Genomic DNA, 54418 nt, shown 5'->3' with positions numbered 1-54418 from the left:
TTTGGACACCATCATGCTCCCAGAAACTTCAGCGTCCTTCAAGATCCCATGAGCCTTGGAACTCACATTTCTTTTTTCTTTTTTTTTTTTTTTTTTTTAGTGAGGCAATTGGGGTTAAGTGACTTGCCCAGGGTCACACAGCTAGTAAGTGTTAAGTGTCTGAGGCCAGATTTGAACTCAGGTACTCCTGACTGCAGGGCCAGTGCTCTATGCACTGCGCCACCTAGCTGCCCCTGGAACTCACATTTCATCAGTACCCTCTAGCTCCCCCAAAAACCTTGTTTAAGCAAGATGCCCAAGCCAGGCATCTCTTCATTTTTTACCCAGCCACACTCCCATCATGCCCTTGCACTGTGTACCCCACCCAGCGACCCATCACTTTTCACTTTCCTTGTATGTTGTCTTTTCCAATTAGACTGTAAGCTCCTTGAGGGTAGGGATTGTCTGTGTGTGTGTGTGTGTGTGTGTGTGTGTGTGTGTGTCCCAAACAATTAGCTTGGTGTCTAGAACACAGTAGATGTTCAATAAATGTTTATTTCCTGATGGAAGCAATTTGCCTGAGGTCACATAGCTTGTTAATAGCACAGCTGAGAAAAAAACTCAGGTCCCGCTTCTTCTACCTAATATAGTTCTCCTTAAGGTAGAGCTGCCTTCTCTCAGTCATTCCTGATGTGGCAGCTTCTAGATCCTTCATCTTAGTCACATTCCTCTGCTCTGACTCCAGCTGTCCCCTCTCCCTCTGTAAAATGAGGCCCTCGCTGACCAGAAGCAGAGGACAGTGGGACGGCTGCTACATTTCTTTTAATCCAGACTAAGATCAAATTAACTTTTTTTTTGGCAGTCACATCACACCGTTGTTGGCTCATCCCAAGGTTCTCATCATCTAAAATCTTCGGGTCTTTTTCATGTGATTTACCTTTAAGTATATCTTCCCAATTCTATTCTTGTATGGCTGGTTTGGTTGACTGGTTTTGTTTGTTTGTTTGTTTTGTTTTTGTTTTTGTTTTTTTGGCGAGGCAATTGGGGTTAAATGACCAGCCCAGCGTCACACAGGTAGTAAGCGTTGTATCTGAGGTCGGATTTGAACTCAGGTCCTCCTGAATCCAGGACCGGTGCTTTATCTACTCCACCACCTAGCTGCCCCATTGGTTGACTGTTTTTTAAACTCAGTTCAATAATGCCTATCCCATTTATCCCTGTTGAAGTTCATATTAAAGGATCATAGGTCCAGAGTTAGAAGTGACCATCTAGTCCAATACCCTTATGAGAAGAAATCTCTCATAGATGAAGAAACTGATGCCCAAGTGGCTCACCCAAAGTCAAACAGGTAGTAGACATCAAAGACAAGATTTGAACTCAGGTCCTTGGACACCAAAACTATTAGATGACACTGCCTCCCATCTTGATCTCCACCCATATTTTAGCCCCTTGAGGTCATTTCTTATCTAGCCTTTAACTACTGAATGGATGTTGTCTCAGGCAAACTGAGACCTAGAAAAGACCTTAGCTTAAAAAGACCAAAGTCTCCTACTGCTTTAACAGGCCAGGGTCTCTGCAGTCATGCTGACCTATATCTTGCCATTGGACCCGGCCTCACTTATATCCAGTTCATTGGAAGTCAAGACTTCACCCTCCTGACTTCACTGGTCCTCTTTGAGAACGAAGGACAAATGACAACAGCTCCTTGAGAGGGTAGCTGGGGTAGGGAAGACGATTCTTCCTTGAGAAAATACAATACAGAAGTAGAAAAGCATATGACAGAAAGTTGTACAAGTCCAGGAAAAAGAGAAATGTAGTTGACGTGAAATCAAGCCAAAAGCAGCTGTAACATGACTGGATCTGGGGAAAGGATGTAAGACACAAACACGGTTTTCATGATCATAAACAGTTTATTCTGATTTGGTTTCACTCCCAGAATGATACATTTCTTCCTGTATAGCTATTGGTTGTCGTTTTCAGCTTGAATACCTGAAGAAAGTGTAGATCTCTGTGTGATACAACAGCTTAGTCAAAGTATCCCATCCCTGGGGGCAGCTAGGTGGCGCAGTGGGTAAGCACTGGCCCTGGATTCAGGAGGACCTAAATTCAAATCCGGCCTCAGACATTTGACACTAACTAGCTGTGTGACCCTGGGCAAGTCACTTAACCCTCACTGCCCAGCAAAAAAAAAGTATCCCATCCCCTCCGGCTTGGATGGTGGTGGTAGGCCTGGCCACTTCTACTTTGAGTTCAGCTGCCTAAGAATCCCAGCTGTTTGGGGGAAGTATCCGCCATGGGGAGACAATTCCAACAAATATGACCTGGCTAAAGATTATCTAGCCCAGGGCTTCTTAAACTTTTCCCACTTGTGAGCCCTTTTCACCCATGAAATTTTTACATGACTCTGGGTAGATAGGTATATAAAATAGGTATACATAACCTTTTACTGTTGCCAAATTTTTCATGACCCCCACATTCAGTTACAGGATCCCATATGGGGTTAAGAAGCTAGGGTCTAGCAAACAGGGATCCCAAAGATGGAGATCAGGGTCAGGATCATTCTGAACCAGATCAAAGCTGGGAGGGACCCTAAAGACATTCTACCAAGACCAATTGTCTGCCAAGGCTTTTTCAATGAAGCCTTCTGTCTTCAGAATCAGAACCCGTCAGGCAGGAGGACATGGATCCTCTCCCACTCCCTCCCATTCCTTTCCCTTTCCTTCCCCTTGATGATTAAGTTAACCCTTAGAATAAAACTGATGTGAGCTTAGTTCCTTGATGCCCATCAATGATGATCCAGTGCTCAGACTTATTAGGTGATGCTGAAGGATAAAGTATTTTTCTTTCTCTCCAGCTTTGTCCCCCCAAGACATGAGGTGGGGGATTCCTTTACTCTGGTGTTATTCTGGGAAGATTGATTTCATGATTTCTGGATTGATGGTCCCAGCTGTTCTCCTGAATCAACCTCTCAGTCTGACTTCCGGAAACCTGTGAGGTGAAGGACAGAATGTGAAGAGATGTTGATCACAACAGGTCCTCAGTCTCTTTCACCAAAACACTCAATTATAATGAGGGGCAACTAGGTGGCACAGTGGATAGAGCACTGGCCCTGGATTCAAGAGGACCTGAGTTCAAATCTTCAGATAATTGACACTAGCTGTGTGACCCTGGGCAAGTGACTTGCCACTTACTAGCTGTGTGACCCTGGGTAAGTCATTTAACCCTCATTGCCCCCCCCCAAGAACTAATTGGATTTATTGATTATTTGCTTGTTTCATTGCATAATAAATACATATAAACACGGATTAGTTGTAATTGGCATTCTCCTGATATTTTGGTGTGTGGCATGCACCCTTGTGGGTTCATAGAGCTTCAGCTAGAAGGGTCCTTAGATATTCTCTAGTCAAAGAATCCTTAACCTGAAACAAGTGAATTTAAAACATTTTTTAAAATTTCAATTTAATTGGTTTCCTTTGCAGTTACATGTATTTTATTTTGTATATTTGAAATCATTATTCTGAGAGGTCATGGACTTTCCCAGCTGGCCAAAAGGGCTCAGAACCTAAAAAAGGTTAAAAATTCTTTGATCCCATTCAATATTGTACAGATGAAGAAAAGAGGGCCAGTGAGCTGGGAGCAACCCTGAGAATGACTCCACAGGTTATAACTGTTAAAAATTGAAAACATTGAGGGGCTGTTAGGTGGTGCAGTGGGTAAAGCACTGGCCCTGGAGTTAAGAGGACCTGAGTTCAAATCCAAACTTACACCGTTACAAGCTGTGTGACTGTGGGCAAGTCACTTAACCCTGACTGCTCCCAAAATTTAAAAAATGAAAAAGTTTACAACTTTTTCAGAATTACGTGGGTTGTAAGTAGCAAAACAAGGATTTCCAATCCAGCCATCTCGTGCCAAAGCTGACCTGCTTTCCATGGAATTGGGCTGCTTTAGGCTGCTTAGCAGTAAGACAGAATGGCTACCCAGGATCAACTTGAGAAGAGTAGAAAGAATGATGGCTCAGAAGTCAGGAGCCCTGCTCTGGTCTCAGCTCTGCTGACACCCAGCTGGGCAATGGTGACTTAACCTCTGTGCTTTAAACCTGCTAAGGACAGGGATAAAGATAGGGTAGGGATGATACCAACCCTGCCTATTTCCCAAGGCTGTTGTGAGCCTACATTTTTTTTCCTTCTTTTTTATTTATTTTTTTTTTTGTGGGGCAATTGGGTTTGTGACTTGCCCCGGGTTACACAGCTAGCAAGTGTCAAGGGTCTGAGGCCGGATTTGAACTCAGATCCTCCTGAATCCAGGGCTGGTGCTCTATCCACTGTGCCACCTAGCTGCCCCAAGTCTACATTTCTATAAGGAATGTGAAGGGGCTCTAAAAAAAAAAGCATCAAGTACCAGGGTTACATCATCCCAACTGGCATTTGGATGTTTCTATGGATCACTGCATGTGAACCACACCACAGCCCTATGATGCTGCAGGCATCATTATACCCATTTTATAAAGATATTAAGTGACTTAACCATAACCAGCTAGTAAGGGTCTAAGGCAAGATATGAAAACAGGTCTTCTGAACAGTATGGATCATAGATTTAGAGATGGGAGGGACCCTCTTACCAGTTGTCTGGTCCAACCCCTTCTTTTACAGCTGAGGAAACTGAGGTCCAGAAAAGTTAGGTGAATTGTCCAAGGTCATACATCTAGTAAATATCTGAGAAAGGATTTGAATTCAGCCTTCATGACTTCAGTTTCAGCACTTTATTCACTGTGCCACTAAACTGGCTTATTATAAATTAAGAGTCGGAAACTCTGGGTTCAAATCCAGGATCTATTATTAAATTGTCATGTGATGCTGGATGATTTATTTTGCCTTTCTGGACCTCACTTAACCTCACCTGAAAAAATAGGAATATTGATTTCTTCTTCAGGTTCTCCCCATGGTTTATTATGAAGATCAAATGAAATTGTAGCTATCAAAATACTTTGTAGATAACAAGAGAGGGAGGGATCACCATTATTATAATCAGGAGGCAACGCTGAGCAGAGTATCAGCATATAATATAAGCATAAGCAAAGGGGTCATGGCATTTGGGAAAAGCTCAAAAGTTACCTATTAGTCTTATTTTCTGAAAGAGGGGGATGAAGCCCTGAAGGACTCTGTGAATCCGATACACTGTTGAGAAACAAAACCAGAATTCATTAAGGTCATAGATTTAGAACTAGAAGGCTACTAAGAGACATCTATCTAGTCCAACACTGTTATTAAGACAAGTGACTTTCCCACCAGTTCAGGCCCCTTACTCCCTTAGGACCACATATCTCTGAGACATTCCCTAAGACTTCTGAGGCAAGAAAGGCAGAGCCATAACTGGGGCTGGGTGACTGGAGCTTTGTCATAGGGCGCCAATCTCCATGAGGCAGTATGCTTTCTCCCTATGGTTTTCCTCTGGCTCACTGCCCCAACTCCTCACTGTCCCTCACAAATCTGTATCATAGCAAGGTAACTGCACTGGGATGTCACCCTCTAGCCCCCATCACTGTGACAACTATCTCCCCTGAGTCTTCTTTCTCCTACTTGCTTCTTTCCTTTCCCACCCCATCTTCTCCAGGAGGTTGGGAGTCAGGAACTTTTGGTTAATGTAGCTTCAGCCTTGTAGACCAGACTACCTTGGACACATCTTGCCTACCAGCTAGAACAATAGCATCTGATCAAGGCAGTCTGTTCTCTGTGCCACTGTCCCCACCTTCCCCAATGAACTTGGCTAAATTTGCCTCAGAAGGAAGAATTCCTAATTTTGGCCTTAAAGAAAGGTCACAGGTCATAGCCCCATTTGGCCTTACTATTTATTGTAGAATGGGACAACTTCTCCTCTTCTGGACCCATGTTCTAGGTAAGTGCTAGAAGCAATGACATAGGGCCATCTGGGTTATAGTCACATCTCTAGGACTCTTTTCTCAAAAGCCAAAGGGAAGTTTGTATTGAGCATCCTCCTGTCCCCTCTCTTAGTGCCCTTCTCTTGACTTTGTCCTTGCTCCCTTTTCCCTTATGCTCTCTCCCCCTTCATTCTATATCAAAGTCTGCTTTCAGGAAAGTCTCTGAAAAACTCATTTATACTGAGCTATAAATGACTGATGACAGCTGTAGATTCTAGCCTTCCTAGGGGTATGACATTTTGTCATGAGAGAAAGCTTAAGAAGTAATCAGACTCTAATGTGGGAATTTTAGGGTCTGAGTCAGTCTAGTATTATCCCTCCTTTCATTCATTGGGTATCCATCTTATCATTCATTCACATCATACATTGTATTATCGTTTTCTGTGTACATATTCTTACTTCCCCTGCTAGATCGCAGCTTCTGAGAATAGGAATTCTATTTCAGTTATCTTGGTCTCCCCCACACTACATGGGACCTTGACTATAATGGGACTCAATGAATACTTGTTGAGTGAATGAATTCATGAGTTTTTGAGTTGCCAAGAAATTCAGAGCTACACACTGTGCCTAACTTCAATAATTGACTTATTTCAGGTACCTGCCAACGTCTATTTCTATTTTCCTTTTAATGGGTCTTTTCCTTTTTTCATTTTAAGCTGCTCCCTTTTATGTGATTCTATTCAATTTTGTGAGTGCTCTGAAATTCTTTTCAGAAGTAGATGGCATATAAATCCTAAGTGAGGAAATAAATACCAATGTCACAACATGGTCACCTTGCAATATGTGGCCTGTGACGACTACAGACCAGGTTACAACACAGTGGGGCCACCCATATGCATGGGGTGCTTTAAGTCTTACTTACCTAGGCCGAAATATATTCCAACAGTCTCCAGAGAAGCAAAGGTTAGCAACCCAACGCCCAGAGACATGAACCAATCTGGGAAGTGGATAAAGGGAGAATGTGGGTTAACATCTGTGTGGGCCCTAACAGGTTTCTCTCTCTCCCCCTCATGCCTCATTTCCCCCAAGCCCTCCTTACCTGCATAGTAGTGATAACAGACTAGCACGGACCCAATAGCAAAGCAAAGGAGGACAAAATGGAAAAATTCATCTGAAAAGGCAAGAACCAAAAATTACTCTCTGTTCTGCTCTCCCATCCTGACAATAAAAATTACCCCCTTCAAATAATTAAAGGAATTATCAGGTTTCCAATGTGGAGTTTCCATTGTGTCATCAACTTCACTATCTTTAATTACAAACTCTATGAGAACAGGGATCATGTCTTATCTAATAATTTTATCTCCCCTACCACTGACTGTGCTGTTATGCACATAGTAGTTCTTTCATAAACATTGGTTAAATTTGAACTCATGTCCTACCTGGGACTCTCTGGGCCTTAGTTTCCTTACGTGTAGATGAGGTAGGGGTTGGACTAGACAGCTACTAATGTTCTTTCCAGCTCTAAATGAATAAATCCTGCAAGCCTATGATTTCTGCTTTACCATCAACTGTCCAGCCCCTCAACTAATACCCACATTTTGTCCCAGCCCCATTTTTCTTAAATCATATAAAATGTCCCAGAGAATCCTGACTTAGAATCTTAGAGTAAGCAAAGATCTTATAGGTCATTTAATTCAGTGGTGTCAAACTCAAATCACAGGCAGCATGTTGACTAAGAAAACCACAAATTAACATTATCTATGTTGTACTGCATTTTTATTTAGTTCTCTAATATTTCCTGAATTTTCAAGATAATATTTCCCAGAAATGCTTCCTTTGGAGTTTGACCCCCTTAATCTAGTCCAATCCCTTCATATGACATGTGAGTTCGATCATGTTGGGATCACTAGGTCCTTCCTTCACAGAAACCTAGTGGAAGACTTCCTGTCCTCTCCCATCAGTCTAAGTTCAGTCTATATCCATCCTTTTGTATTGAAATAAGTGTCATCCAAAACTGTCTTCCAAGTCTCTTCCCACCTTCTCAGCCATTTCTCCTTAGCCTAATTTTTTGGTTTCTATAATTCTGTTAAATATTGCCTATTCAGTCATTAAATGTTAAACTGAGGACAGAATTCATATCTTAGAGATCATCCAATCCACTGTCTCATTTTACAGAAGAAGAAACTGAGGTCCAGAGAGTGGGGGGGGCAGCTAGGTGGCGCAGTGGATAAAGCACTGGCCCTGGATTCAGGAGGACCTGAGTTCAAATTTGGCCTCAGACACTTGACACTTACTAGCTGTGTGACTCTGGGCAAGTCACTTAAACGTCATTGACCTGCAAAAAACAGAGAGTGGAAGTATCTTACCCAATATCACACAGATAGTGTCAGAGGTAGAATGTCAGACCTATGAATTACCTTAGAACATAGGATGTCAGTGTTAAAAGGAATCTTAGAACAGCATCTAATGCATCCCCTTTATTATATATATAAGGGAAAGGAAAAGTGACTTCCTTGAGGTTATAAAACTTAGTAGTATCTCAACATTGTAGGAAAGTGATCAATGTTTCCACCCCATTTTTATTATCCAAATGTGAACAATAAGCTACAATAAGATATAGTCCACTCAGTTTAAAACTCTGACTACAGAACAGGGAGAAGAAATTTTGAGACACGTCGAGAATTTCTTACCATCTTTCTTTATGTTCATTCTTGCTGCCTGCGTGTCTTCTATTTCTGGCTCTTTGAAACAAAAAGTTGTGTTAAAATGACAATGACTTTTCAGGGGGTTGTTTTCACTTGAAAAAATTAATTCCTTCTCTTTCAATTCTTTTTCAATTCAATGTTCTCTTTCTTTCTTTCTTTTTAGTTTGTTTTTTTTTTGGGGGGGAAGACCAATGAGAATGTTCTCTTTTAAAGAAATGGATTTTTCTTCTTGAACCAAAGGAATAGCTCTGTTCATTTACTCTGCAAACTCAAAGTATAAGATAAGGCCAGGAAGTACACCCATCCTCCACCCCCCATAGTGTTTAGTCTGCCCAGTGACTTCTAAATCCATGGTAAACCTTATTGACATTACTACCTATACTATTTAACTCCTTTGATGGTATCACCTATTAGACTTAAAGTTTCCTTCTTTTAAAAGTTTTTTTTTTTTAATTTTCAGTTCCAAATTGTCTCTCTCCCTCAACTCCTTCCCCTACCCACTGAGAAGGCCAGGAAAATGATACCCGTTACCCATATTCTAAGTCCTGAAAAGCATATTTCCACAGATTGTAAGGTTTCTTGAAAGCAGGCACTATGTCTTAATTTTTTTTTAACTCCTCCAGTCCCTAACATAATGATTTGTATACAGTAGGCATTCAATAAATATTTGTTGAGCAAATGATTAACCTGAAAAGGCTGGCCTACAGCTGGCAAAACTTCAAAGGTGTCTACAAAGTTTGGCTTTGGTGCCTTCCCACCACCCTTTCTTCCCTCCCTCCCCAATCCTAATGCCTTTCTGCTCCCCAGATATCTTGTTTTCAGTAACCTCTCCTGTTAAAGAGATAGCTGATGATGGCTTCAGGTGGTTTCTCCTAGGTCCTAGGGGTCTTTATAACCATCACCCTGTGATGTGATTAGTAGGGGAGCAGGAACAAGGACCAACAGCAACAACAATCACTGCCATTTATACAGTGCTTTACGATTACAAAGCACCTTATGTTTATCATCTCATGAGATCATTCCAACAATCCTGTAAGTTGTAAGATGTGTACTGAGTGACAAGTGAAGTGACTTGTCCAAGTCGCATGGCTCAAAGGTGATAGAGCAAAGATTCAAACCCAAACAGAAGTCGCATTCCACCAACACTACTGCCCAAGAGCCCTTAAAGACCCAAGTGAATCAATGGCAGCATATAAAACACTAGGTTAGGTTGGAGAGAGGTATCTTATGGGGCAGAAACCCCCCTTCCCAGTATACTTCAAATCCTACTAGGTAGGTGGCTGTCTTTTCATCCTGTACATAGGATGTACACAGCCTTCTGGTGCTGGGCTTGTGTGTACTTATACCCTCAGCCTTTGAACGTTTCTGGCAATGTTTTACCCTACAGGCAAACCCAATATCTGTCACCACGCTTTGAGTTTATATATTTACCATCTGATGGTACAACTTCTCTTCTCCTGAGCTCTGTAAACAAGAGATTAAACATTAATTTCTGTTCTTCCACAATCAAACAATGACATGGAGAATACATTTGTTTTTCCAATAATGACAAATTTAAAACTAGGATATTTACCTGATTCATCATAGGGTTTTATCTCTCCAGGTGTATCTATACCACACCCAAAACAAATGGAAATTATTAGTATATATAGCCATTGTCATTACGTTTAGAAATAGAGAAATAAGGAATGAGTTTTAAGTGGCAAACTATTTAGAAGGCATAAGACTGTTAGAAATAAATATATATATACATATTTATGTATCTATATCTATATCTATACCTATACCTATACCTATACCTATCTCTCTATATATAGAGAGATAGAGACAGAGATAGATGATATGGATAGATATAGATATAGATATAGATATAGATATAGATATAGATATAGATATAGATATAGATATAGATATAGATATAGATATAGACAGAGACAGAGACAGAGACAGAGATAGAGATAGAGATAGAGATAGAGATAGAGATAGAGATAGAGATAGAGATAGAGATAGAGATAGAGATAGATATAGATGAGTACTGAGTAGTTGCCTGAGATATACTCCTACTAAATTGAGAAGTGGTGAGTACAAAAATAAATTAAAGCGAATTTTCATGTTTACATGAATACGCTGCTTTTCCTGGGATATCATTCTCAATTTTATTCCTTTGCCTTCCAAAGAAACATAGGCCTTTTTTCTGGTTATTCTCACTATATTATTGCCATTGTTCCAAAGTGATGCTATTAAGAATTTATTGCAACAAGATAATATACGTAAAACATGTTACAAACTTGAGATTGTCAAATAAGTCACAAATAATAGTAATAGCTAACAATTATATAGCACTTAAAGGTTGACGTATATTATCTCATCTGACCTTCACAGCAACCTTGTGATGAGATGTTATTATTATCCCCACTTTACAGGTGAGGAAACTGAGGCTGAGAAGTTAAATGACTAATTGACCACAGTAACACCACTAATAAGTGTCTGAGGTGGGATTTAAACTCTGGACTTCCTTGTGACAAGTCCAGCACTCTATTCCCTCTATCACCCAGCTGCCTTCTAAATGTGAACTATTAGTGTTACTTTTTTTTTTTAGTGAGGCAATTGGAGTTAAGTGACTTGTCCAGGGTCACACAGCTAGTAAGTGTTAAGTGTCTGAGGCCGGATTTGAACTCAGGTACTCCTGACTCCAGGGCTGGTGCTCTATCCACTGCGCCACCTAGCTGCCCTATTAGTGTTACTTTGAAAACCACTTTGCCAATTGTTTTTTATGCCAATAGCACCTTATTCTGGCTTCTTCTGAAAATAATGGCACCCTTTTCCCTAAATCACTAATAAAATTAGTTCTTATTGTTATCAATATATTAATTATTCATCAATCAATTAATTTTGTGTTTATTTACCTGTTTAGGGATTAGATTTACCCATTTCTCTGATATAATGTAAGTTCCTTGAGGGGTCGATTGATTTTTGTCTTTGTATTCCTAACAACTTTGCCCTATGCATATTAGGCAATGTGGCTGGTTGGACTTGGCATTAAGAAGCCCTGGGTTCAAATCCAGACTCTTAAACTAGTTGTGAGACCTTGGGCAAATGACTTATTCTCTCAGCCTCAGTTTCCTCACCTGTACAATGAGGGGGTTGGACTTAATGACCTCCAAGGTCCTTTCCACCTCTCAATCTATGCTCTTATAAAATGTCTGTTAAGTTGAATTGAGTTACCTTCATAGAGCTGAAGTTCATCCTTCTTAATCTTTGACTCATCTTTGACTTTATCTGGATAAAAACACAAACATTTATTATGTGCAAGGCACTTTACTAGGCACCAGAAGGGAATACAGAGATGAATAAACCTTGCTCGCTGACTAGAGTTTGCAGTCTAGCAAAAGAGATGAACTATGAATCCAAATAATCGGAATAAAAGGACAATGTGAAAGGGGAGCAAATGTGATCAAGGGGCATTACACTCTGGCTGGGGCTCAAGAACAGTATCATGGGGAAGACAGTGTCTGAGCTAGGCCTTAAAGCCTAGCTTCTTAAACTGTGGGTCATGACTCCATATGGGGTCACATCACTGAATGTGGGGGTCACGAAAATTTGGCAACAGCAAAAGGTTATCTGTACCTATTTTATATATCTATACATCCAGGGTCACATAAAAATTTCTTGGGCAGAAAAAGGGTAATGAGTGGAAAAACTTTAAGAAGCCCTGCCTTAGAAGGTGGGAAGGAACTGGATGGGGTGGGTGGAAGAGGAGCAAAGGGGGAGGAGGGGAGTGGAAGGAGGGAGAACATTCTACACCAATGTTTCTAGGAGGCGCCATCCCAAGGAGGAAGAGAAGACTTGGTCTGTACATTGGAGGGTAGACCTAAGAGGAGTGGACACATTGTGTTCAGCTCAATACGAGGAAGAATTGACAATTGGAACCTTCCAACAATGGAATGGATTCTCCTCCCAGGAAGAGTTTCATCAGAAATTGGGTGACCACATGTCAGGGATACTTGTAGAAGAGATTCCGGTGCTCAAAAAAGGTTCAAACAAAATAACCTACAACCTCTATTCTAACCAGGCTTTGATTGGCCAAAATGTAAAGGACATTGGGAACAGTTGTGATCAAAACCTTTAGCAGGTTAAAATAGTTAAGCAAAGCATCAAGTGAGCAAGAACAATTAGTCAATTAAAAGGTGAACCTTGGGCCTGGACCTCCTTGGTGTCTTCCCAGAGGATGGCCTCCCCAGCAACTTCCTGGGGTCCCACCAACAAGCCAACACACTGGGATCTCTCCCTACATGTGACTTCTGTCCAAAAGTCAGAAATCTTTTCCCAGCTCTTCTACTAAGGTCTTCTATTCACTCTCCTACAACCTCCCAATTGAATTTGTCTTAAGAAGTTGACTTGGTCCAGCCTCAGATGCTTGACACTTACTAGCTGCGTGACCCTGGGCAAGTCACTTAACCCCCATTGCCCCGCAAAAAAAAAAAAAAAGTTGACTTGGGAGCCAACTTGTGACTGCCCCTGTTCAGGATCACGACCATAACTCTGCTTCCAACTCTAAGGGTCTCTAGTGGTTGGTATTCCCCCCTTCCACTTCAAGTGAACTCACCTGGATGGGGCTTTTTGTCAGTCCGATGGATATGGTCCTCATCACTGTTGCTATCTATAAGAACAGAGTCCAGGATAACCACAGAAAGTCAAAAAACCTTTTTTTTTAAATTAAAGAATAAAAATTTTTTTTAATTAAACAAAAACAGAATTATTACTAAACAACCACAAAAGTCAGGGCTATGATTCAGTGGCCTCGGACTTCTGAAGAGGACTGAGACAAAGAACACAAGGCAAGAAGTGTATATTATGGAACAAATGAAAATACTGACCTATTCAAGTGGGTATAAAACTATACCCAAAGCTGCCCTAAACATTCTTAGCAGAGGATTATTTACTGACAACAGTGGCTAGGGAAGGGATCATCAGGATAATATGGCCTTGCAAGAAACAGAAAATCTCAATCAAAACTTTTTTTGTTGTTGTTTTTGTTTTTAGTGAGGCAATTGGGGTTAAGTGACTTGCCCAGGGTCACACAGCTAGTGAGTGTTAATTGTCTGAGGCTAGATTTGAACTCAGGTCCTCCTGACTCCAGGGCCGGTGCTCTATCCACTGAGCCATCTAGCTGCCCCTCAATCAAAACTTTTTCAAATGTAGACCCAAAGTGAAAATTGTTTTACCTGATGATGATGAAGACGATGATGATGACGATGACGATGACGAGGATGAGGATGAAGATGGCTTTGGTGGTGATGGGGGAGTTGAAGAGGGAGGGGGAGGAGTGGTATTTGTATATTCTCCTTGTGAAAGAGGATGCTCCTCTTCTTCATGGACTTTGGTTGTTTTTTCTGTGAAACATATAAGACAGTGGACTTTGCTCAGGCTTGCCTTCACCCTCTTCTATCAGATGCCAGGGATTGTTAGAGAGTTTCTGGCTTTTCTACCCAACCAGGAGTTTTCCTGAACTTTGGTGAGTAGAGGGGCACTTGGCCATTACAGAGTGGGCCTCAGCTTCCCTCTCTGTAAAATAGAGATAATAATGCCAGTAGTGCAGACCTACAAGTGAGGCATTTATACCATATGATCTCTAATTTGGTCTCTAATGAGTTCGTACTATATGACCCACCTCCCAAATTCCATGAATCTGAGGAATAATTAACTTACTACTTATTTTATCAATATTTCTGCCCCACAACTACAATTTATTAGGTAACCTTGAGAGCCCTTGGGCCTCTAATGAGAAAAGGACAATAGTTTTAGTGGGATAGTCATCACTGGACATGACTCCAACTTGGAAGTCCCAATAATCCCCCTTCAAGGTGATTCTAAGCCTTTATTTCCACTCCCACTCCCAAATCTTTGATCTATCCCAGAGTGGTTTCACCAGTGGGTTTTTCGATAAGACAAATTCAACAAATATTTAAGAAACATTCATGGTGTGTAGAGGATTATGCTAAGGGAGTTAAAAATGTACTTAAATAAGACCTAGGGACTTTAGGGTCTTCAGCATTATCTCCTGTAAAGGGAAAGGGAATAGAATTAACTCTTTCCCACAGTCCTTATTCCTGGGCCACAGGGCAGCCTCTTTCAGATGACTATAAAGTCTAGGCTTATCCCCACCCCAACCCAAATATTCAGGAGCTCCAGAGTCTCCATCCTGGGATGTAGATGATAGTTTAGGAAATTCCTGCTTCTAGAACTCTTGAGGAATGAGGTAAAGGAATACAAGGAAGCTCCCCAGGCTTCAGGCCACAGGGCTAATGGCAGCAGAAAGATATGCTGGGCCAAAGTCATCCTCCCCCAAACCCCTGGCAAAGATCTCCTTCTTCCAGAGGCCATACAGCCTGATCCTCGCCTCTTCTGGAAATCAGAGGTAGAGCTCATCTAACCTGGTTGTTCAGTATCTTTCTGGATTGGCTTGTGCTCATCCCAAGGTGGAGGGGGTGTTCCTGAAGTGGCCATGGCCTTCCCTGCAGAAATCACAGTGGTGATAATGCTGGACTCTTCAGTTCCGTGCGATACACTCTAGAATAATATAGTAAGAAAAACACTGCACATGGAATCAGAGGACAACAGGTTCAAATCCTGACTTTGATATCAAATCCTTATGATCTGGGACAAGTCCCTTCCCCTCTGCGGGAAGAGGGGAAAGATAAGACAACACAGGTAGAGAGGGAATATGCATTTATACAGCATCTACTAGGTGCCAGGCACTGTGCTAAACCCTTTACAAATATCTCATTTGATCCTTACAACAACCCTGGGAGGTGGGTGCTATTATTATTCCCATCTTATAGCTGAGGAAACTGAGGCAAACAGAGTGTAAGTGACTTGCCCAGGGTCACACAGCTACTAAGTGGCCGAGTTCCAATTTGAATTCAGTTCTTCCTGACTCCAGGCTGGCACTCTGTGTACTATTGCCAACCGACTCTAAAAGCATTTTGCAAGTCCTATATAAATGTCAGCTATGATTATTATTTATTGTTTTTATTCCCGAGAGAGACAATATGGAGCAATGAGGAAAGTGCTGAAGTTTGAGTAAGGATAAACCTGGTCTCCAACCTGATACTTGTCATCAGCGGCTGTAGATTCAATTATCACCTCTATGCTGATGATTCTAAGATCTAACCGTCCCATCCGAACCTCCCTTCTAATCTCTAGACTGGAATCTCCAATTGTATAGTAAATATCCCAAACCGGATGTCCTCTACCCATCTTAAACTCAACATACCCAAGAAAGAAGTCATTATCTTTCCTCCCAAACCTTCCCCTGTTCCAAACTTCCCTATGACTGTTGAGAGAACCACCCAGTCACCCAGACATGAAACCTAGTTGTTATCCTTGACTCCTCACTGTCTCTCCCCCTCTCCCCTCATATCCAGTTTGTTACCATGTCACTTGGGTTTTACCTCTGTAGCATCTCTGATATATGCCCCTTTCTCTCCTCTGACACTGCTATCACTGTGGGACCAGTCCTCATCACCTATCGCAATAGCCTCCCTTCCTCTCCAATCCACTCTATCCTACACTCAGATGTCTGTCAAACAGTATTTATTAAGTACCTACTATGTGTCAGGGACTGCACTAAGTGCTAGAGATAACAATGGAAGGCAACATGAAAAAGCTATGTTTAAATAAGATACATACAAGATAAAATGAGGGTAATCTGGAGGAAAAATGCAGAGATTAAGAAGGACTATGAAAGACTTCTTGCAGAAGATGGGACTTCAGCTGAGACTTTGAGGAAGTCAAAGAAACTAGAAAGCAGAGATGATGAGGGAAAGAGTCTCTGGTGAAAATGCCTAGGCTTGGAAGGTGGATTGTCTTGTTCAAGGAACAACAAAGTATTCAGGGTCACTAGATTGCCTAGTGCAAGGAGGGGAAGAAGATAGAGGAAGACTGAAAAGGTAGGAAGGGGCCAAGCTATGGGGGACTTTAAAAGCCAAACAGGATTTTATGTTGACCTTAGAGGTCATGGGAAGCCACTGGAGTTTATTGAGTAGGGGAGCGACATGGTCAGACTTGCATTTTAGGAAGGATTCACTGGACTGGGGAGAGACTTGAGGCAGGGAGACCAACCAGGAGGCATATTATGTTATGTCATGTCACGTCATGTCACATCATATTCCAGGTGTAAAGTACTAAGAGCCTACATCTACATGGTGGTAGTTTCAGAGGAAAGAAGGGGCAGTGTACAAGACATGTTAGAAAGGTAGAAAAAGCAGAGTTTGGCAACTCTTTGGATATGGAGAGAAAGAAAGAGAGACAGAGACAGAGAGACAGAGAGAGATCAACGATGACACCTAGGTTTTGAGCCTGAGTAACTGGGAAGATGGGAGGATTTGGAGGGGGGTACCCTGAACAGTAATAGGGAAGTTAGGAAGGAGGGGAAAGGTGGTTGGAGAAGAAAGATAAATTCAGTTTTGGACACATTGAGTTTAAGATGTGTATAGGATGTCTGAAACTAGTAAAATGTACAGTAAATGTGTACAATTTGAGATGTCTAATAATAGGTTGTAGCTGCAAGACTGAAGATTAGGAGAGAGGTCAGTGGACAATAGATTTGAGAATTATCTACATAGAGACGATAATTGAACCATGAGAGCTGACAAGATCATCAAGTGAAATAGTACAGAGGGAGAGAAGTCCCAGGACCAAGCCTTGGGAGCACCTACTCTTAGTGAGGCTGATGTGGACAAAGAGACAGAGAAAGAGTGGTCAGACAGATGGGAGAGTAGAAGAGGTCAGTGCCACAAAAACCTAGAGGGGACAGTCTTATGAAGAAGAGGTCACCAAGAGCGTCAAAGGCTGCCAAGAGGTCAAAAAGGACAAGGACTGAAAAAAAAAGGTCTTCAGTTTGTCAACTAAGAGATCTTTGGTCTCTTGATGAACTAAGGAAAGAACAATTTTGATGAATGGTGACATCTGAAGGTAGATTGTAAGGGGTGAAGTAGAGAGTGATTGCGTGTATAGCCTACTTCAAACTGTATACCTTCTCAATGCCCTTAGAGAGAAGGGAACTGGGGGAAGCTAGTTGGCTCAGTGGATAAAGCACCGGTCCTGGATTCAGGAGGACCTGAGTTCAAGTCTGGCCTCAGACACTTGACACTTGACACTAGCTGTGTGACCCTGGGCAAGTCACTTAACCCTCATTGCCCCTCAAAAAAAAAAAAAAAAGAGAGAGAGAGAAGGGGACTACAAGGATAGGCTCCTCCTCCTCCTCCTTCTAATAATTTTTTTCAATTACATGTAAAAACAATTTTTACATTTGTTTTTCAAAATTTTGAGTTCCAGATTCTCTCCCTCCCTCTCCTCCCCTCCCCCCTCATTGAGAAGGTAAGCAACTTGATACAGGTTATACATTTGTAGTCATGCAAAACGTATTTCTACACTTGTGTTGTGAAAGAAAACCCAGACCAAAAAAAAAAGACCCAAAACCCAAGAAAAATAAAGTTGTTTTTTTTAAAGTACACTTGGATCTGACAGGCCACTTCTAAATTGATACTGATCTTTACCCACATTCTTTGGGTAACCTCCTACAGTAATTTGCTCCTCCTCCCCTCCAATAAAAACTCCTACTTGCTCCAGGCTAATCTTATCTAAATATTCAGAAGAAAAGAGCAAATTCAATTAATTCCAATAAGGTGTGGAAGACTGGTTAACTCCTACTCTCCAGGAGGTTATTTGCATGATTAAAGGGACTAACTAACTCATTTGTGTGTGCTAAATACCTACTGTGAATGGATGTGAAATTTCAGGCCAGTTGACAGTAAACTGAAAAATTTTAAGCAGTATGGAGAAAATCCTTGGGGGAAACTTTTCCACATACCTCTGACACATGCCAATGTGACCTTGGGCCAAGGACCTCACCTCCCTATACCTCACCTTTCTCCTATAAGCTAAGGTCAGAATAAATCAATAGATTTATACACAAGCATTGATTAGGGCTTACTCCCTGTCAGATAATTGAGCTAAGCTCTGAGGATACAAAGGGGAAAAAAAATAATAGTTTCTGCCCTCAGGTAACTTACATTCTTTTTTTTTTTTTTTTGCGGGGCAATGGGGGTTAAGTGACTTGCCCAGGGTCACATAGCTAGTGTCAAGTGTCTGAGGCTGGATTTGAACTCAGGTCCTCCTGAATCCAGGGCCATTGCTCTATCCACTGCGCCATCTAGCTGCCCCCTGAAGCTTAACATTCTATCAGAGGCAATAGCAAGTATGGAATTGTAGACTTGTAGTGTTGTTGTTGTTCAGCCATGTCTGACTCTTTGTGACTCCATGAACTATATCACTTCCGGCCTTTCTATCCTCCACTGTCTTTCAGAGTCTGTCCAAGCTCACGTTCATTGCTTCCATGACACCATCTCTCTCATCCTCTGCCATCCCCTTCTCCTTTTACCTGCAATATTTCCCAACATCAGGGTCTTTTACAATGAATCCCATCTGCTTGTTCTGTGGCCAAAGTATTTAAGCTTCAGCTTCTGTATTTGACCTTCTAGTGAATAGTCTGAATTAATTTCTCTAAGTATTGACTGATTTGATGCCCTAAGTATGCACACACAAACACAAAGTATATACAAAATAAATGAATTCAGGGGCAGTTAGGTGGTGCAGTGGATAGAGCACCAGCCCTGGAGTCAGGAGTACCTGAGTTCAAATCCAGCCTCAGATACTTAACATTTACTAGCTGTGTGACCCTAGGCAAGTCACTTAACCCCAATTGCCTCACTAAAAAATCAATCAATCAATCAATCAAAATAAATGAATTCGAGGTAATTTCAGGAAGGAAGGGATTAGCAATTGGGGTAATGAGGAAAGGCTTTATTGATAGAAGATGGTGCTTTGAGTTGAGCTTTGAAGGAAACATGAGATTTTTTTGGGGGGGTGAGGCAATTGGGGTTAAGTGACTTGCCCAGGGTCACACAGCTAGTAAGTGTTGTCTGAGGCTGAATTTGAACTCAGGTCCTCCTGACTCCAGGGCCGGTGCTCTATCTACTGCGCCACCTAGCTGCCCCAAAACATGAGATTTTAAGAAACTCACTGCAGATTCATTCCTCCCATTCAATTATGGGGTCCGTTCCCTTAAACTACATCACATAAGATCCATCCTATGTGCACCAAACATGGGCCAATACACTGAGGGCTCTTCCAGGGGATCCAAAGCCTTGCTCTCCAGTCCTGAGCATTGGCGATAGATTCAAGCCAAGTATGGTAGGTGACAAGCAGTAATTACAGTTATGCATGGGTTATATATAGATCAGATATAATTAGACATTGACAATGACACAGGGGAAGCTAATGGAGCTCTCTCAGACTTAATAGTACATTCCTCAGACTCCTGGGCTATTTTGAGCTTCTGAGGGATTTGGTTTCTCTAACTAGAGTCATGTGAAGATTGGGGAGTGGTAAAAAAAAAAAAATTAATAAATAACACATGGTCCCAGTGCCTGGAAGATCAGTACTTTGACCTTTGCATTCTGCCCAACGTCCTGCCCTTCAATGGCCTTTTATCCTACATTTAAGAGTTCAAGACCTCCCCTCCCCTCCTTCCCCCACCCCAGGATGAAAGCACCTGATAATTCTCTAAGTGACTCTGAATGTTTTCTTTGTCTATCCTGGCAATACTTAAATTTTAAAGGAAGATAGGGAAAAGGAAATGCTAAATGCAAAGGAATGAATCACTAATGATAGAATTTCAGTCATTAACCCTATAATAATGGGGTGTCTTTGGGTGGGTGGGAATTAGGGCCTTGCCCGAACTTCTCAAATTAGACCACATATGTGGGGAAATAGTATAGCCAGTATGGAATTCAAACCCAGGTGGTAACGAAGGAAGAAAGGAAGTGGGGAGGGGAGGAGAGAAAGACAGAGACGAAGGGAGGGGGGGAGGAAGGAAGGAAGGAAGGAAGGAAGGAAGGAAGGAAGGAAGGAAGGAAGGAAGGAAGGAAGGAAGGAAGGAAGGAAGGAAGGAAGGAAGGAAGGAAGAAAGAAAGAAAGAAAGAAAGAAAGAAAGAAAGAAAGAAAGAAAGAAAGAAAGAAAGAAAGAAGGAAGGAAGGAAAGAAGGAAAGAAAGAGAAAGAAAGAGAAGGAAGGAAAGAAGGAAAGAAAGAAAGAAAGAAAGAGAAGGAAAGAAAGAAAGAAAGAGAAAGAAAGAGAAGGAAGGAAAGAAGGAAAGAAAGAAAGAAGGAAGGAAGGAAAGAAGGAAAGAAAGAGAAAGAAAGAGAAGGAAGGAAAGAAAGAAAGAAAGAAAGAGAAGGAAAGAAAGAAAAGAAGGAAGGAAGGAAGGAAGGAAGGAAAGAAAGAAAGAAAGAAAGAAAGAAAGAAAGAAAGAAAGAAAGAAAGAAAGAAAGAAAGAAAGAAAGAAAGAAAGAAAGAAAGAAAGAAAGAAAGAAAGAAAGAAAGAAAGAAAGAGAAAGGCAACATCCCATTATTTCTACTTCAGGCTACCCCAACTCCTTAAGCACATAGAATTCTGTGCCTTCTGCCTCCTGTGTATTTCCTCCCTTCCCCACTTCAGAACCTATGGATTCTCAGGGTGATGAAAGTTTTAAATTTGGAATCTTCCACCCTACCTGGATTCTCTGCCTTTAATTCCCTGAGGGACCTTGGACACACCTCTGCTTCCTGGGACTTACGTTTCCCACCTGTAGAATGGTGGGGGTTGGACTAGATGATACCCAAAGTCCCTCTCTCCTTTAAAAGCAGGACATTCTAAATCCTGGTCCCTTTGAGCCATTTAAATATAGAGTTCCAGAAAAATAAGTTTTCCTTTCAAAGAGTTCCAAAGATGGGCTAAAGAAAATTATTAGGTTCCTTTTCCCCACTCCTGCCCATCTTCCCAAGAAAATAGTGGGAGATGAATTCTCTAAGGTTAAATTGCCCCAGTAGAAGAAGACTCCAAAAGGAGTCTCTCTGAGTCTCTGAATGTAAAGTTTTAGTGTTATCACAATAAAGGCTCTTGGGAGAAAGAGAGAGACAGAGACAGAGACACGGAGATACAGAGATGCTAGAGACAGATAAATGATAGTTTGATATGATAGATTGATAAGTGCTAGATAAAGGTCAATAGATGATAGAGATAGATTAAGACATAGACAAACAATAGATAGAAAATGATTGATAGATGCTAGATAGAAAGAGATAGAAAGGGAGATGGATAAAGATAGACAGAGATTGTAGAGATAAATACTCCAAATCCTGCAATCCCATCCATCCTCTCTCCCAAGGGGAGATGGGATGACTTGGTACCATGGAAAGAGCCTTATATAAAGTGTCTGGGAGGTCTGGTTCCACCACAAACTCACTGGATAAACCTGGTGATTCACTTCCCTGTTCTGGGGCTCCTGTTTCTCATCTGTAAAATAATGGGACTGGATTATCTCAGAGGTCTCTTTTAGCTCTGAGACAACAGTCCTAGCTCATATTAATATGCCACTTTACAGTTTAATAATTAGAAGCTAGGTGGTGTAGTGGATAGAGCACTGGACCTGAAGCCAGGAAGACTCATCTTCCTGAGTTTAAATCTGGCCTCAGATACTTACTAGCTGTGTGACCCTGGGCAAGTCACTTCACTCTGGTTGCTTCGGTTTCACCACCTGTAAAATGAGCTGGAGAAGGAAATGGCAAATCACTCCAGTATCTTTGCCAAGAAAACCCCAAATGGGGCCACAAAGAGTTGAACATGCTGAACAACAAAATGGGCTTAAACAAACACTTATAGAGCTCATCAAGATTTACAAAGCACTTTATGGAGTCTCACAATGATCCTCTGTAGTAGGTACCAGATTCATTCCTATTTTACAGATCAGGAAGTTGAGGCTGAGAAGCAGAGATTTGCCGGTGTTCACACCTCTAGCGAGTGACCTCAGCAGGATATGAGCCTTGGTCTTCCTGACTCCAAGTCCCAGGCTCCATCTACCAGCTACACTGTAGCATGCCTTACAAGTTTAAAAAAGATGCCACCTTCACGGCCAGCCTTTAAAGTAGATAGTACAGGCATTATCCCCCATTCTAAAGACTCTCCCCCTGGGTCTGGGAAGTTAGTATAGAATGGAAGACCTCCCCCACCCCTACTCCCTCACCCGCCCTGCCCAGGAGACAGGTGGAATCAGTGCATAGACGCCCACACACTTGGGCCCAGAGGGGAGAAACACTTCTCTGTGTCCCCAAGAAAAACCCAGTGTTCATCTCACAGTCAGGACTGTTCCCAAAGAATCTTGGAATCCTAGCTGAAGGAAACCTCAGGGACCACCTAGCCCAACCCACCCAACTTAGTCCACAAAGATCAGCCAGAAAAAGAATTCTCTTTCAGACTGATCCAACTAGGGGGTCACACTTGTGGTTGCAGGGGTCTTTGTCCTGTAAGCCCAGATCTTAGGCCCAAAGGGAGTAATTAGACTAAGAGGCTTTAATTATTTAAAGTGCATTAATAGGGGCAGCTAGGTGGCCCAGTGGATAGAGCACCGGCCCTGGATTCAGGAGGACCTGAGTTCAAATCCAGCCTCAGACACTTAACACTTACTAGCTGTGTGACCCTGGGCAAGTCACTTAACCCCAATTGTCTCACTAAAAAAAAAAAAAAGAAAAAGAAAAAAAGAAAAAGTACATGAATAGCTTTTGGTCATCACTGGATCCTGAATGAGAATACACCAAGGCCCACTCTGGTGGGGAATCTGTAGGTCTAATTAACCCTTCCAATTGGATGAGTTGTTTATTCCCATTGGGAGGCTGTCCTTATTGACTTTTGTATATGACTCTAGGTGGGGGCCTGGAGAGCTGCACCTATTTACATTTGCTGAGGGTTTAGACAACTTTTCTTGGAGTTTGTTTATATTTAGTTAGAGGGTGTTTTGTAAATTTGCCTAGTTGAAGCAACCTTTTTAGATCTTGAACTTGACCCAGACCTTGCATTTGGGGCCAGCATGCACCTGGACCAAGATGGCGACAAAGTCCACTTTTGGACAGCTCTGACCATAAGGAATTTTTTCCTGGTGTCAAACCTAAATTTGCTTCTTGGCAACTTCCAGGCCTAGCTCCTGGTTCTTTCCTCTGGGGCCAAGCAAAACAAATTGAAGGCCTTCTCTCTGTGCCAGTTTTTCAAACATTTAGTCTTCTCTCCAGGTCCTATGTCAACCTGTTTGCCTTTCTCTTCTGCATAATCTAGAATGTATCAAAGTTCTACTTCCTCTTCTTCTTCCTCCTCCTCCTCCTCCACAATCAGGGTTAAGTGACTTGCCCAGGGTCATACAGTTTAAATGCTCCTTAAAAGATCATGTGACCCAAACTGAACACCATTTTGATCCAGTTTAATCTAGACAGGGGACAGCATTATGTAAATAATGTCTTTTGTAGGAATTTCCAAGGGGAGTCCATTTCCCTTGTACCTTTCTGGTTCTCATATTACCTTTTGTTTTTTGTTTTTTGTTTGTTTGTTTGTTTGCAGGGCAATGGGGGTTAAGTGGCTTGCCCAGGGTCACACAGCTAGTAAGTGTCAAGTGTCTGAGGCCAGATTTGAACTCAGGTCCTCCTGAATCCAGGGTTGGTGCTTTATCCACTACACCACCTAGCCGCCCCTCATATTACCTTTAAAGGCTAGAAGTAGACATGTGGGAGGGAGGATATTAATAATATTAATAATGGCAATTGATAATATTATTAATGATTAATAATAGCTCACATTTATGTAGCATTTTATCTCTTTGAGAATGCTTCCATGTGTGAATAGGGAGATGGGCTTGGGTTCAGGAAGTCCTGATTTCAAATCCAGCTAATAGCCTTTACTATGTGACCTTGGGCAAGTCACTTAGCTTCTATCTCCCTCTGTCTCCTCAACTGTCAAATGGGGACAATAATAGTCCTTTCCTCCCAGAGTTGTTCTGGAAAATCAGATGTGTAGTTTTCTTTTTTCTTTTTTTTTTTTTTTGGTTTTTGGGTGAGGCAATTGGGGTTAAGTGACTTGCCCAGGGTCACACAGCTAGTTAAGTGTCAAGTGATTGAGGCTGGATTTGAACTCAGGTCCTCCTTACTCCAGGGCCAGTGCTTTATCCACTGTGCCACCTAGCTGCCCCTGATGTGTGGTTTTCTAAGTCTGTATGGTTTTGTGGCCCCATTTCTATTGAGTTTGACCCTAGACTATTTCACCTTTCCTGGCCTCTATTTCTTCATTCACAAAATGAGTATAATAGTTGCCTTCTCCAACTCCCAGAGTGCTGGGGGAGGATCAAGTAAGATAACAGTCTAACCTCTGCGTGGCAGTGGAGAAAAAACCCAGAGTGGCATTTGTTTTGTTGTTCAGTTGTTTTTCAGTTATGTCTGACTCTCCATGACTCCACTGGGGGTTTTCTTGGCAAAGACACTGGAGTAGTTTGCCATTTCCTTCTCCCACTCATTTTAAGATGGAGAAACTGAGGCAAACAGGGTGAAATGACTTGCCCAGGGTCACACAGCTAGTAAGTGTCTGTGGCCAGGTTTGAGCTAACAAAGATGCATGTTCCTGACTCCAGGCCCTGGCACTCTATCCACTGTACTGCCCAGCTGTAAAGCACTTAGCACGGTGCTAATAAATGTTTGCTTCCAAATGCCAGATGCCAATGCTGTCCTTCCCAAAGGAAGAATGAAACTTTGTCCCAAGGGCGATAGCTTCCTACTTACAAATACAAAGAATGAAACAATCCCTGCTCTCAAGGGGCTTACCTCTTAATTTTCCTTTTCTTGATTTTCCCTCGCCCCTTTAGAGTGAGGAATTAGGAGAAAAGCAATCAGAGAATCCTCAATTGCAGAGCAGAAGGACCCCAGAAGCACATCTGACTCATGGATGTTTCAGGGGTGAGGAACTGGTTTCCAGAGAAGTAAATCAGCTTACTCAAAGTCACAAGCAGGGGCTAAGGGGCAGCTAGGTGGCACAGTGGATAAAGCACTGGCTCTGGATTCAGGAGGACCTGAGTTCAAATCCAGCCTCAGACACTTGACACTTACTAGCTATGTGACCCTGGGTAAGTCACTTATAACCCTCGTTGCCCCACAAAAAACAACAACAAACAAACAAACAAAAGAAACAGGCAGGGGCTAAACTGGAGGTGGGGTCTAGGCCTCTTAACTGACCAACCAACAGCACCCCCACCACTCGTCAACCAACCATGTATTTATTAGCACCAGTGCCAAACACCAGTGATACAGAAACCAAAAGAGATGTTGTCCCAAGGCAATATACAGTCTGTATAGTTCATATTCCTTTCAGAGACACCAAGGTGAGGCTCAATGAATATTCTTTTTTTTTTTTTTTTTGCGGGGCAATTGGGGTTAAGTGACTTGCCCAGGGTCACACAGCTAATAAGTGTCAAGTGTCTGAGGTCGCACTTGAACTCAGGAACTCCTGAATCCAGGGCCGGTGCTTTATCCACTGCGCCACCTAGCTGCCCCAATGAATATTCTTTTAATGAGTCAGCGAGCATAACCCCCTAAAACCAGGTTTATCCCTTGTTTTTCAATTCTACCACATTAACCGCTAGGTGGCACAGTGGACCTGGAGTCAAGAAGACTCATCTTCCTGAGTCCAAATCTGGCCTCAGACATTTCCTCTCTGTGGGACCCTGGGCAAGTCACTTAGCCCTGGTTGCCTCAGTTTCCTCATCTGTAAAATGAGCTGGAGAAGGAAATGGCAAACCGCTCTAGTATCTCTGCTCAGAAAACTCCAAATGGGGTAACAAAGAGTCGGACATGATTGAAAATGACTGAATGACAAAATAAATGTCACTTTGGGGTTTTTTTTCCCCACTGCCACACACATTATTGAGTTCAGAACAAGGTCAGACTGTTATCTCACTTGATCCCTAGCATCCTGGGAGTTAGAGAAGGTAACTATTATACTCATTTTATGAATGAAGAAATGGAGACCAAGAAAGGTGAAATAGCCTAGGGGCAAACTCAATAGAAATGGGGCCATTAAACCAGACCAAAGGAATCCCATGGGTCTCATTGACTTAGAAAACCACATATTAACTACATATTTTTTTTTTATTTTGTTCAGTGTTTCCCAATTATGTTCTAATCTGGTTCTGAAGTGAGAAAGAGGGTTGCTGGCCTTGTGTTTGACTTCTCTGCTCTAGAGGCAGAGTATCTAATGGGTTAACAGGGTATCTAACGAGAAAGGCACCATTCTTGAGAATTAAAAAGACCTGAGTTCAAGTCCTGACACTCATACTAACCAGTTATGTAGCCCTGAGTGCTGCTACCAATACATAAATGACATTTATGTAGTACATTAAGGTTTGCAAAGGACTTTACATTATCTCATTAGATGCTCACAACATGCCTGTGATTGAAGTCATATAGACATCATTATCCCCATTCTATATATGAAGAAACAGAGCCTGAGAAATTAAGTGGTACAGTGGAAAGAGTGTTAGATTTTGAGTTTAGAGGTTGTTGCTGTTGTTCAGTCATGTTAGACTCTCTATGACTCCATCTGGGGTTTTATTGGAAAAGATACTAAAGGGTTTTGCCATTTTCTTCTCCAGCTCATTTTACAGATGAGGAAACTGAAGCAAATAGGGTTAAGTGACTTGCCCAAGGTCACATATCTAAGACCAAATTTGCATTCAGGAAGATAACCCTTCCTGACTCCAGTCCTGGTGCTCTGGGAGTTTAGAGGGCCTGGGTTCAAATTCTGGCTTTGTCATTTAGCACCTCTATAACCTTGAACAAGTGACAACCTCTCTGGGTCTCAGTTTCTTTACCTGTAAAATGAGGGAGGTGCACTAGTCAACCTCTAAGATCCCTTCCATCTCTAAATCAGTGATCCTAGGATTCACCCAAAGTTAATGGACTGATGAGTTTCTCAGGTGGGATTTGAACTCAGCTCTTCCTAACTCTAATTCCAACACTCTAATCATCACACCATGCTCACTAAGGCTCTGTTATCCCATCTATAAAATGGAAATAAGATTCACACTCCCTACATTATAAAGTGCTATATAAGTGAGGTGCTTTTCAGTGGCTTGCTCAGGGTCCCCTCAATCTTAGATAACCAATATTCCTTCTCCTATTACACCAAACAAATCAATTAAATCTTTCACACTAAGATGTTAGGGACCCACCATTCAAAAGCCTCTGGTTCAACCACCTGCCCCAGAAAAACCAAGGGGATAAAGAATGTCTTTTTGTCCAAATTATGATGTATAGTTTAATGCAACACCTATAGAGCTTGTCAAGCACTTTTATATCTATAGCTATACATGAATACCTATATAATGTATACTTAAATGATATATAAATAAAATACATAAATTAAGGTCAAATTTTATAAAAAACCAAAAAGATGTTAGGAACTTGTTATTCCACAAGGGCACCTTGATGTAGAATCCTGGATTTAAAGTAAGAGCATCCTAGTTTAAATCTTAATTCTACCATTTCTTGCACCTATTACTAAGAACAACTCACTTAACTCCCCTAGACCTGAGAAGTAAAATGAAAGGGTTATACTAGTTATACTAGTCTCTTCCAGCTGAAAATCTGTGATTTGGGGGAGGCAGGGCAATGGGAGTTAAGTGACTTGCCCAGGGTCACACAGCTAGTAAGTGTCAGGTGTCTGAGGCCGGATTTGAACTCAGGTTCTCCTGAATCCAGGGCCAGTGCTTTATCCACTGCACCACCTAGCTGTCCCCTAAAATCTGTGATTTTTGTGATTTCCTGAATGTATGTTCCTGGTACCCAACCCACATAGAGAGGGGCCAATCTGCCACATACCTCTGAACCTCTAGATACTCTATGGGCCTCACAGAAGAAGACTACAGATAAAGAATTTGGAGTTAAAAAAGATAGAGATGGAGATGAAGAAGTTCCTGATGTCTAGTCTCCTATCCAATCCCTTTTGTTGTTGCTGTCCAGTCATTTCAGTCGTGTCCAATTCTTTGTGACCCCATTTGAGGGTTTGGGGTCTTTTGGGCAGAGATACTGGAATAGTTTGCCATTTCCTGTTGACCTTTGCTAAAGAGAAGATACTTCTTGAGCTGGAGATTATGTATTTGAGGACTGTTGAAAGAACTAGGAAAGTTTAACCTCAGTTCAGGAGAACCTGAGTTCAAATCCTGCCTCAGACACTTGACACTTACTAGCTGTGTGACCCTGGGCAAGTCGAAGAAGAAGAAGAAGAAGGAGAAGGAGAAGAAGAAGAAGAAGAAGAAGAAGAAGAAGAAGAAGAAGAAGAAGAAGAAGAAGAAGAAGAGAAGGAGAAGGAGAAGAAGAAAAGGAGAAGAAGAAGGAAAAGAAGAAGAGAAGGAGAAGAAGGAGGAGGAGAAGAGAAGGAGGAGAAGAAGAAGAAGAAGAAGAAGAAGAAGAAGAGAAGGAGAAGAAGAAAAGAAGATGATGATGATGATTTTCTTGTTGTTCAAACATTTTTTCAGTTGTCTACAATTTTCTCTGACCCCATTTGAAGTTTTCTTGGCAAAGAGACTAGAATCACTTGCCATTTCCTTCTCCAGCTCATTTTACAGATGAAGAAACTGAGGCAAACAGGGTAAAGTGATTTACCCAGGGTCACATAGCTAGTAAGTATCTGAGGCCAGATTGGAATTCAGGTCTAAAATGTTATGGACTGCACTGAAGACTCCATCACTGGAGGTCTTTGAGTGAAGGCTAGACAACCATGTGTCAGAGATATCATAGAGGAGATTTTTGTTCAGATTCAAATGAGACTACACATTATCTGAGGTTACTTTCAATGCTAAGATACTGTGATTTTGTGAGACTCCATAGACTGTACTGATGAGTTCCCATCAAGAAACCCAAAGATTCCATTCAACACATGGGGACAGAGAAGCCTTGGAAGAAGGGAATCTTGACTTATCCTTCCAATGGGAAATTAACCAACCTTAGAGACATCTTTTTTCTGATGGTCAGAAACCTCTTAATGTTCTGTGAATAGAAGAGAATGCCAATTTAATCTATTTGAGAGCCATTTTATCTTCGTTGGGTAGACACTGGTGAAATCAGAACGGCACTGCTTCCAAGATTATAGAATGTCAGAGCTAGGAAGGTCCTTAGGATATAGAATGTCAGCGCTTAGGACAGGCTCTTGGGATGTATAATGTGAGAACAAGAAGGGACCTTAGAACATAAAATGTCAGATACGGAAGGACTCTTAGAACACAGAACATTTAAGTCCAAAGATATATTGCTACTATTGATTCATTTCAGTTATATCTGAATCTTCATGACCCCATTTGTGGTTTTCTTGGCAGAGGTATTGGAGTGGTTTGCCATTGCCTTCTCCAGTTCATTTTACAGATGAAGAAATTGAGGCAAACAGGGTGAAGTGACTTGCCCAGGTTCACATAGCTAGTAAGTATCTGAGGCTAGATTGGAACCCAGGAAGACGAGTGCTCTAACCACTGTACCATCTGGCTGCCCAACAACATATTAGAGATCACCCTAATTCAAAAGTTCTTAATTGTGTGTGTGTGTGTGTGTGTGTGTGTGTGTGTGTGTGTGTGATGGACCCTTCTGGCAATCTGGTAAAGCCCACAGACCTCTTCTTAGAATCATGTTTTTAAATACATAAAATAAAATATAGAGAATTACAAAGGAAACTAGTTTCATTCAAATATAGTTATGAATAATAATAAAAAAGAACAAGTTCATGGAGCCCTAAGATAAGAAGCCCTGATCCTAGTCTAACTCTTTTGTTTTATAGAGGAAAAAATTGAGGCTTAAAGAGACGAAATGACTTGTCCAAGGTCACACAGCTTTTCAGGTTAAGAGCCAAGACTTGAACCCAAATCTCTCCACGTTTAGTCCAATGTATTTCTACTGTAGCACAAAAATGTTTCAAGTTTCTATCAAGAAAAGTACTCAAGAATAGGGAAGACAGTAAGCAATAATAATCAGGCTTCCCCCCCCAAAGAAAACAAGTTACTACTAATTAATTAAAAAGAACTCCTAAGCAAACAGAGGCCCTGCCCTTAATCTTCCTTTCTTCCTTCTCCCCCTACACCCCACTGCCCTCAACAACCCAGAGGCAACCACAACCCCACTGAAAAATCACCAAAGTGTCTCTTGTACCTGTTCTCCGAGGCAAGGGTGGTAAGTGTTGCTGCTATGTGCTTCTGAAGGTTGTGTCGACTGATGGACACGGAAGAAGATATCAAGGAAGAGGGCAGGCCTGCCCAAGCACAGATGACAGGTTATGAATGAGAAAACACATGACTCTGGCCAGCTCCCTCCCCTCTGGGCCCCATGCTCTGACTCATCTCTACAGTCATACCTTGTTCCTCTTTTTCCTGTGGCTGCCCATCCTCTTCTCTTCTTCTGGGGGGAGAGTCCCCTTCAAGGACATGGACCACAGAGAGAGGCCAGAGCTCCTGATATCCTGTTATCTAACCCTCTGGAGCAAACTGATACACAGGCTTAGCTTCCCCACTCTAGGCTGCTTGGATTTCTTTGATGTTCTGGCCTAAGGGAGGCAGAGGCATCACCAGTGGGTCCTCCAGTCTTACGCAGCCGCCTTCCCATGCAGACAAACCTGCCTGATGAGTCTGGGTGGAGATGGAACTGGTTTGTCTTCCTAACTGTGGGGAGAACAAGTGGCGCTGGCCTATTTGGTAACAAATGGAGTAGGAGAGGAAGGAGAGAAGATTGGGGGTCCTTGTGTGTAGAGTAAGAAAGAAAAGCTTGCTTGGAAGGTAGGGTCTATGGTAGCTCCCTCCTAGGGGCTCTCTGTGGCACCTAGCTGCCCCTGAAAAGAGCATCTTTAATGTGATGGTATAAATCCCTTGCTTTCTTGGAAGTCAATGACTATAACTATAACTGTAACTAGGTGACTTCCAGGTCTAAATTCAAAGATTTAGTTGAGTACTTTCACATATAAGTTTTGATTCTTCATGACCAACCAGCGGGGAAGACAAAAAGGGTATCTCTCCCATTTGAGGGAGGACTAAGACCCAGATCAAGCCCATGAGTAAGTAGCCACTGCACTTCCAACCAAGATAAGAAAGGAAGACCTAGTCAAAGGAAAGAAGAGAAAATAAAAATAAAAGAAAGGAGTAAATGAGAGAAAAGGAGAGGAGAGAAGAGAGAAAAGAAAAAAACCAATAAATAGAAACAAATATCAAAAGAGAGGGAGGGGAATCTAAAAACAAACACTCAAAAATGAAAATTCACCAAAATTGGAATGAGCAAAGTTAAAAAAAAGTACTAACACGGGGCAGCTAGGTGGCACAGTGGATAGAGCACCGGCTCTGGAGTCAGGAGTACCTGAGCTCAAATCCAGCCTCAGACACTTAACACTTACTAGCTGTGTGACCTTGGACAAGTCACTTAACCCCAATTGCCTCACTAAAAAAACACACAAAAAAAGAAAAGTGCTAACCCAATACAAATGTTGGAACAATAAAAACAGCTCAAAGATCAGGAACCAAAAAGATGAAAAGAGAACCTTTTATAAATAGCATGAACACAAATGGATAAATAGCATATTTGAGTAAATTGAGCAAAAAATATAATTGGCATGAGTAAGAATGTCACAAGAATGAAAAATAGAGCTTAAGGAAAGTTGTTTTTAAATCACAGGAGAAACTAAAGCTTCAATTAAGAGGCTTTAGAAAAAACTAAGACAGAATAAAATAACCAATATAGAGAATTTAATAGAAAACTGCAAAACAATTCAACAGGAGCAGCCAACAAAGAACATACTATACCCAAAGAAAGGGATTGCACATAATACAGGGCTACTCAAAATACAGGCTCAAAAAACACAAAATTATCCAAAGAACTAGAAAATATACAAACTCAGTGATGGCCCTAGAGAATGGTTTTCCTCAGGATTCCTAATACTCCAGAAAATTTAGCAAAAGAATCTGAACACCATGTTCTAGGAAATTTTCCAAAAAAACATTTAATTAGAAAAAACTAAGAAACACTACAATATAAATAGAAATAATCCATAGAACCCCAACAAAAAAAAGAATACATTATTGAAAATACTAAAAAACATTATGGTTAAACTCCCACATTCCAATTATGAAGGAAAAAAATTTTAAGCTGCCAGAAGAAATAAGGAACTCACTTTCCAAAGAACAATAGGATCATGGTGGACTTTTCAGAAAAGACAAGGGACATTCAGAGAAACTGGAATACAATACAGACACAATTAAGAAGCATGGAAACAAAACCTATAGTTCTCTCCCCCGCAAAATTCACCATATGTAATAAAGACAAGAACTAGATAGTTGAGAAGCAGATTTAGAAAATTTTACAGAGAGGCACATATATTTCAAGGAAACACAATTGTTTCAAACAACTCCCACTTCTCAAATCAAGATAAACCAGTTGCTAGCAAAATGTGAGATGCCTCAGAGTTCCATGTTGAAAAGCTTTAGGGAGGGGGCAGCTAGGTGGCACAGTGGATAAAGCACCAGCTCTGGATTCAGGAGGACCTGAGTTCAAATCTGGCCTCAGACACTTGACACTAGCTGTGTGACCCTGGGCAAGTCACTTAACCCTCATGCCCTGCAAAAAAAAAAGAAAAAAAGAAAAGAAAAGCTTTAAGGAAACAGAGGAAAAGAGAAGGTAGGACAGAAAAAGGGAAGAAAAAGGTTATAGGATAATCCCAAAGTGAAGGTCTCATCACTGATAGGTGGGAAGTCCCAGTGAGAGAAAATGACATAGTTAATAACATAAGACAAAACTTTGTTTATTAGTGGTTCAGTTCAGCCTGGGTTGGATCATACAAAAACTAACAATGAAAAAATACGTGTTCCCCATTGGAAGAACTGAAGAAAATACAAACTAACAAGTATTATGCTAAATGTACAGTGATTAAACTCTCCAATAAAATGAACAAAACTCATAGAATGGATTAAAAAAACAAAACAAAACCCAGAATCCTACTATCACATTTTGGGGATTACCTTTAAGTTTTTCTTTACCTAAAACTTAAGTTTGCCTTTTTGTAACTTTTATCCATTATTCCTAGTTCTACTCTCTGGGATTAAGAAGAATAAGACTGGGGGCAGCTAGGTGGTATAATGGATAAAGCACTGGCCCTGGATTCAGGAAGGACCTGAGTTCAAATCCGAACTCAGACACTTGACATTAGCTGTGTGACCCTGGGCAAGTCACTTAACCTTCATTGCCCTGCCAAAAAAGAAAGAAAAAGAAAAAGACTGCTACTAGGGTGTGAAGTCCTTGAGGACAACTCTACTATCCTTCCTAAGACTTTCTCAATCCATAGACATCCAGTTCCCTCAAATGATTCTCATGTGGTATCAAACTTGTCTTTTACCATCTTTGTCACCATTCTCTGGATCTCTTCCTTTTTATCCATAGCCTTCCTAAAATGGTGCTCAGAATGGAACACAACATTCCAGATGTGACTGGACCAGGGGGCAATATTTCCTTCATATTCCTGAATGTTCTGCCATTCTTAATGTGGTAAAAATTATTTGTGGTAAAGATTAATATTGCAGTTTTTAGCTGACTCATTTGGGAGGGGCCACACCTGGCCCACTCTGAGGTTGCGCATGCTACTGAGGTCAGAAGGAGAATTCTCCATAGGCAGTTTTTGAAAGACCTCCTTTTTGGGGGGAGGAAAGATTGAATGCTCCCTGAAGGGAGGCGGAAGTTTCTTCCGGAACGCTAGGCTTCTTCCAGAACCACTAGTGGTCTAGCGGTCTCTCCTTCTTCCCTTGCGGTGGTGGTACATGTTCACTCTGTCTCGGGAGGCGGTTTTCCTTGGCCAGGTGTTGGTGAGTTAATTATGGAAAACCCTAAATTCCTTTGAACTAGCTTAATTGGAAATGGTCTGAGGATTGAATAGGTTATTAAGTTTAGAGTTGAGTATTTATCTGTATTTCTATTTTCCTATTTCCTTATCTTTCATTTTTATTAGTTTTACCTTTGTTGTTTAATTAATTCCCAAGTAATAAAATCTGATCCTTTTGAGAATTAAAGCTTAAAGGCTCCTTTCTTATTAGCCTGGGAAAAATATCTAAAAAGGGCAGTTCAGAGGAGAGGTACAGATGCCAGGATTTGGCAGTTGGTTGTATATGGGAGTGAGAAGAGTAAGGAATATTGTGAGAAGCCATTGAATTAGTATTACATTTATTATATTATTGAATATTATATTATTAAATTGGGGAGAGCCAAGTGCAGTAAAATGTACCTGAGATCTCTTTCAGTGACATTGATCTCTTTAGCCCACAATACTTCTTTCTTTTCAGAATCATTTCTCTCTGTATTTTCAGAATTTCATTCTTTAGAACTTCTTGAGAACTTATCCCTCTTGCAATGTCAGCCCTATAAAATGTCAGGCTGTGGCACCTACTTTTCCTTTCTCTGAACCCTCTGAAATCTCTCCCTAAATCTAGGATGCACATCAAGACTAGTTGCACTTTTTTCTCCCTCTTCAAGACAAACTCTAAGATGGGGGCAGTAGATACTTTGTCTGCCCCAGGTTTCCCATTGTTTCCCTAGCAGCAATCATTCCTTTCTGTTATTAACAAAAAGATCCAGAGCATAATTTCCCCTTATTGGTTCTATCACTTTTTGAAGGATGGAAATGGTCATTAAGGTAAGTTAAGAGATTAATAACTGCTCTGTTCCTGCCAGGGGGAAATTTCAACTTCACTGTCTTAGAGCAATTGCTGATGTGGAGGGGATTTCCCTACACCAACGAAATCTAGTCCAACAAGAGTCCATTCATGTTTACGTGACTTTATACTATAATATCAATGTTATGGAAATGAACAACTCTGAAGACTTTTATAAACTGATGAAGAATGAAACAAGCAGAACCAGAACACTTTGTACAATAACATCTATACCATAAAGACAAACAACTTTGAAACCTGCAAGAACTCTGATCAATATGATGACAATCCATCATTCCAGATCCATCATCCAGAGGACTGATGATAAAACATGCTATCTTTTACAGAGACATGGCAAATTTATGGGGCAGAATGAGACATATAGGGGCAGCTAGGTGGCACAGTGGATAGAGCACCAGCCCTGGATTCAGGAGGACCTGAGTTCAAATCTGGCCTCAGACACTTAACACTTACTAGCTGTGTGACCCTGGGCAAGTCACTTAACCCCAATTGCCTCACTAAAAAAAAAAAAAAAAAGAATGAGACATATATTTCTGTATACAGTCAGTAAGGGAATTTGTTTTGCTTGATGACACATATTTGTTACAAAAGAATTTGTTTTTCTTTCTTTTTTCTTTTCCCAATGAGGTGGGAGGGAAAGAAGAATAGATTTCTATTCATAAAAAAAACAAAATTTTAACTAAAAAAGACAATCTCCTCCCAAACAAAACAACCTCAGCTCTGACATATGGTCACTAATGTATATGTGACAATATGTATATATGTATATACCCATGTAAATTCATTGGACATATATTCCTATATGTATGCATGTGTGTGTGCGCACAAACATGAAAACAAAATCAAAGGTAACAAAGCTTCAGATTGACTTGGGAAGGGACACAACTCAAACACATTTTTCAGTTGTTTGTTGTCTGTTATTTTATTTAGTTCTACTTTGTTAAGCACTAAAGATTGTGTACATTTTTATGTTTCCTGGAAGCTCATGTCACTTGATTAGGTTCAATTTAGCCGCTTGATTGCCGATTCTCACAGTGTTAAAACTCAAGAAAACCTTAGGAATCGCAAAGTCCAGAAAAAAATAGAACTTTTTTTTTTTTTAAGAGATGGGGAAATTGTGGCTTACAGAGGGAAATGACTTGCATTGAGTGGCCTTTCCTCAGTCCTCAGGCCCACAGTGATCTGTTCCTCCCCCATTGCTTCTTTCTTTCATCATGGACAGACCAGCAATGTGCATTGCCAAATGTTGTTTGGCTCTTTACACATTTATTTATGCCTGATCAGACACAGCTGGACACACTGTACCTTGACCGCAACATAGTGATATCATTTTGGTCCTCTTCAAGCATAAAGGACAGCAACCAACCATTTCCTCAACTAGCCTTCAAGCTCTTTGGAGGTAGAGACTGTTGGCTGCTTCATGCTTCTTCATATCTTCCCTTCCAGATGATGTAGGTACCTAGTGAGGAGACAGCATAGTCTGGAGTCAGAGGACCTGGGTTCAAATCCTGCCTCCACTTAAGCATCCTATATGTGTGACCCTAAGGTCACATGACTAGGCCTTAATTTCCTTGGCTATAAAAAACAAAGAGGAAGTTGGCCTCCTAAAGTTCCTTCCATTCTAAATCTTTGGTCCAGGGAAGTACTTGTCTGATTCTGCCATCACTGGTTAGCGCTTCTTCCTTCCGCACTCCCCACCCTCCACTTCATCCTGTATTCACCTGTCTTTATTGGTTATATTCCCCCAACAGGGCTTCTTAACCTGCAGCCCTTGAACTTTTACAAATAGAATTTAATAACTGTATTCAATATAATTGTTTTCCTTTGTAATCTTAAAGTTTTCATTTTACGGATCTAAAAACATGAATATGAGATGGGGTCCATGACCTAAACAAGGTTAAGAAGCCCTGCCCTAGTAGAATGTAAACTCCTTGAGGACAGGAACTATCTGTTGTTGTCTTTTTTACCTCAGCCCACTGCACAGGGCCTTACACATAGTAGGTGCTTTTTTGGTTCAGCCATTCAATTGCATCCAACTCTCCATGACCCCATGGACCTTAGCCCACCAGGCTCTTCTACCCTCCACTATCTCTCTAAGTCTGTCCAGGTTAGTGGGTGCTTAGATCACTTATGTAAATGTATGCATGTGTATAAACCTATGTATACACCCATCTGTTTGTTTACATATATTCTCCCATTGAGAATCAGTGTAAAGTAGTGGACAGATTTGACTGCCAGGCAGAGAGAACTGAGTTCAAGTTTTGACACTGGACAAGTAATATAACCTCTTGGAATTCTAGCAACTTTCTTAAGACTGTGAGTTTCAGAGAGGGTGATCTTTAGAGTTCCCTATAACAGTGAAATCCCCCATGATAGAGTGCAATCTCCCTGAGGGCAGGGACTGTGCTTGCCAGTCTTTTTAATCCCCAGCATTTAAGGCATTACCTGGCAACTGTTTTGTTGTTTAATAAATGTTTGTTGATTGATCGACTGACTAGATAATTGTTTAATTGAATTGTAGATTTGTCTTTGAGATCCAAGTAGGAGCCCTGTGGCTAATGGCTAACCGAAGACTTTTAGGAGCTCTCTCTGCATGGGCCTACTTGGCCTCTCTCCCTCAGAAGGGAAGAGGCCCTTGCTGACTGATGGCCCATCTCTAACACCATAACCTGCCAGGCGGCTCAGGATGATCGGAGTCAGAGCCATGCCCCTTGGAACAATGCCAAATAATACACAAGTTAAGTAAGTGATGACAGAGTAGCTGAATTCATCCAATCATGCAACATAATTGAGTTCCTATTATTGTGCTCAGCTCCGGACTGAATACTTTGAATAATGAAGATCACTTTAACCTGGGATGGCTGCCTTCCTCGAGAATGAAACTCATAATCCCAGAATGTCAGGATTGAAAGAGATCTTGGCTCAGCACCATTTATGGAATAAACCAAGATCTGAAAAGGTGAAATAACTTGTCCCCAAACTCACAGCTGGTGAGTGACCGCATCCTTACTTGAGCAAGGGTCTCCTGCTGCTGCCCGGTCCAGTATTCTTTCAGCTAATCTAAACTGTATAAAATATCTAAGTGTGAAAATGAATTGGACAATCTCCCTTTTGTGGACTTTGAACTGCCCTGACTATGTTGCATCAAGGCTATAGTGACCTCCAGGTCCGGGCTGTCTTATAAGAGTCAATCCAAATGTACCAGAACTGGGTTAAGCCTCACTCCGGAAGCCATCGTTTCCCCTGTTCTTCTATCCTATAGACACCACCCCCCCAACCCTAGCCCTTCAAGTGACTACCATGGCTAAAGCAGTAAACAGCTTGTAACCCCATGTTCCCTCCACCTACCTAGCTGCCCCTCCTGAGTGTATATAACCCTTCTTGTAATTCCCCTCTCTGGGCATCCTTGTCTGAAGAGACAGGACATTGCCTTGAATTGTAATTCCTTGACCCTGAATAAAATACCCACTATTATTTACCCATCACCTCATTGGCCTGAGGTTTTTTTTAAGGGGAACATGAGTAAGAGATAATCAGTGGATAGAGTTCAGATTAGAGCTGGCTAGGGCCTCCTAGACCATTGAGTACAACCACCCTCATTGTACAGATAAGAAAACTGAGGCATGAGGAAGTTGACTTGTACAACACTAAACTTGTCACAGGGCGGGAATTTGAAGCCAGGTCCCGTAATTCCAAAGTCAGTGGTCTTTCCATTGTCCATGCTGGAAGGAAAGGCGTCACAGAATAGGGAAACAAAACAAATTCCTGGGCAGCTTAGGTGGTATAGAAGACTTTGAGACCTCGAGGAATAGGGCGATATCTTGGCCATCCTGAAAAACCCATAGGACTATTGAGGAGTATAAGGAGAGGGAAGAGGGAAATGCTTAGCTGGTGACTGCCACATTCCTCAGAGGAGCTCAAGGTACCTGCTGGAGGATGAGTAACCAATGAACCAAGTCACAAGGTGACCTCTTCTCCAAGGTGCTCTGGGAGCAGAGGGCTATGTGTCTGAAGTCCCCATGACTCAGAAGTCACACTGGTGATGAATTGGATCATTTCTTAGCAGGGTACTTGGAAGGTATGCTGAGCTTTTGTAGCACATAAAAGAATTGGAATTCTCAGGTGCTTCCTGAGCCTGATGAGAGTTTCCTGAAATGACTTTTCAATCCCAGGTCCTACAGATTTCCCTTCCCTGGGTGTTTTTCCCCTTAAATCACTTTTTTTTTAATTGTAGAGAAACCACTTAAATCACTATTTTATAAACATGTGTTAAGGGGCCACCAGAGCTCATTGAGCAGGTGTGTCAGGTTTATGCTTTAGAAAATCTTTTTGGCAGCTGAATGGAGGTTGTACTGGATTGGGAGAGACTGGGAATAAGACAACCAGTTTGAAGGCTATTGAAGTAGTCCAGGTGAGAGGGATGAGGGCCTATACTGGGTGTGGTCACAGGAGCTGAGTGAAAGGCAGGTACGTTAGAGATGCAAAAGAGAAAGGACATGATTTGGCAATCGGGTCTAACATCAGTTCTACTGGCACACTTGGGTGGAAGATGATGAATTTCACCAAACTGCTTTTTTCCCTCCTTCTTTCCTTTTTATTCATTGTTATTGTTTATTCATACTTGACCAGCCAGTTTGAGCTGGCTCCAGCACCCTCTTACATTTTAATCCCACCTGCAACACTGATCTCATCACCATTTCACAAGAGTTGGAGTTTCCTTACGTCAACCAGCCTTTTTTAAACCTTTACCATGGGCCAGAAACTTTGCTTAGCAGTAGAGATACAAAGAAAAAGCAAAAACAAGGCCCTAATCCCAGAAGGAGGGTGCTTGGGGAGAGGACTGGAAAGGTCTTTGTGAATTGTTTTGTGAAACTTCCAAGGCTGCAGACTCCCTTCCAAGAGGTGAGACTAGAACCCAAATCCCAGATTCCATTCTATCTCACCACTGTTACTAGAGGACAGGCCTCCTTGCAGAATTGCAGGGTCTATTGTAGCAGAATCCTTGATAATGCTAGTCGGAGACAACAGGATGGGCATTTCCCTTCTAGAAATTGTCTACTCAGTGGGCCCCTTCCTTCCCCCAGTCTCCACACACTCTACAGTCAGGCAATATCAGCATCCTCGCTGTCCCTCACATATCACTCCCTCTGTCATCTCCATAGAGCCTTTTCACTGCCTTGTCCCCCAAGCCTGAAATACTCTTCTTTGACTGCCTCCCTGGTGCCTTTGTGATTCAGTTCACATCCTTTCTTCTATAAAAAGGTCTTTCCAGTTTCAAACTCTCCCCCATGTTGGTACCTTTCCTATGGAATTACTTCCAATTTACCCTATAGAAATCTTCTACAAATATAGAGGTTTGCATGTTATCTCTCTCATTAGAATATAAGCTCTTCCATGGCTGGGACTGGTTTTTGCCTTTCTTTGCATCCCCAAGGCTTTAGTACAGTACCTGGTGTATAATAGTAAGCACTTAATAAATGCATCTTGATTGTTGACTGACTAAACAGGACTTCAAAGTGTGAAATTGTCATTCCTCATTAGGACAGAAGTAAGGGAAGGGAGGACTGGGTGGCTTCTAAGCTTAGGTCCCTTAGGGTTTGGCTTTGGATCAGCCTCTCCACTGAAGAACAGGAAAGAATTATTAAGAATCAGAATAGGGGCAGCTAGGTGGCGCAGTGAATAGAGCACCGGCCCTGGAGTCAGGAGGACCTGAGTTCAAATCCAGCCTCAGACACTTAACACTTACTAGCTGTGTGACCCTGGGCAAGTCACTTAACCCCAATTGCCTCACTAAAAAAAAAAAAAAAAGAATCAGAGTATTCTGGGGCAGCTAGGTGGTGCAGTGGATAGAGCACAGACCCTGGAATCAGGAGGACCTGAGTTCAAATCCTGTCTCAGACACTTAACACTTGCTAGCTGTGTGACCCTGGGCAAGTCACTTAACCCCAATTGCCTCACCAAAAAAAAAAAAAAAAAGAATCAGAGTATTCCAGAAGGACAAATAAACCATAGGGGACAGAAGTGAGGCTGACTAAAATGATAGCCTCAGGTTCCCAGCTCTTCAGTTCCTTCCTCGGAGAATCCCTTAATTTTTTCTAGATTCTGTTCTACTGGCCTTTCCTGATTCCCTCCAGCTGCTAGCACCCTCCCCAAACTGTCTTGTATTGATTTTGTGTATTACTCATAAGTACACAGATATTTGTAGTTTAGTGTTGTGTCTAGAGATAGATAGGAATTTTAAGTTTGGGCCCATTGCTTTTTTTAAATATCATTTTGATAACTATTTCAACAAAACTGATTTCTGTCACAAACCTGTGATTTTATGGTATGCATTTAAAAACATTATTTGGATAAGCCTATGATTTTATTTTATGCATTTAAAAATGTTATTCTGAGAAGAGCTTCATTGGACTGCCAAAGGGGTTTATAACAAAAAACAGGAAGCTCTGACATGTATTGACTTTGTACTCCTGGATAAGTCACTCTACCTCTAAATGTTGTAGGTGACTCCAAGATGAGAAGGTACAGTGGGAGTTACTTTACTTGGGAATTCACTGTCATAATGAGATCACATATCCTGTCCCTATCCCTATTTATGTTCTGTTTATGCCTTTATATATGGAGAGAGTAGAGAACCAACCCATGAAATTTGTTCCAGAGAAATCTGGATGGCCACTTGTTGGGTCTGATTTAACAGGATAATTTCTGAGGTTAAGATTAAGCCTAAAATAAATAAATAATTTTTTTTTTTAAAGATTAAGCATAGATGGCCTCTAATGCTTCCAACTCAGAGGTCAACTGATCATTCTGTGATTTGTGAACCACCCTCCAAAACCTAAATACACACACACACACACACACACACACACACACACACACACACACACACTCTTTCTTCTTTTGTAACTTCCTTAGGTTTCTTGTTTTTCTTTGTGAAACCTCTTACATGAAACATGAAACACCTCTATATGATGACTACATTAAGAGAGCTAGTAATGTCCCCACTTTTTTTTCCAACAAGATTTTATTGGTATGTCTCAGACCCTGAGCTAAATGATGGAGGCAAAAAGAAAGGCAAAAATGGAATACTATTGTGCTGTAAGAAATGATGAGCATGCAGATTTCAGAAAAACCTAGAAAGACTTAAGTGGACTGATGCTGAGTGAAGTGAGCAGAACCAGGAGAACACTGAATTGTTGAAATGACCATGACCCAGAAGACTTGACTTCTACTCTCAGTTCTCACATTAATTAGCTGAAGGAGCTTGGGCTGGCCATTCTGGATCTGAGTCTTTGCCTCAGTCCCTGAAAGGCAGCCTTATGAGCTATTAGAGGATTACACTGAGAATCATTAAATTTCTTCATATCCTGTCTGTGTCACTTACTATGTGACCTTGGTCAAGTCCTTTCACTTCCCTGAAACTTAGTATGCTCAACTGTAAAATAAAGATACCAAGAGCAGTAGGATCTGCCTCACAGCCTTGTTGTAAGGCTGGTGTGAAAAGAAAACGTGTATAAGGAAGTTTGCATGTTTCAAAGCACTATATAAATGTCAGTACTTATATATAAAATGTTCTTTTTGGAATAAATTCTCTTTCAGTTCTGACATTCTATGTTCAAACGTTCCTTCTAGCTGCTATGTGTAGTTGGATCTGAGGAATTCCTGACTCCTTATCACCTTGATGAACTTACAAGATAGTGAGTATTTTTGAGGCTAAGGTTTTCTCTTCCCAGTTTTCCCATGGAGGTATGAAGGTGTCCATGGATTATCTCCTGGGGAGAATAAGGCCATCTCCTTTGTCTCGTGGCTGAGGATTAATTGAATATAAATTTATTAGCTCAAACTGTTGTGGGGCTCAGGTCTCCCCATCTTTCTACTGGGCCTGTAAAAAAGAGGCATTGGCCCCCTTCCCCTCACCTTTTTTAGGAGAGATCCAGAGAGAGGTGAGCGTAGACCAAAGAACATAGACACCGTAGAGTGGACTTTGGTTCCTGGGGGTGACCAGCACATTGACTGACACAGCTTCCTCCAGAAACCAACCAATCACCTTCCTCTTGGTTCCAAAGAACCAGAGATCAGAGAATCATGGTGATGTGAAATTGAATTGGACAATTTCCCTTTAATGGACTTTGAACCGCCCTATTAAGGGAGAGGACCTCACGATGTCAAACCGGCTGCATCAAGGTTATTGTGACCTCCTGTAACCAGGTGCACCTGTCCAAATGTCCCAGAATTGGGTTAAAACTGTCCCTAGAAGCCTTCATTTCCTCTGTTGTTCTATCATATAGACACCCCCCAAAAAACCACCCCCAAATCCCCAGCCCTTCAAATGACTCCATGGCAAAAGCAGTAAAGAGCTTGTGCCCAGGGGGCAGCTAGGTGGTACAGTGGATAAAGCACCAGCCCTGGATTCAGGAGTACCTGAATTCAAATCTGGCCTCAGACACTTGACACTTACTAGCTGTGTGACCCTGGGCAAGTCACTTAACCCTCATTGCCCCTCAAAAAAAAAAAAAAGAGAGAGAGAGAGAGAAAAGAGCTTGTGCCCCTGCTGTTTCATCCACCTATCTAACCACCCATCTTGAGTGTATATAACCCTGTTGTAACTCCCCTCTCTGGGCATCCCTGTCTGAAGAGACAGGGCATTGCGTTGAAGTGCAATTCCTTGACCCTGGAAAAATGTCCTCTGTTATTTACTAATCACATGGTTCATCTGCGTTTTTGTACTGATTGACAGTGACATCTGGAGAAGCAGTGAAGCAGCAAGAGTTCTTGGACCCACCTGTAGAGAGAGAGGTGCCATGTAATTCATGGGACCATAGATTCAGAGACCATGAAATCCAACCTCTTCATTTTTAACAAATAAGGAAACTGAGGCACAGAGGTCAAATGACATCCAGGGTCACACAGTTAATAAGTATCTGAGGAGTCACACTCATATCTTTCTGACTCCAAAGGAAGCAAAGGAAGCAAGATGGTGCAATGGTTAGAGCTAGACTTGTGTGAAGACCTGAGTAAAAAGTTGACTTTAGACATTTACTAGCTGGACAAGTTACTTAATGTTACTCTACCTCAATGACCTCACCTAAAAGATGGGGTGTGTGTGTATAATGGCACCTTCCCTTTCCAAGGTTGTTGTGAGAATAAAATAAAATAAAATATTTATAAAGTGTTTTACAAACTTCAAAGCAATATATAAATATTATTATTACTATCATTAACTGGTGATAAAAATATTCAAGAGATAATTTTTGGGTAATTTAATCATTTTATTAATGCTAGTATTTTAATAAAAGGATGGTCATTTGGCAATCTGTCTTAGACCAAAGGCAATCAGGGTGGTTCATGCTTATATGTCCTTTCGGAAGAGGCGTGTTCTCCAGGGTGGTAATCCACTCTGATTGGTTAATAATTAATGAGAGAATGAATATTACAAGAAGGGGCTGGACCTGAACTTTGATTATGTCATTTAGTTCTTAAGTTGCTTCCAGCCTTGGGCATAATCTGAATTCAAAGAATTTATCCCCACCCAACCATGAGTAAAACACAAGAGCTACCCTACCTGGGTGGGGTATGAACAAGAAAGCTAGTCTAATGGCATCATTGTCAATGTCCTTCAACTTTTAAAGACAGGACATTAGAAAAAGGGGGGAACTCTGGGTCTCCCCAAATCATTGGTTATTAATAATAATTTCTATTTCATCACTATTGTTGTTGTTATCCATTGCACCCTCTAGCAGCTTAAGAATAGTTATATACGTATCCAACCACTTAACCCCAACAGAGTAGTGGTAGTTCTGGAACCCAAGCCTTGAGAGAGAAAGAAGAGTTCCTGAGCATTGCCAAGCTCAGGGTTGCCTCCCTAGCTGCTCCAGGTTCTAGAGAAGCAGCTTGGTGGTATAATGAATAGAGAAGTAGGCACGGAGTCAGGAAGTCCTGAGTTCAAATATGGCCTCAGATACTTACCAGTTGTTTGACCCTAGGCTAGTCCCTTAACTTCTGTCTGCCTCAGTCTACAGTTGTAGAATGAGGATCATAGTAGCACTTTCTTCTCTGGGTTGTTGTAAGGATCAAATGAGACATTTGTAAAGTGCTTTAGCATAGTGCCTAGCACATAGTAGGTAGTTAAATGCTCATTCCCTTCTCCAGAGAGAGAAGAGAGCATTTCTGGATAACAACCACTTCTTGAGAAAAAGAGGATTGAGCACATGCCTTCATAGTTGGCAGAGCCTCAAGAGACGTAGGAGGAGACAGCTAAAGGCCTGTACTTTATTCTCCACTGTTACCATGAGTTATTCAGACTATGTAAGTCTCATGGGAAAGAGAGTTTCTTCTCTCACAATGACACCAAATCAGTTTTCTCCCTTAGGGTACCATAGATAGGGTCTATAAGTTGGACTAACAACTCTCCTAAAGTGGTCACATGTAGCCAAATTTATATTATAATATATTTATATTATATTATTATGTAAAATATAATAATTAGTTCCAGCCTAATGTAAATAAGAAGTGAGAATATGAATAATACAATTACTTCAGAGGGAGGGAACTAACTATACCATGAAAGAAGATGCCTACATCCCTGGGGTAAAAAAAAAAGAAAAATGGAACTCAACAGAATGTCAGGGGGAGTTGTGATGATGAAAAATGCCATTCTAGTAACTCCTGCTTCATTTCCCTTCCAAGAAAAGTCCGAACTTATCAAGGAAAAGGTAAGACACTGAAAAAGGATGACAATTTTGCTGACTATTTACAAATAACTATGAGTCCTTTATACATTTTTTACATTTTCTGTGGATTGAAGGGAAAACTATTCTGTTGCAGATATACTTTGTTACTTTGAGTGCTTGCAACGAGCTCTTAGCCCTTTTTACACATAGCAATGAAGACCCACACACAAACTACTGCTGTATTCTGAAATTTCCCAAAGAAAACTCGGAGTGAGGGCAAAAGGAAATAGAGATATGCTTCCTCAAGGCTGCCCCCCACACAGTTTGTATAACCTAAGAAATTAGACCTTGAGTACATTGATTCTCTGAACTATGTGCCCAGTCTTTGGTGGATACAAATGAAGTATGAATACTAATGTTTTATAAACTAGAGAATGTTATATAAATGTGAGCTCTTAAAACTGATTATAATCTAACCGGGATATTAAACACATATAAACTTAAAATGTAAATGACACTTAACACTTACTAGCTGTGTGACCCTGGGCAAGTCACTTAACCCCAATTGCCTCACTTTAAAAAAAAAAGGTAAAAAAAAAAGAAAAATGTAAATAAGACACACAAGGTAGTAAATGTTCATGGGAGGTGGGGGGTTGTGGCTCACAGCTAATCCTTACAGTTTGTCATCAAGAGGGTAAGCCTTTAGGAGTGGGAAGCCACCAGGCTACCAAAGGAGGGTGCCAACTAGTCCAGGTCAGAAATGGAGCAGGTTCTGAATAGATGAGCAGTGGGATTGGGCCTGTGAGTGGCGCCTATGTTTGCTGAACAAGGAAGGGCAGAATTAAGGAAGGAAAAACCAGATTTTAAAATATATATCTTTTTTTAAAATAATAAAAAATGAAAATAAAATATATATGTTAATGAGAATTTGGAAATAAGAATGACATTTCTCATTTCAGGGCTTTCGGTGAGCTAGAGAGGGGATCAGACAAAGTTTCCCGTAAGATGCAGCATAAATAGATTGTAATCAAAATATCAGGAAGGGAAGCAGTATTTCCAGTTGGTAGGAAGTTAAGGAAGTTGAGGCAATACCCGAAAAAACCACAAGATGGGGGTGTTACTGTGGAAAAACAGACAAGCATTTGTGATTTTTTTTTTTTTTGCCTCCCTGGCTTTTTTTGCTCTGAAAGTTAAATGGATTTGCCTTCTAAAAAGAAAATGGAGATTTTGAAAAAAAAAAAAGTCCACACTCATAAACTTCATCAGTAAGAAACTAAGGTCATTGGGTTACAACCAGAAGCTCAGATTTAAAGCTAGTAGGGACTTAAGAGGCTGCCTAGTCCTATCCCCTCATTTTACAGAGGAGGAAACTAGGACCTGAAGAGATTAAATAATTTGCCCAAATTCACAAATGTAAATGATAGATATGATATTATCTTTAAGATAATTCTTAGGGAAATTTAACACATATTCAGACAAATAAATGAATTAAAATAACATTTCTTTTTTTAAAAAAAATAACATTTCTATAGTGCTTATTAGGTGCAGGCACTGATTGCACTAAGCACTTTCAAATATTATGTCATTTGATCATCACAACACCCTTGGAAGGTAGATGCTCTTATTATCCCCATTTTATAGATAAGGAAACTGAGGTAAAAAGGGTTAAGTGACTTGCCCAAGGTCACTCAGCTAGTAAGTGTGTGAGGCCACATTAAACTGGGGTCTTCTTGACTATAGGCCTGGTGCTCTCTCCCAAAAGACATCCTCATTAGATCCCTGCCTATGGAGGCCCTTGACAGGACAGGTTTTGTTTTCCCACCTATGGGTGCAGTCCCTAACACAACACTTAGCTTTTACTTACATAAAGGCAGCTTGGTGTGGTGTTTAGAGAGTCAACTATGAGGTTGGGGAAAGCCCAGTTCTAGACCTGTCTCTGTCCTGTCCTGGGTGTGGGATACTAGGCAAGCCTTTGAGTGCACTAGCCAAGGTCAAACTCTGGAAAAGGGTCAACCCTGCATAAGTAAGGGGAGTTTTGTCCCCTGAGAGCTCTTAATTAACCATTAGGTCCTGTCCCTATCCTTACTTAAAGAGATCTGAAGGGGCAACTAGGTGGCACATTGGATAAAGCACCAGTGCTGGATTCAGGAGAACCCAAGTTCAAATGTGGCCTCAGACATTTGACACTAGCTGTGTGACTTTGGGCGAGTCACTTAACCCTCATTGCCCTGCACAAAAAAAAAAAAAAAGGAGAGAGAGAGATGTGTGGAAGTTTTCTGAGCAGCTTTGAGATGGCATTTCCGGAGATGGGGAATTTTCTACAATTTAGTTTCATTCTTCAGTTTTGTAAGGGAGATTACATTTGAGGAAACTCAATTATTTTGAATAGTCCTGATAACTCAACAGCTACATAATCACAGCTGTAAATTAGCATTTCAAATACCTTACAAAGTGACTACAATAGCATTTTTCTTTTGTCTGGGGGTACCATTGGTTTCCTAGGAGCAAGTTCTCGCAAACAAGCTATATACCAACCTTGGAAATAAGAGTGGTGCTCTAGGAGAGCTATCAATTAGTCTAAAGGTGAGCCTTCTTCAACAACCTGCTAGTAGCAAAGACTACCCAACATTCATTGCCTTCCTTCCCCTCTAGCAATGACAAGTAAATGACTGGCATGGGGGTCACACACTCCGTACCTGTCTGAGGTGAGACTTGAACCCAGGTCTTACTGATTCAGAGGTAGAATTGCTCTCCATTCTGCCTAGCACTCATTTCCCATAGTGCTCTTCAAGACTTTGCCATCAAGCCCCAGGAAACGCATCATCCAGCAAGATCATATCAATCCTAGAACTGGTACCTCATCTGCCCTTGGGGCCCCTCCCTCCCTCTGAATGGAGAGCTTCTCACAGAACCTCCATTTAACAAGAGTGCCTGGGCCATCCTTTTCTTCATTTCCCAACCCGCTGCACTGCCCTAGACTTTTCTGTCCTATCTAGGTGTTTGGTACTTTTCCCCAACCTGGCCCCACCTCCTTTTTTCAGCTTCCTTTTGTATATTGCCTTCTGTATAGATATAGTAAACTCCTCGAAGGCAGCATCTATCTGTCTGTCCATCCATCCATCCATCCATCCATCCATCCATCCATCCATCCATCCATCCATCCATTCATCTATCATCTCTATCTCTATATATTCCCAGTGTTTAGCACAATGCCTGGAACACAGTAAATGTTTCTTGACTGACTCCCCATCTCTTTCCACTATCACATAGCTGCCTAACAGGGACTATCTTCAACCGCAAATAGAAGACGAGCAAAATGTCATCATAAACATTTATAAATGTCATTATAAATGAGGCAAGTTAGCATTTAAAGAAAAATGTTTTTGTTATTATGAACTTGACAAAAGTCAACAAACATGAACACTTCCCCAGACAAAAAACAGAATATTACATATGAAAAGGAATCTCTGCTACAAATACCCTGGGTTTATTTAAAAATCTATTTCAACAGATTAGTTGATATGACAAAAAAGGAAAATAATAAATCTTGGAGAAGCTTTGGGAAAAGTAGAACACTAATGCATTGTTGGTGGAGCTGTGAACTAACTGATCTAGCCATTCTGGAGAGCAATTTGGAACTATGTCCAAAAGGTTATGGGGCTATGCATACATACCCTTTAACCCAGTGATACCACTATCCCAAAAATCATAAAAAAGGAAAAAGGACCCACATGTACAAAAATATTTATAGTAGCTCTCTTTGTGGTGGCAAAGAATTAGAAATCAAGGGCATACCCATCAACCGGGGAATGGCTAAACAAGTTGTGGTATATGAATGTAATGGAATACTATTGTGCTAGAAGAAATGATGAGCAGGCAGGTTTCAGAAAAACCTGGAAAGGCCTAAGTGGACTGATGCTGAGTGAAGTGAGCAGAACCAGGAGAACATTGTTCACTGTAACAGCAACATTGTGTGACAATCAACTGTGATAGACTTAGCTCTTCTCAGCAGTATATGATGCAAGACAATTCCAAAGGACTCATGATGGAAAATGCTCTCCACATCCAGAAAAAAGAATTGTAGAATCTGAATGCAGATTGAACCATACTATTTCTACTATTTTGGGGTTTTTGTTTTGTTTTTTAAGGTTTTTCCCTTTTATTCTGATTCTTCTTATATCACAATCATATCCTCCCCTTGTAACAAAAACCAACCAACCAAACAAACAAAAAGCATTTAAGTAACACCTACCAACACAGAGACCATGACTAAGCTTTAAAAAAAAAAAAAAACAGAGAACTTCCACCTCCAAGGGCCCCCAACTCTTTACCAAAGGGAGAATTTTAGCCCCAGTACACTAATTCATAACCGTAGAACAAGAATAGCACTTTTCTTCTGCATTAACCACCCCCTTCCATCCATCTACTTTCAAGGTTCAGGATTAACCTGAGTCTCACCTTCCTCATCTATAAAACAGGGATAATGATCCCTGCCCACTTCTCTGAGAACAGGCTCTAAAAAGCTCTTTGGAATCATAAAACTCTGTAAATGCACAATGGGTATTATAATCAGCAAGAGATTAGGACACATCCTACAGAAGGAACAAACTTTAGACTTAAAAAAGAAAGACAAGGACAGAATGTGAAGGAACATTGGCCACTTGAAATTGTTACTTTTAAAAAAAATTTTTTAAAGAAATGTTTCCTTTAAACATGTCTCAGAAAATGTGTCAATGCAACTATATCCTGACCCATGGAGGATTAACCTTGAGGTTTCCTGTAGCATTTCTTGGTGTCTAATCCTCATCTGCTATTTTAATATATACTAGGTCATATACTCTATGCCATTAGCACCAGAGATACAAAGAAGCATGAGACAACTAGTTATATCTTTTCTTCCTGGAGCATCATTCTCCTAATTCCTTGAACTCAACTCCTCCATCCTCCTGTTCTATTCTCCCACCCATCAACCAACTGTGAGACTATTCATACTCTAAACCTCAACATCACTTAACAATATCTGTCCTCCCTTCAAAATCACAAACCACCCATTTTGGACTCCAGTCTATGCTCCCCAACTCCCATCCCAGTGTCTAGTCCAACCCTCTCAGTTTACAGATGAAGAAACTGAGGCCCAGAGAGGTCAACCCTTCTAGGGTTATTGTGAGGATAAAATGAGATAATGTTAACTTAGCACAGTGCCTGGCACATAATAGAGCTAGATTATTACTTTATTACATTATTATTGAGGGTTAGAAAAGTAGTATCAGAGGCAGGATTCAGATACAGATGTGACTCCAAAATGAATATTCTTTCTATGCACCATTCTTATTGATGTGAGTACTATCACCGATGGGACAGACCACAAACCAAATTAAAATGAGAAAGTGTGAAGTGAGAACAGCTTCAACCTGACCTATTCAAATTATTGATTCCATTAAATGGGAAATGGAAAATTGGGAAGACATTGACCAAGATACTTTCATATTTTGCTTGACTCTGGTACCCAAATGTCAAAATCCTCCTTTTAGGTATTTTATCTTATGTGGTTACCATTGCAACTTTTGGACTGTTCTTCTGTCACCCTTCATCCATAGTCAGCCCATCTTCTTTGCTAATCATACACATCCTGTAGGATATCTTTTGCATTTAAGTACAAGTTATCATTGGTAAGTTGCTGCCACCCATCTACATATACCACACACTTCTTCATCGCCTTTCCATTTGAGTCACCAACATTTTGACTCTTCAGAGATTGTGTTGTTCCATGATTCACAGGCCTATAGAATCATGGGAAGGCTTTTGATGTTACATTAATGGCAACTATGTAGAGGAAGATGACATCAAAGGGCAATAAAACTTATAGCAAACAAGATAGAACAAGATGATGCAACCTGGCTAATGTTAATGCAGGTGATCAAGTGACTAATAATAGAAGGATTCAGGCACAAGCACAATCACTTAGAATCACTTTGTGTTCTTTTGTTTCTTTGGTTCCAGGTTTGGCACTTATTTAGGTTGCTTATTTTATTTATCTTATAATCGTTTTCATATGGAAGCTTGCTATTTTATCATTGTTAATTTGTTGATGATTTTGGTTGTGTTTCTCAACTGTATGTATGAATATTTGGGTCTTTCATTGAAAACAAAATTGATTGCTTTTAAAAAGCAAATATTGGGATTAAAAAGATGGGATTTTTTGCAAGGAATAGTTTGGGTGGTTGAAATTTCCCATAGGTAATCTAGTCTGCTTTCTTTTTTTAAATTCTGGGCCTAGGGGGCAGCTAGGTGGCGCAGTAGATAGAGCACCAGCCCTGGATTCAGGAGTACCTGAGTTCAAATCCGACCTCAGACACTTAACGCTTACTAGCTGTGTGACCCTGGGCAAGTCACTTAACCCCAATTGCCCCACAAAAAAAAAAAAAAAAAACTTATAAATTCTGGGCCTACTTCACTGTCTATCTTCACTGTGTGAATATATATGTAAATATATATGCACATATGTTCAATCTTATGTTATTGTTAATCTACTATTTTATACATGCGTAGATATACATACGTGTGTAGATGCACATATACGTGTTGCTATTAACAATCTACTTTTCCATACATGTATATACATACATACATATAGATATATGCACATATATGTTGCTGTTAATAATCTTTTGCCACTCTTTTTTATAAGGCATTATAAGTGACTATATATTTTAAACTAGGATTACCCTTATCTGCCATATCTTTCTGCTCAGTAAGGAGATTAAATGATGTCTGGTTGAAAATATTTCTAAGTTTTTAGTCTTCTCATTGTGGCAATTACTTTCCAGTGGTTACATTTCTGTAGGACATGGTGATAAAGATGTGATGGTCATTGTCTTTCCCATTTCCTATTTTCCTTTTCTTGGAATTAATAGTTTGAATAGGTTGGACTGAAGCTGTTCTAACTTCACACTGCATTTTCTCATTTTTAATTTTTCTTCAAATTTGGTTTTGATTTTTATCTTTGCTCACATAAATTTTTTTTGATAGTATCTGAAAACAGATGGAAACACATTTTTAATTTTTTTCTTTTCCTCTTTGACAGTTCCTTAATCTGAAGTTTTGTGTTTTTTGACTGTTTTCGCTCATATAAATTTAATAGTCTGGCTTCACATAGACAGCTGACTCAGGAATATCTCCAACATTGGTAACCAATTGTTTCCTGTCTGTTAAGATGTGGTCATTTTCAGGGGGGAGGGGGTAAAGTGATATTATGTAGTTCTTGCTATGTCCAGTAGCTTCTAATTTTCTTCTTCAAAAAATATTTGTTTACAGGCATGAGACTTCTATAAATGTCTAAGCCTCCAATCTTTAGCCTCTTACAGTTCTTAATTATGAGCTATATTTTACAGCATATTTTCCCTTCTCTCCTTATCCCCACTATAAGCATTGAAGTTACCAAATATATGTTAACTTAATTTGGAGCATTTCATTGAATTCTTCACAGACTACTTCTACTGCCTCATCCTCTACAACAAATGCTGGCACATAAACTGCAATTACATTCATGGTGATCCTTTTGTTTATGCTCATTATGAACATGGTAGCACAAAATGACTTACTATCCCATGAAATCTGTGAACATCCTTCCCTTAAGCTCATTATATCTTATTGTTCCATTCATAGCAAGAATGTCAACATGATATGGATCAATTTCTCCAGTTATTATTGGATAAGCATCAATTCTTGGGATAAGGATCAAACATTTAGGGGACCAACAGTTAAACGAATGCTAATTAATGGCATAAATACCCTATGATCTTTACTACCCTCTACTTCTTTGTCCTCCTGTACCTACCTATACCACAAAACCTAAAGAGTACCCCAACCTCCAGAGGAGGGTCTTGCATGTTGGACTTTACTCAGTGGGCAATAAAGGAGCCTCTGCAGCTTTTTGATTATTATTATAGCTCACAGAGCTTACTTTGAAAAAGGAATTGGGGGAGCAGCTAGGTGGCGCAGTGGATAAAGCACCAGCCCTGGATTCTGGGGGCCCTTGTTCAAATCCAGCCTTAGACACTTGACACTTATTAGCTGTGTGACCCTGGGCAAGTCACTTAACCCTCACTGCCCCGCAAAAAGAAAGAAAGAGAAAAAAGAAAAGAAAAAGGAACATAAGTTTATTTTTTAAATTAAAAAACCTTTATTTTCTTTTCCTCCTACCTTTCCCCCAGTGAAAAAAGAAAAAGAAAACCATTTTAACAAACATACATAGACAAGTAAAACATACTCCCATGTTGGCCATGTTCAAAAACATGTCTCATTCTGTATATTAATCTATCATCTATCTGTCTGGAGGTGGGCAATATGTTTCATCATCAGTCCTCTGGAATTGTGGTTGATCATGGCATTGATCACTTCTTGAATCTTTAAAAGTTGCTCTCAGTGTTATTGTAGAAATATGTTCTCCTGTTTCTGGTCACAGGAGTATAAATTTTGTATGCATTTAGGATCAAAATAGACATTGATCAAATTGGGTGAATTTGAGTTTTAGGATGAGGA

The 54418-nt window shown here is 40.8% G+C and overlaps 1 protein-coding gene across 2 annotated transcripts; it reads right to left on the bottom strand.

The window, feature by feature from the left end:
- Positions 1 to 1900: 1900 nt before the first annotated feature.
- TMEM40 (transmembrane protein 40) lies at positions 1901 to 30981 on the bottom strand. Of its 2 annotated transcripts, none has more exons than XM_043976874.1 (12): positions 30863 to 30981; positions 14994 to 15129; positions 13785 to 13952; positions 13166 to 13219; positions 11785 to 11838; positions 10133 to 10168; positions 9991 to 10023; positions 8545 to 8595; positions 6954 to 7025; positions 6777 to 6851; positions 5091 to 5153; positions 1901 to 2967 (listed from the first exon to the last, which is right to left on the bottom strand). In XM_043976874.1, the coding sequence occupies exons 1-12, from the start codon at positions 30932 to 30934 to the stop codon at positions 2948 to 2950; spliced, it is 834 nt and encodes a 277-aa protein (XP_043832809.1). In that variant the 5' UTR covers positions 30935 to 30981; the 3' UTR covers positions 1901 to 2947. The 2 variants fall into 2 exon arrangements, with proteins under 2 accessions (XP_043832809.1, XP_043832810.1); XM_043976875.1 differs by lacking the exon at positions 30863 to 30981 and adding an exon at positions 30661 to 30708.
- Positions 30982 to 54418: the final 23437 nt, after the last annotated feature.

Source organism: Dromiciops gliroides, chromosome 1 (genome assembly GCF_019393635.1).
Source record: "Dromiciops gliroides isolate mDroGli1 chromosome 1, mDroGli1.pri, whole genome shotgun sequence".
NCBI lineage: Eukaryota > Metazoa > Chordata > Mammalia > Microbiotheria > Microbiotheriidae > Dromiciops > Dromiciops gliroides.
This window is presented reverse-complemented; position numbering and strand designations above follow the sequence as displayed.

Bases quoted from the DNA above. Each gene is read 5' to 3' on its own strand.
- TMEM40 (XM_043976874.1), bottom strand. From the start codon at position 30,934: ATGTCCTTGAAGGGGACTCTCCCCCCAGAAGAAGAGAAGAGGATGGGC. The intron at 7,026-8,544 runs GTAAGAAATTCT...TTGCCTTTTCAG, and splicing joins AATGAACATAAAGAAAGATG to ATGAATTTTTCCATTTTGTC. The intron at 5,154-6,776 runs GTAAGTAAGACT...GTTTCTCAACAG, and splicing joins TGGAATATATTTCGGCCTAG to TGTATCGGATTCACAGAGTC.